Here is a 72,089-nt window from a genome sequence, read left to right on the forward strand (position 1 = left end):
GTGTACTAAATCTATAACAAAGATAATCCACACCTACATAACTAAGCAGAGAAAGCAATGTGTGTGCCCGCTGGAGAAAAATGTGGAAGAATATTCATAGTTGATTCATAATTCCCAGGTATCTTCTAACAAGGAAACAGAACAGTGAATGACTGCACTCCTGCATAGTGGAGTACCACAAAGTAATAAGATAAATACTGATATACACAACCCACATGAATATCATGGAGACTGGGCTGCAGGAAACTCAAAGAGTCTACTTGAAGTACCAGCCTAAGGAAAGCGGTGATTAGAAAGCAGATGATACTGTCTCTATAGGGTCCCATTGCTCAGCAAGAAAGAGGAACAAAGACAGTTTGACAGTTCTGGAGACTTACGCAGATTTTAAGCTGAATTGTCTTTACATGTGTTTATAATAAATCTATATTTGAGATTAGTGAACTTTAAGTCCTTTGCTGTATGAATATTATATTTCAATAAAATGTAACTAATTATGGAATGCTGTAAAAGCAATAATTAGAAGACATTTTAGAGTTTTAAATGTATATATTAGGAAGTCATTGATCTAAACATGATTCACAATAAAATTTTTAAAAAGAATTTTCACCAAACAATGGAAAAGATGAAATCTATTAGACTCAAGTAAATTTGAAATGTGTAAAATCAATATATAATAACTGAAGTAAATTTACTAAAAGTAATGTTAAATGTAACAAAGAATGTGATAAGGATCAGGAATAAAAAGTAGAAGGCATAAATATCTAATGACAAAGAAGTGTTATAATGTATCTTAAAAGCATTAAAGATAAAGGCGAAGATATTAGGGAGAAAATTACAGGAATATATTTCAATCTATGAATAAAATCAATAGTTTTTCCTTGCAAGTACAACTACCGAAAATAATCATATGAAAATGAAATATGAGTAGTCCTATAACTTTTAAGTAAAATAAATCTTACTTAAAAACTTTTTCTTGCAGAAGAGTCCAGGCTTAATTTTATCACTGTTCAATTTAACCAAATGCTTAAGAAAAACTAATGTTATACTCAATTCAATATTTCCAAAGGACAGAAAAAGAGGAACTTCTCCTAATTTGTGGCTAATCTCCCATCCTAGTGTTGCTATCAAATTCTCACAAAGTTATTCTCAGAAAGGAAAGTTAGAGGCAAAATTCTTCACTAACATAGACAAATATGAGTAATTCTATGTAAGTAGAGGGAATATATTTACATGATATCGTAAACAAATTGGATTCACTCATGGATTTCTAAGTTTTAATAATAATTCAACTGTAATTAGGTTGTATATCACATTAGCAAAGCAAATAAAATCATAAATATTTCAATATATACAGAAACCCACTTAATAAATAGAGTTGATAAGAATTTTCTTAATCTGATAATTTTTAAAATCCTAGAACAAATGTACTTAATGGTGAATTACTAAAAGCTTTTTGTTAGGAATTATGAGACAAAGATGCCTACTAGTATCACAGCTACCAAATGTTTTACTGAACATATTACATTTTACATTAAGAAAGAAAAACATACATTAGATAATGTCAGAAAGAAATAAAATAATTGTATTACCAGATATTATATGAAAAAAAAATTAAAATATTTATCAATGAATTCACGCAACCAGAATTTGAGCTCCAGGTTTCTGCAGCAATTATATTTTCATATATGCACTTATAAAACCCTATATGAAAGAACATTAGAAATAAATTTAAGAAATGGTATTTAAGATATTTCTGTATCTGTATAGCTATCTACAAAGCATTACAGGGACATTTTTATTTGCCTTGTAAATAGGAAAAAATACCGTGATGATGGAAATACTTCTATAACTGACCTATAGATGCAAAGGAGTCATAGTCCAAACCCAGACAAGATACTTTTTATTCACTTATGTTTGGCTGTGTCTGACAAGCAGGTTCTAAGACATAAACTGAAGGGCAGAGGGGCAAATATATTTAGTGTACTTTTGGAGAGAAAAATAAGGTGGCAAGGTTTATGCTACTGCTAACCAGACCTGAGTCAAAGGCAGGCTTGTGATCCCAAGCTCCTAGAGCAGAGAAGCTGAGCTGGTACCAGAACCCAGAAGGAAGCTCCCCCGCTGGCATCCCAAGCTCCTAGGGTAGAGAAGGTGAGCCATTCGGGCACCACAAGCACCCCCCCCCCCCCCGCCAGGGAAATGAGAAGACACATAAACAAGCCTCAAAAACAGATTTCTGGATCACCTACAGCAACCCCAAAGGGAAATGAGATGGAACAAGCTGATACTCAACCACCTGGACTCTCTCAACTGGCAACAAAAGAGGATCTGGAAAAAACAAAATCAGAAATAATTACTCAGATAGCAGCAAAGATTGTGCTCAAGGTGTAAGACATGATTAATAAATCTAGAGAGGACACAGATAAAAAAATAAAGGATCTGAGGAACATGATGGAATTCCAACATAGGAAACAAATGGGAATCTGTAAAACAGATGCAAACAGATTTCCAGGAGATGAAAAACTCCATGGAAAGTCTGTGCAGCAGAATGAAACAATGTGAGGATAGAACTTCAGATATAGAAGAAAAGATTGCAATTAGTGACCAGGAAAAGAAAAATTGCTTTAAAATTGTAAAGGAACATGAGAAATCAATCCAGTAGCTGCTAGACAATGCAAAGAAGAATAACATAAGACTGATTGGAGTCAATGAAGAAATCAGAGAGAATGCAGATGACATAAAAAAACTGTTCACAGATGTGATGGCACAAAACTTCCCAGGGAGGGGAAAAGAACTTGACATACAGATAAGTAGGCATATAGGACTCCAGCTACCCTTAATCAAGAATAATCTACACATAGGCATATAATAGTTAGGATTCCAGAAATCCAACAGAAGAATACAATTCTACAAGCAGTGAGAGAAAAGAAACAAATCACATACAAAGGAAGGCCCATCAGAATCACAGAAAACTTCTCAATGCAAACCCTCAAGGCAAGAAGAGAATGGAGTGATGTATTCCAAGCCCTAAAGGAAAACAGCCTCCAACCCGGATTGATTTACCCTGCAAAACTCTCTTTCAAAATTGATGGAGAAATAAGATACTTTCATGATAAAGAGCACCTCAGGAACTTCATGAATATCAAAGCTGCACTCCTAGGAAAAGACAATGAGGATCACAACCCCAGGAAACCCAGCAGAATGAATCCATTGGGCATGACAAATTAAATACAAGCAGGGAGAATCCAACAAAAAGAAAAAGTCATGAAAAGGCTTTTAAAACTTTTAACTTCATCTACCTAATGAGTGTATAATTCAATCTTGTTATTGTACTGATTAGTATTTTTCTGATTCTAGAGTTGCACACTTTTCCTTGTGCTATACTGGCTATTTATCCTCTTGTGTCTACATTTTAATTGCATTGTCTATTAATTAGCTCTAAGAATTCTTTATATATTCTGGTCATAGCTTATATGTATTGTAAATATGGTCTGTTTAAGGACTACTTTTCATTTTAATGATGTCATTTAAAGTTCTAAATTTTGATGGAATCTTATTTATCAATTTTTTTCTTTTATATATCATGTCTTTTGTATCCTAGGTAGTTCTTGTCTACCCTGAATTCATAAACATTTTCCCTTATAATTTCTTCTTGAAGTTTTATACTTATAGGCTTTCATATTTAGGTTTATAGATCCCTTCAAGTTATTTTCATGTGTGGAAATAAAGGGCTGAGGTTAATTTTTTAAATACGGATACCAGGTGTTCTAATGCTGTTTGCTGCAAACACTATCTCTTCCTCGGCTCTTGAATTGAGTTTATATTCTATAAAATGTTTATGTTAAATAATCTTTCAAAACTCAGTGGACCATATATGTGTGGTTCTATTTCTAGATTCTCTATTTTATTCAAATGATCTATATGTCTTTCCTTACACCAACACTGCCTTGATTACTGTAGCTTTAGAAGAAGTCTTAAAATTAGGTACTAAACATCTTCCAACACTGTTTTTGTTTTTTTGTGGGGTTTTGGGGTTTTTTTTGGTTTTTTTTAAACTTTTCTAGGTCCTTTGTACTCCTACATAACTTTTAAATTTCAATATCCAATTCTTCATTTTTAGCAAGTATACACAGACCTGAATTTTTATATATACCTTGTGTTTTCTAATCCTGCTAAATTCAAGTACAAGTTCTAGGGGCTCCTAGAGATTTCTTAATATTTTCTCTGTAGATGATCATTTCATCTACATATAAAGATTTTGCTTCTACCTTGCCAATCCTATCCCAATTGTGTCATTTTATTGCCAGACTATATTGGTGGGGCCTAGGTTTCAAAATTTAATGGACAGATAAAGAGTAAACATATTTGCCCTTGTTCCCCACCTTAAGGAGAAAGCATTGTATCTTCTCCATTCAAATAAGGAATTCTCGCTGAAAGTATGGAGTACATGTCTTTAATCTGTTGAGAAGGTTCTGTTCTACTTCTGGTCTCCTGATAGCTTTTACCATGAACAGCTGTAGAATTTAGTCCAATACTTTTTCTCCAACTAGTGACAGGATCATATGGGTTTTTCTTTTCCTCTGTTAAAATGATGACATCCAGGGGTGGATCTTCCAATGCTGAACCAACACTGCCATCCCTGTAACAAAACCACTTTCTACATACTGCCAGATATGACTTCTAATAGTTTGTTTTGTTAAACAAATTTCTATCTATGCTCATAGTTTTTTCTTCTATTATCTTTATCCAGTTTTAGGATTAGCACAATGTTGAGTTCCTAAAATGAGGGGAGAAGTGTTCCTTCTTTTTTCTGCTTTAATTGTTTGATATAATTTATCAGTTAAAATGTATACAAGCCTGTTGTTGTCATATAGGTAGGTTTTCAAGCTAGGAATATACTTTCTTTAATAGGTGCTATTCAAATATTATATTTCCTCCAGAGTTAGTTTCATTAATTTGTCTTCCAAGGTACTTCTTAGAAGTTGTCAAATTTATTTCAAAAAAGAGTTTTGTAATATGCTTTCTATATTCTTTTAAATTCTGTAAAATGTGTGGTAATGTCTCCTAGATCTTGATATTGTAATTTAAAAAATGTATAATTGATATTTTGTAACAGGAAGAAAAGGTCTAAAGGAGCAGGGGAATTGGGAGGGGTAGGGGAAAGGAAAAAAGGAAAAGAAAAAATATGAGAAAAGAAAAAAAATGGAAACAAAGTCTTTGCAAATAGGGAAGGTTGGAGGGGGTGAAGGGAGGGCAGGGGAAGGGGAAAAAATAAAAACGAAGCTAGTCATGTAAAGGTTCAAGATCCCAATGATGAATGCAACTGTATTTTATACCTAGAATGTACCAATAAACTTAATGGGAATAAATAAATAAATAAATAAATAAAGGAGGCTTGTGATACAGCGCCTTCTCATCTGAGCAGGACCAGAGGGCTAAGAACCGAACGTGGTCGTGAACACCACCCTGTGCACATGTGGACTCCTGATACAGCTGGCAGTGGGAGCCCTGAGGAAAACCCCACTTAAAACTGTTCAGTAGGCCTAAGAATACATTTCTCAAAAATAGCCATTGTTTTTTAAAATAATTTTAAAGGTGAAACGTGACTCTCATTATCTTGATGTGTGTGTGTGTGTGTGTGTGTGTGTGTATATGTATATGTATAACATTAGGGTAAATCTGTGTGTGAAAGGCAAATTTATAAGGCTTCTAAAAGATAACTAGGATAAAATACTCATGACTTTGATGAGGCAATATGTTTTTGTTGTTTTGTTTGATTTTATTTTCTTTGTTTTTCAGACAGGGCTTCTCCATATTTGTCTTTGTTTTTCAGACAGGGCTTCTCCATGTCTGTCTTTGTTTTTCAGACAGGGCTTCTCCATGTCTGTCTTTCATGCTGGCCTCAAACTCACTATGTTGCTCAGATTCATCTCATCTCTCAGTGATCCCGACTTCATCCTCCCAACTGCTGGGATTACAGGCGTGCACCACTAAATTCTGACTTAATTAGACAGTATTCTTATACTAGCCAAAATAAAGTGATATTCATTGAAAATATTGAGAAATAGGATTAAGTTGAAATTAGGACCTTTGGATTATCAAGCTGGTCAAGAAAGTGAAAGAGCATGCTACATTCCACAAAACTGGAGTTTATGTTTGCAAAGTATGTAACAAAAATAAACTAAACTCATATCCAAGGTATAGATAAAACTTCAGAAAATGTTTAAGAAATATATATTTAGTATAAAAATGTAGTCACATAATTTCAAAATTAGGAAAAATTTCATGACTAGCAGTTTAAGATGAAATCTAACTTCAATTTAAACTACTAAAGTGCACCCAACTTCATTTGTAATCAGGAAATTTCAATGTAAAACTACAATGAAATAGTCGTCAGTGTCAAGGTATAGCCTATAGAATGGGAGGAAATGCTTTCAAACTCTTCCTCTGACAAGAGATTGGTATCCAGAATATATAAAGTACTTCAAAACTCCCTAGCAATAATAGTAATAGGCCATCCACAATTGACAAGGGTCCTGAACACTCACACTTCTCCACAACAAATATCCAAGAGGCCGACAGTGATGCGAACATAAACTCAAAGTCTTTAATCCTTGGGGAGAGAGAACTAAAATCACAGTGAGAAATCTACTCAACCTAGTTGAGTGCTTATTCATAAAGAACATGGTGGAAAGTACGCTGATCGTGTGGAGAAAGGAGCCCTTGCACACTGCTGGTGGGAGAGAAATCAGTATAGCCATTACAGGAAACATTACAGGGTTCCTCTGAGAACCAAGAGTATAATGACTGTATCATGCGGGACTCTCACAGCTGTTTACACATCCAAAGGAAATGAAACCAGTGTCAGAGACACCTGCACCCCCATGTCCATCCCCAGCAGCAGTCACAGTAACCAAGGAATGCCAACAACGAAGTCTCCATGACCAACTAACGGACAAAGAAAAGGTGCTTTACATAATGGGATGCTATCTGGCCATGGGAAGAAGGGAATCCTCCCCTGTCAGCAACATGGGTGAGCCTTGGAGAGCACTGTAGGAACTGAAGTAATTCAGGTGCAGAAAGACAAGCACCGCTGAGCTCACCAGTGTGTGGACTCTAAGGCATGGGTTTTATCAAGGTGGCTAGCAGAGGCCAGAAAGTAAGGAGAGTGCAGGAAGGGGACCCCGCTGGAGAGCAGCAAGGCCCAGCTAGAAGGGAGAAAGCATTTGGGTGTACTGAACAGTCAGGTGATCAGAGCCAGCAACCAGCCAGAAGTCCGAACACGACAGGCAAGCAGCTTGGAAGTTCTCACTCTTCGGAGATTACAAACTCCTCAGGAGAGAGCCGTGTTTTATCTGGCTTAAACTTTATGCAATTTAAACATTTATTGAGACATCATAGGTTATCCCACTAATATGTATCATTTAATAATTGAGAAAATAAAATACCACTAAACTCCTGTTAGAAGATTAATGATTAAGTCTGCTGAAATCACCCAGAGATGGAGAAATTTGGCATTAACTGTTTCCTGCACTGCCATGGGGAACACTAACTGATGTAATGGGCAATACGTACACAGTGAACACTACAGATGTGCAAACTACACCGTATTATATACAAGCTAATGTACAATTCTTATGCACATTGTACATGAGTGGTGTATAATTACTTCAGATTCTGGTTGGTAATATCTACTAGAGTTGAACCCTCACACTCTAGATTCAGCAATTCCAGTTCCACAGCTACATTCAAAATACATGCAACCACATTTTCACTAAAAGATATATGAAAGAATGTTCAAAACGTTATTTTCCATAATAAATAAAAACATCTCATATTTCTAGCATAATTTGTAAATCAGTTGTAATATTTTCACCCACTGAATATGAAGCAGTAGTAAAAATGAATACACTGTGGCTCCCCAAAAGCATATAACCCCTGGAACGCAGAGGAAAAGACCACCTTAGACACAAATGCACCCATTAATGGTATACAAAACATTGATACATGCCTAACTTTCCATAGTATCAGAGAAAACACAAACTACTACCAGTAGACGGACGGAGAGCTAACGCCTGTCAGGCAGCGGAGGGAGCAGGCTCTTCCGGTGTGCTGGCTCAGACTGGCCGGCCGCTGCACTCCTAGGCTCTGTGGCAACGCTTCACTACAAATTGACAGGGTGCTGTGACAGTACTGGGTTACATTTCAGAACACCTAACAATCCAGTAACACACCACAAAACGACAATAGCAAGCTTCTCAACATGAGTTCGGCCAATTCTGCACGTTCATGTGTGTAGCAAAAGAGTTTAAGCATGTAGGTGACAAATAGCTGGAATAAAGCTTAAAGTACTATGAAAGTTAGATGTATAAATACACTTAGCCAATTTAATAATATTCTTTTATTCCCACGGAGCCCATATAACTATATTCATTTGTGTAGCAAATCAAATTTTCTTAGTTTATTTACATTTATTATGGCAAATTTGAAATGTACTGGAAAATGTTATGAAAATATTCAGCTGAGACTTATACCACTGTTTACAAAGTAAAATTTGAAGAAAACATTATACAAGAAATTTATTTAAATGAGAAAGTTTTCAAAGGATTTTTATTTTACTTATAGTTAAATCATAGTGAATATCTTCTCATAAATGTCAGTGAAAGAAGTTAGCTTTTGTGACCCAGTATGCTTTACTGTGAAATATAATGCAATTTATTCGGTGAGGATAATAGTTCAGTTCTCTTCCTGTGTGACAGATAAACTTCAGGATATCCTGACTTCTTATTTCCTAAATTTGCAAACATCAAACTAACACAACTCTACCAGTTATTTTCCAACACCCTTTTTACCTTTTCAAAATGTACTGTTTGTGTCTGAGATAAAAGGCATAGAGTTGTGCCTGTCATTGGGCCATGTATTGTTTCTGTTTAAAGGCATAATTTGATGTTTATATATTCTAGTAATTATGCATAGTTTACCTACAATGGACCTTGAGTTAAGACTGGCCTGACATATAAGCAACTTGGGTTACAACTTGTAGTTTTTACTTGTGACCAAAGTCTTGAGTTACGACCTGAATGCTGGCCTGAATGCTGGCCGCTTGCCCTTCCAGATGGTCTCAGATACAGATTTAACCCTTACAGAGCTCTGGAAGGAACATTACAGCATCCTTTCCTGTGTGAGGTTGAGAAATTCTGGGCCAATGTCTCTCTAAGGACCCTGAGATCCACCTGTACACAGGAGAGACTGTGAAGGCTGTGTAGAGGAGCTGAGCCTTCACTGACCAACTTGAGTTACAACCGGCCCTGGGAATGAAATGAGTTCCTGAGTCAAGGGCCCACTGCACTTTCTTCTGTGAATTCTCTGTTCAGTTTGATGTTAACATAAATTGAGATATGGATATTTTCCTGCTTAACTTGCCATATTCCATATGACAGTAAAAGTACTATAATATGAATGTCAATTTTAAACTACCAAAGTCAGTTTGCATACAGAGAAGAACATTTAGAAAGATTTCATTTTGATCTTTCCATTCAGATAGCTGCTCTGTCCTTTTGTTTTCTTTTTTCTTCTTGTTTACTTGAACTTAACACCTATTTTTTGCTGTGTAGTTTAACTCTAAAAGGACATATTCCCAGGCATCGTTTAACTGGTAGTCACAGACATCACAACCTAAAGGGACGCTGTCTGCCTGGCTGCTACCTGTCGTCACAGATCTGTACAAACACCTCTCGCAAGCTTGCTGTGACTTTGGAACTATCAGATGGGTTTATCTAAGAAAATTGTTCACACTTTACAGTGGCAATTGTCACATATGATTTAAAACATTATAACACAATTAAAAGATGAGATTCAAAGAATCCTTGTGTGGAGTCATTTGTTTTGGTGCTGGGATCAAACCTAGGCCTCATGTTGTGCTAAGCACACCCGCTACCGATGAGCTACCTCCCCAGCCTGGAAATACTGTGTTTTTAAGTTATAAGGGAATATTAAGAGGACACAAAGACACAAACCACGGAAGCTCCACTGTCTCGTAGACTCGTTACTCAAAGGCTAGATGCAGTTCACTATACCAACTTCACAAGGTACCTTCAAGAGCTCAGTGAGATGTGTTTGATGCCTGGTGCTGTTTCAATATTGGTGCAGTAGCTGTGTCCCCTCAGCCAGCTGAGACCTGGGAAGTGCTCAGACTAGAGAAAACCGTCCCCTGCCCAGGAGCTGAAGCGCAATCTCCCTTGCAGCAGTAGGATGCAGAGCATGGTCACCGGGACGCTACATGCTGGTTTTCGGGCCCTGCAGAGCTGCACAGGCAATTGGGGTGAGGGGGACCAAAGGCTGCCACCTTGGTACAGTGAGAGAGGAAAGGGAAGCCTTGGGTTCTCTGGTGGCAGAGCATTGCTGACCTTCCTAGGACCCGGACGCACAGAGGCACCAGAAGCACTGTGCTATCAGTTAGCTCAGTGACTGAGCAAAGTGGCTGCTCCCTGCTTCAACTTCTCCCCAAAGTGAGAAATGCCCACCCCTTATCTGAGTGTTCTGATTATTAGTAAATGCAGGTGAATTAAGAAAAACTAGCTGGTGTGAAGTACAGGAAGAAGGCTCTAGCCAAAAGGTTCGAAACTAGAGAGCAAAGAGTTAACATGCTTTGATTATTTAAGCAGTTGGACATGTTCAGAACAGACACTGTTGCTTTTACACAATTTTTGATTTCCAATTATTTGTATCTATCGATGAGAAACCTGCAGTTCCAGAGAGCTGACTGCACCTTCCTCTATCTGTGTGTACACTCACCCCCCCACACACACACATGCACATGCACACATGCGAATAGAATCCTAATCACCTGTCTGTTGTGATCTGTGTTAGTATTGTCAATCTATCCTCTACTTATCTCCATTAGCCCAGGTGTGGTGTGAATGAATAACAATGATCAGTCCATGGCGTAACACCACAAAAACCTGTCTTTTTGCTTTTGCTTTTGATTTTTGCACACAGTCTGGTCTGCGAGCACTGTCCTCATTAAGCCCTAGGGTGTTGAAGTCGTCCTGCTCTTGCATGTCCTGTTTGTCATGCCACTGTAACAGAAACCTCCGAAGGGCCTCAGACTAGTAACTGTGTCTTCTGGCCCAGAAGTGAGCTGGTAGCTGGGCCACCACCGGGTAAACAAGCTTGGAAGTTTACACATGTACTCAAAAAGCAAGGTTGGAAACTTTTGGTGAGCCACAGCAATTCCCATACAATTTGTCATTTTTATCCAAATATGCCCACTTTGTCCTCAGAGGAAGCAACCTAACACCCCAGCCCAGCAGCAACAATGGCATGTCCTCCGTTCGCCTATAGGGAAGTCTCCAGTGTGTGATGATCTCTTCACAGAATGAGCAGCTCAAGTTTCCGCTTGAGCCAGAAACTTAGGGGATAAAGCTTTGAGTATGCTTTCTCTTCATACATTAAATCCTCTGGTCAGTTGGCACTGGCATAGCAGGGCTGCTGCAGTCATGAGAAATTCCTTCCTTTGGATAAGTCAGGAACAAGGACAGCAATCCTGGTCTGCAGCTCCTGTAAATTCCAAGACACTTCTGGACGGACGGTCCAGGGAGGGCAGAGGCAGGACACTCCCGCCCAAGACTTCGCTGAAGAGCAGTGCCCTTGCCGTGTGAAGACCCTGGCCCTGACATCCACGAGAGTCTTGCTTTCTCATTAATCCTTTGCTGCATCTGAAAAGGGCTTTACAAAATGCCATGCTGTGGGTTCTGAGGGGCAATTTTAGGCCATCAGATACACAGAGACATCTGGGGACGCAAGAGCTATTTTAGGTCTTGCATCACTACCTCCTCTTTCAGGTACTTCAGAAAATATATTCTCCCAAAATCTAAGAAACATTTTTGTCTATTAAATTCAGGTCATTTCCAAGTGCTAAAACCCCAAGTTGAGGGTTAGGGACATAGCTCAATGGTAGTGTTCTTGCTTAGCCTATCGGAGGCCTGGGTTCCATGCCTAGCTCTGAAAGAAAATAAGCTTGATTTGTCACTGTCAATATAGTCAGCAAGAAGGGTAAAATTCAATCCTAACCTGTACGTTCCAAAGTCTGTGACCTAACCTGGTTACCCTGAGTTTTGAATTTTTTCCCTTGTAACTTTTCCACATATAATTAAAGAGCAGTGATTCCAACTTAAACATATTTGTATCTCTTAAAACATACTTGTATCTCTTTTCAGCATACAATGCATCTGTATTAACTTTATATTGAAAATGTTCACTTTAATGAACAAGGTTCTGAGGTTATATAACACTTCAAACTAACTTCATCGATCTCTCACTATGACAAAGTGCCTGGTCACCAGTACTATATCCTGCATTTGATCAATTTTATCTATGCCAACTTCCTTGGGGATGAGTTTACACAATCTCTCAAATTCAAAGGCAGTAACATTATGACCCTGGCTTTGTGTTTTGGTAGCATTGTGCTCAGTTTTAAGTCCACAGTCAATGTGCAAGTTCTTTTTTGTTATTATTGTTCCCCATAAGCTCTTATTACTTACTGTCCTCTTTCTTTATTCTCATTTCATCAAATACAATTCATTATTTTATAAAATATTCATATTATTAAACTATTTCAATTTTTCTATGCCAATTGTAATCTAGCTTTCTGTTTTTAAAAGTGCATTGCATGTTGATCCCATCCTTCACCAAACGACAGCCTCCCTGAGCGAAGGCAGAATCTTGTGTGCATTTGGGACACGTTTTCCACAGCACCACAGAGGCAGCTGCTAGAAGTGTTAAGGAGGATAGAGATTATCATGGTACAGTGACCCAAAGATAAAGCGGTATCCACTCTCTGGGTCTGAGTATTCAAGCAGCATCAGAACTGTCAGCAACAAGCCATGGTCAGGTGAACACACAATGCATAGCTTATCTTCACAGACATTGCCTGCTTGGAGATGCATGTAGTGGCACTAAGATAGAGGCAAGGGCCACTGAGCAAGATTTTGAAAACCAATATTCTTCTCTTCCTTGTATTGCTTATATGTATATTACAACAATGCATTAGTCCTTGTGTAGCTTAACCTTGTTCATAGTCCTTCATATATGTTATAGATTTATATAATTTTCTCAATTAAACTTTAATAAAGCTGGACTAGTTCTTGTGCAATAATATTAGACTTCTTTATTGTCACCATTGTTGTCGTCAAAAGCAGTATAACAAATATTATTTATTTAGTGGTTTCTACACGTAATGAAGCCTTGTGTGTGTGGTCTAGATAGGAAGTGTCCCTCCACACTCAAGTATCAAAGGCAGAGACCAAATTCAGCAGTGTTCAGGGTTGGGGCCTCAGAAGGTGATCGGGTCATGGGGACTCTGCTTCCTGAGTGGATGAATCCATGGAAGGATCCTAACAGAACAGAATGCTTCCCTGGTAGACAACGGGAATGTAGCAGTTGGCGCTTAACTGTAGCAAACAGGTCACAGGAAAGTTAAAACTATACTGCGTCATAAGCCCTGTCTCTTCAGCTCTTCCACTCTCTCTCTCTGCTTCCCGGTTGTCACGGTTTCTTTGCCACACCCTTCTGCCATGATGTTTCTTCTTGAAGCCCGTGTACCATGGACTGAAACCTCTGAAACTGTGAGCCAACATAAACCTCTTCCCCTTTCTGTTGCTTTTCGCAGATATTTGTCACAGCATGGACATCTGAAGAACACAGTGTGCTTTTCTAACATTTTGGTCTTTCAGGTAAGCCTATGGAATAGATGCTTTCGATCATCGCATGTCCTTTCTGTTAAATGAGAAAACAGTCCCCTGATAATTACTCAGAGTTTCCAGGGACACATAATTATTGATAAAGTTTGGTTTGAAAATGAAATCTGGTTTTAAATATTATGAAATAACATGTATTTTAAACCATTTTTAAATTGTCAAACTGGCAAATACAGTGTTGTGTTTCTGAAGTGTATGTCACTAAGTAGACTGCAATTTTACCCCAATTTTTATCAGATCACTCTTTTTTCTATCTTTTTTTTTTGTGGTAAATGATTACCCTTAATTGTGCCATTCAGTGTTAGCATCTTACTGAAATATAAGCTCTGAGAAAAACTAAAGGTATGTTAATAAAATGAAAGCTCTGGGAACATTTACAAAGGAGCAGTGGAGCAATTCTCATTAATTAACAACAGTAAAATGGGAATTGCTAGCTAGGGATGTTGACATGGGCCTGTAATCCCAGCATGTGGGAGGCTGAGGCAGGAAGATTGCCCTGAATTCAAAGCGTCCTGGGCTGTAGAGTAACTTCACGGCCAACCTAAATGACAGAGTGAGACTTTCTGGAAAAGATAAGCAAAGAGCATTGCTAAAGATTTAAAAAGTGCAGTGAGTTAAAAGTATTGAGAATAAAACCATTAGGTAAACGTAGAAAAGTGGCCGACATTATTAATGTAATCAAATAGAAGAAATTTAATTACATAACCTATACTATACAAAAACACTTAAAAAGGATACTAAACAGCGTTTTCCAGGATAGAGTAGGCTGAAATTCAAATTAACCTCTGGTAAAATTTCAGTATGCTCAAGCTTCCTTAGTAGATATAGCCATACATATTTATGTATATGTATTATTTTAAATATTCAAACTATTCTATTCCATTGTTCCTCCCTCCAAAAATTAGATTTTGAAGTAATATAAAGTATGGCCAAAAATGTATACTTAATAATGTTCACTATATTACTACATTTAATCCCACAAAATTTAAACAGCAAAGTATTTTAAGATAGATTTAAGGAGTTCCATAGTAGTTGCCCAATAGAATATTATATTTTCATACAATAGTGCCTAAGTACGTTTTAAGTATAAAAGAAGGCAGCAGCATCACGTATTTGGCAAGGAGTCTCCACGCCATCTTCTGAGGTGACTGTACCTTCGTGTCTTCCCCCTTCCAGCAGCTGAGCCCCAGGACTGCTCTGTTCAGACTACAGCCCTGCCCACTGCTGCACCGCCGTTTGAGTTTGAGTTTCCGCAGAAAGATCTTGCTGCATATCTTTTCTGCCCTATTCCATACTATTTGGTGAGTATTCAGAGCATTGGAACATTTCAGATTGGGGTGTTTTTTCACAGAGGTACTGTGAGAATTTTTTGCACATTTTGGAGTCAAGAGTGTTCCCCAGACACACGTTTAGGAAACATTTTCACCCCAGCTATGGTTTGTCTTGTCTGCTTTAAGGAATGTTTTAGATAATGGCATTGTAATTCTTTTTCCATTTAGTTTATTGGTACACTTAAGTATACAATACAGTTACACTCATCATTGGGATCTTGTACTTTTACATGAGTATCTTGGTTCTTATTTTTTCCCCTTCCCCTGCCCTCCCTTCACCCCCTCCACCCTTCCCTGTTTACAAAGACTTTGTTTCCATGTTTTTCCTTTTCTCAAACTTTTTCTTTTCCCTTCTTTCCTTTCCGCTTCCCCTCCCACTTTCCCTATTCCTTTAGATGTAATTTTAATAAAATGCAACTTCTAGATTCTTTCATGTGTTGTGCTGTTTGTGTTTGATCTGCAATGTCATCACTAAAACAAAAGTAACTTAGATTTCTTTCCTATGTTTTACTAGAGAAATTTTTAGGTTTGAATTTTGCATTTTGGGCTTTCATCTATTTTCATGTAATTTTTGTGAAAATTGCAACCTTTCTCTATGCTGATTTATTTTATACATGTACATTCAATTTATCAAGCACTGTTCTTGAAAGTACATTATTCTTTATTGAATTCTTTGTACATTCTTTTCAAATATTCATTAACTATAGCTACCCAGCCTATTTGTGTCTCTGGTTTCAGGTTCTCAGATCTTTATGCCTACTTTGCTAGTGTGATCTTCTCTAGATTATTGCATTTTCATACTTTGACTTGAATTTAGTTATTTTGAATATTCCAACTTTATTTTTCTCCAGAGTATAATAATTTGCTACTATCTACATATTGTTTACCAGAATGGCAACTGGGATTGTTTTTAATTTGTAGGTCAAATTAGGAGCACTGGCACCTTAACAATATTAAATATTCCAATTGTTGCCAATGCACTAGCTATTTTTGGATATGTCTTGTCAGATTGTTTTGCCTTGCAACATATAAATCACACAAGTTTTTTTACATGTATTTGTAAATATTTCATTCTTGGTGTTAATGTAGTGGCACAATTTTTTTAATTGTCCTGGTCATTTTAATTGCCCATTGATTGTGAATAAGAAGGCATTTGCTTATGCATATTGATCTAGTTATCTACAAACTTGCAACAATCACTTATTAGTTACAGGACATTTCTTGTAGTCTTTATCATTTTCTACATAAAACTATTGGCACACACACAGACTCAGACACACACACACACACACCTACTTTTCTTCCTGTGCAAAGCACATGCTTTCTATTTATTTTTTATATTACACTAATAGCACACTGAAATAGAGAAAGAACACTCTTGTCTTCCTCATGGTCTTATTGGGAAAGGGTTCAGGATTTTCCCATTGCTTCTGATTTATTTAAAGATGCTTTAGGAAGTCAGGAAGAGCTCTGTCCTAGCCTGCAGAGATTTTACATGAATTTGTGTTAGATTTTTTCAAATGCTATTTTGGATTTCAATTAAAATGATTTTGCATTTATCTTCTTTACCCTGTTAACGTCACGACATTCAGCATTGCTTTATGAGTGTTGACCAGCCTAGTTTTCATGCATATCTGTCAGCTTTCCCATCACTGTGACACAATGCTCAACACCCATGATTTAAAGGAGGAGAAATCGAATGTTTTAAAAATCTTTATGAGTCCATGTTTGTAGGACATATTGATTACAGTCAGCACAGGGAGCTGGTACATGTACATAACACATTTCAATTTCCTTTGCTGCCCCTTCACTTCCTCCTCCCTTTTATGCCAGCATCAGATTCATTTATTTATTTTAGAAGTTAATTATCAGACATATACATTAACAACCAGATTAGCAGGCCAAAAAGATATAACATACATAAGACAATTATATAAAATCAAAGTACATGTTTAGATACATTGTCCATGCTGGATTACAATAACTTTTTCTATTTTCCTATTATCTGTCTTCTACACCACACTTTATTTTATACTGAATTTATCATATAAGAAAAACGATGTGATTGTTAAGCTTGTGTATTTGATTCACTTCATTTAACATTATGGTCTCAAGGTGCATCCATTTTCCTACAAATGACTCAAATTTATCCTTCTTAATGACAGAGTAGTGCTCCATTGCATGTGAATACCACATTATCTTAATCCATTCATCTGTTGATGGACATATAGGTTGCTTCCAAAATTTAGCTATTATATGCTCAAGGACCTGAATTCAATCCCCGTACCAAAAAAAATTTTAGCTATTATGAATTATGCTGCTGTCAACATGGATATGCATTATAATTGTGGTATGATGTCTTTAAATCTTTTGGGACAACACCTAGAAGGGGGAAAATGGCATTTCTATTTTTAGTTTTCTGAGGAATATCCTTACTGGTTTCCATGGTGATTGTACCACTTTACATGCCCATCAGCAATGGAAAGGGTTCCATTTTCCCTATACACTTGGCAGCATTTGTTATTGCTTGATTTCTTGATTATACCCATTCTTTCTGGGGTGAGGTGGAATCTCAGCATTGTTTTAATTTGCATCTCTTGAATGAACAGTGAGGTTGAACATTTTTTCATATATTTATTGGCTGTTTGTACTTCTTCATCTGTTTATCTATTCATTCCAGATGCTCATTTTTGAATGCTTCTTCAAATCTTGGGGACTCTATTTTTTTTTTTTTTTTAGTTCTGTACATTCTAGATATTAGTCCTTTCTATTAGGAGTAGCTGCAAAAATGTCTTTTTCCAATTCCATAGGTTGACTCATCACTCAGATGGTGGTTTCCATTACTGTGCAGAAGGTTTTTTAATTTGACATGACCTCATTTGTTGATTCTTGGTGTTATTTCTTTGCAACCAGGGTTCTGTTCAGAAAGTCGTTGCCTACACCTATATCTTCAAGAGTTTTACCTAGCTTGTCTTCCACTAGATTACGTTTTTCTGTTATGATGTTTAGATCTTTGATCTATTTTGATTTTATTTTAGTGCATAATGAAGGGTATGGGTCCAGGTTCAGTTGTTGGCACGTGGAAAGCCAGTTTCCCCATCACCATTTGTTAAAGAGGCTCTCTTTCCTCCAGTGAAGGGATTTCACCACTTTGTCTAAGATAACCTGGGGTTGTTTCTACATCTTCTATTCTGTTGTATTGATCCATGAGACATGTATGTGTGTGTGTATGTACCATGCTGTTACTACTGTAGCTTTGAAGTTTGGAATTGTGATACCCCTGCCTTAGTCCTTGTTACCCAGAATTGCTTTTGCTACTCTAGGTCTCTTCCAGGTCCATATGAATTTTAGGATTATTTTCTCCAGTCCTGTGAGGAATGTTATTGGCATTTTCATTGGGATTGGATTTGATCTGTGTAACAGCTTTGGAAGTGTGGCCATTTTGACTCTATTTGTTCTGCCTGTATACAAACAGGAAATAGCTCTCCATTTTCTGACAGTCTCTTCAATCTCCTTTTCCAGAGAATTATAGTTTTCTCTATAGAGGTATTTCATTTTCTTGGTTAAGTTATTCCTGAATTTGGCTGTTAAATCTGGAAATCTTCTGGTGGAGTTTTGGGGGTCTTCTATGTAGAGGGTCATGTCACCAGCTAATAATGATAATTTAACTTCTTCCTTCTCTATCTATGTCCCTTTTACTTCTTTCTCTTATCTAATCACTCTGGCTAATGTTTTGAGAACTATATTGAACAGCAGTGATGACAGTGGGCATCCTTGTCTTGTTCCTGACTTTAAAGGGAAAGCTACCAGAGTCTCTCCATTTAGTATGATGTTGGCTGTTGGTTTGTCACAAATGGCTTTATCCAGTTGAAGTAAAGACCTTCTATTCCTATTTTTCTTTAAGGTTTTTATCATGAATGAATATTAAGTTTTGTAAAATGCCTTCCCGGCATCTACTGAGATTATCATGTGGTTTCTGTCCTTGCTTTTGTTTATGTGGTGTATTACATTTATTGATGTACTACTGATGTATGTATGTTGAGACATCCCTGCATCCCTAGAATGAATCCTACGTGCTCATGGGGTGTGATCTTTTTGATGATTTGGTGCATTCCACTTCCCAGTATCACTTGGAAGATTTTTGCATTTATGCTCATTAATGAGATTGGCCTGTGGTTCTCTTTTTTGATTGTATCCTTTTCTGAATCAAGGTAATGCCGGCATCAGGGTAATGCAGGCCTCCAGAAGGACTTCAGGAGGACTGTTTCCCTTTTGATCTCATTAAGGAGTTTGAGGAGTAGCGCTGATAGATCTTCTCCAACATTCTTGAAGAATTTAAAAGTGCATCTTTCGGGACCTTGGATTTACTGAGTTGGCAGCTTTTTTTATTACTTCTTTAATTTCAGTGACTGGCATTAGTTAATTCAGGATTTTTATATCTTCCTGGAAAGGTTTAATTTTCACACAATTTCAGTTTCGACTCCTGGCTGGCTGCTCCAAGGCAGAGACATCATGGCAGAAGGGACCCATAGAGCAGAGGTGCCTGGTTCCTAGCAGCCAGGAAGGAGAGCAAGGGTAAGACCAGGATGAGGGGCCAGGGGCCAAGTACAGCCCCAAGGCTGGGCCCCGTGACCCCCCAAGTACAGCCCCAAGGTTGAACTGGAAAAAGAAGTGGGCAGTCCACTGTTAGAATTATCAGTAAAGTGGGCTAGGGATTTAGCTCCGTGGTTCCGCCACCTGCCTCACAAGTGAAAGGACTGGAGTTCAATCCCCAGTACCAAAAAAAAAAAAAAAAAAAAGAATTATCATTAAAGCAACAAATGGTAAGTGGAGAGCAGCACTGACGCCTTTCATAGCTTAGTGCAATACCACACAAGAGGCCACACCCTGGCACATGCAGGTTCCTGGGCTCTGGCCTTTCCCCTTAGGTGGCCAGCAGGGTCATGGAGGATCAGGGTATCAGGTAGTACAGAAGATGGAGTGATGCACACCAAGAACAAAGGCATTCTGCAGCTTATGGCCTCTGAGGCTGGGGTGGGTGGTAAGCCGAGAGGAGATGGGAGTGGGGATTCCTGAGGACTGGGAGAGAGCCGGGAAACACATCTGCAAGCCCACACTGAAAACACCTCAAGTCCTCAGGAAGCCTCAGGCAAAAGCCTCAGACAGAGGCCCTGGGTGCTGGGCTGCAGCTCCCTCAGAACTGAAGTACCTCTGCTGTACGTTGAGGTCTTGGCAGTAAAGCCTTTTTAATTATCTGTGATCAGGCTGAAGAAAAGCACACACATACATGTCTTTTGTATGTGTGTGGTGCTGGGGATTGAAACTAGGGGCTTTGCGTTTGCAATGAGCTACATTCACAACACTTAAAAGATGTTTTCAAGACAGACTCTTGCTAATTTGCCCCATCTGGACTCAGACCTGTAATTCTCTTGTTCCAGCTTCCCAGGGTCCTGGGATCACAGGTGTACACCATCATACTGGCTCCTCTCATCCAAGCAAAATCTGCAGGCCAGTTGCTCCCAGTGTTCCTTTATTACCGCTTTAGCATCTGCAAAACAACAGTGGACACCCCTTTTTCATTTTTATTGTTAATATTTATCATTTCCCTTTCTTCCTAGTTATACAGCTAAATATTTATTAACATTTTTTATTTTTTAATAAAGTAACTTGGACAGTTGTGACTGATAGTTCTGGTCATCTACCCCCTTGTCTCCTGCCCACTTGACCTCACCATTAGTGACAGGGAAATACGGAATGCGTCAACTGTATGGGTGCATTTATCTACCTCTATCAAATTTGTCTCATATATTTTAAAGTTATTTTGCTGAATAAATGTTTAGGATTGTGATGTCTTTTGCAGAATTGACCTCTTTAGCACTTAATATCCCTTTTTATCACTGTCTTCTATCTGCTGAACTCTGAGTTGTCCAAAACTGACAAATGCAAAGTTGCTCCAGCATTACTTTGTTTAATGTTAGCATTGTATATATTTCTTCATCTTTACTTTACTTTTAAGCCATCTAAGCCTTAATGCCTAAAGTGGGCATCTTATAGAAAATACATAATTGGCTCTTTTTTTCTTAACAGCCCCTGTATTTGATTTGTTTTATTCAGGCCTTATATTTTAAAGTGATCATCCATACAATTAAATTAATATTTGTTATGTTTACATTTTCCATGTATTGAATTTGTTCTGCTTCTTCCTCCTTTCCTTCTAATTTCTCTTATTTGAGCTGAAGATTTCATAAAATTTTATTATATCTTCTCACCATATCAATTATCCTTCCTTTGACTTTTTTTCCATACTGCCTGAAAGTTTACAGTAAACATTTGTAGTAATTTAAATCTATCTTCCTTCACCAGCCTCTTCTTAATTCCTTCCTTCCATCACTTGTGAGCTACCCAACAATGCAATGTAACTATCAGTGCATGAAACAGAGTTTTCTTTCAGGTCAAATACAAATAAGAATTTTGGAAGATTTTATTGACCTTTCTTCTTGCCTTCTCCAACGCATTTTTGAAATAGTTTCTGACCTATGCCACCTTCCTTCCACTTAAAAGAATTTCTAACCACATTTTTTGAGCTACAGATGAATTCCCAGGTTTTGTTGTTTGAGATGACTTTATTACCCTTCCACTGAGTGGGATAATTTTACCGTATAGAAAATTTTAGGTTAATTTATTTCTGCTTTGGTATTTTAAGATTTCCAGCTTAGTTTCCTTTTTCTTGGATGGCTTCTGATAAATAATGTATTTTAATTCTTATCCTTATTCCTCTATGTTTAAGGGATTTTTTCATTTTTAATCTAGTTTCTTTCATTTGTTTTTTCTGCAGTTTGGAGATAATATGCCTGAGGGTTTCTTTTCATTATTTTGCTGTTTCATTTTACCTGTTATGTTGTTTTGATACTTGCTCTGCTTAGTATTTTTTCTGAGTTTCCTGCATCTCTGTCATTCCTTAAAATATTTCTTCTCATTTTTTTCTTCCAGCATTCCACCTGCACATGTTAGAAATTTTGTACTGTTTCAGATTTATTGGGTGATCTCCCTTTAATCCATTTTTTTCTGTCTTTAAATTTCTGTTTTAGAAGTTATTTTTGACCCATTTTTATCTCCGTGCCCTTTCTGAGGCCCTTTGTGAAGTCTGTTGCTTAGCACATCAGAAACATTCTGCATTTAATACCAATTTTGATTTTTAGCATTTGCTTTACTTTATTGAATTCTGAAACTCTCCATCACTCATTCATTTTGGCGTGGTGTCTACCTTTTTATTAGAGCATTTAATATATTAATTTCTACTTCTTTAAACTCTTTCCTATTAGTCCAAAATCCCTGTCCTTATTTGAGTATGGTTTTTGATGCTTCCTTTGTGTTTTCAGACTACACGTATTTTGTGTTTTATTATGTCATAATTGTTTAATTGTTTTTGTTGTGCTGAGAGTGATGTAACTGGTTTGAATTGGGTCAAAAGACTTCTAGTGCAATGCTTCGTGTTAAGCTGGCTAAGAGTCCGGCTGTGCTAGCATCTGCTAAGCCTGTGGGTGTGAGAGTCATCAGCTCCCTCCAGCTTCCTTGCTTTCGACTTTTCCCTTGGCTTCGGTCTTCTACAGCTACTTATTGTTAGAAAGAGGCTGCGTTCTCCAGCCTGCGAGCCGTCATCAACTGCTGTGCTCGCACCCCGCACCCTGACAATGTGGGAAGCATGCACGGCGGGAGACATGAAATAACCTTCCGGTTAAAGCGCAGGTGTCAGCAGCCCTGTGTCTCAGGCTGAGCCTTGCAAAGGCTTCTCTGGTAGAAAAATGTGTTTGCCTTCTGTTTGTTTCTTTTATTTTTCCCCAGTGACCTCCAGTTTCTGACTATAGTGTTTTCCGTCAATTTCCTTGAGGCCTGGGCCACCATGGGCAACTTTCTCTCCCTCTAGTTAGCTAGGGGGAGGACAGTGAGAGGAGTCACCTGGCCCTTGTCCCCACTAGGCCTAAACGTCCTTCCTCCTGGAGTTGGGGCCTTGGCCATCTGGAGCGCATTTGTGCATTCAGTGATTCCTCTCCCTTCTGTCAGCGTGATGCCCACGAGTCCACAGCAGACCCGCAGCTCGAGGTGGGCAGGCTCGGGGGAATCAGACGTGTGTGGGAGTGGTCCTCACACGGAGGAGCGCAGCAGTTCCTCGCTCCCATATTTTCCCACAACCAATCACTGGACATAAGCAAAATCACTATTTCATTGTTCTTACCTGCTTCAGGATGCAGCGGCCCTACTTGGAGAAGAGCAGGCCTCAGGCTTTTCCTCGGGATGCACTGCTGTCTCCATAGATGGAGTCTTCAGTTTCCCTGTAAAGCCAGCTAATTAGTGAGCTAAGCACTGACTTCTAGGGTTCCAAGCCTCTCATCCTGTGAGGATGCAAGTGATCGCCCCAACCCTAAATACCAGAGCTTGGCCTCATTTCTTGCTAGCTGTGGTCTCCGGTTGATCCCATTTCTGTGGTTCTCCCTATTTAATATTTTAATTTCAACGTGATTATTATTTTACCTGTCAAATGTTTGTTTATGATATCACTTAAATCTTTCCAGTTTTTAAAAATATCTGTTTGGCTACAGAGTCTGAAATTAACTTCATTGTCATGAAACCATGAAATCTTACCCTATAGTATATCACTGGAATAAAGTTTCTGATCACTGCATTCTCAGTAAGGAACATTTCACTGAATATTTCAATATTTCACTGAAGTAAATTCTTACCGCATGGCACAATTTCACTGGCCTGTAAGAAGTTACTGTGATTCCTAAGTAACTTCTCCCAAGCTGATATTTGTAATCTCTTGCACAAGAGATCATTTTTAAAACCACAATGAGAAATACGACTTCAAATATCTCCTTGGAGAAGTAATATGTTGAGTTCAATTCTTCTGGGTAAAATTAAATAAGAAGTCCTTTGAAGGCAATAAGAGCTTGAAAAACAAAAGTAATGGATCAGATAAACTGGCAAAAATATAACCCTGCCATGCAGAAGCACTGAATGTACCCCTGTGGTCATTTTAGACACCAGATCCACCTCTCTGTAAGGGAAGCGTCTTTGCAAGCAAAGTTCCGAGCGCGGACGCCAGGTGTCCCTCACCGCGCAATCTGTAGCCACCGCCTGCCCCGGGCAGCCCCTGGTCAGGTCAGCAGGGCAGGACACGGGGGCTCCAGCTCCTCGGAAGGGACGGCCCAGAGACCTCACCGGGACCTCCCAATCACACCTAGAAAGTTAGTAGTAGATCTGAGACGAAAATAAAAATACCCTGATTCTCGATGTTTGCTGACTTACGGTTTTGTAACTAATATAAAAAATGATTTGCTTTGCTGAGGTTTTTGTCAAACGGCAAATAATTAAGTCACAGAAATAGAATGTGGTAAATTGTATTTTTCATTTTCATCTCTTGACTCCTGTGATCTTAAAAAGCTGCACATATGCTTGAATCATCACCTTGAATGATTCATCGTGCATAAAAACTTATTATTCCAAGACGACAGACTAAACATAAAACTCAACTCCTTCTTGCCTACTCAAACGAATGTTACTGATAGAAAACATTTTAAGCATCTGTAGTTTTCTGGAAAGCTAGAATGGAATGTTTAGTGGACAAGAGATATGAGGAGCCACAAATACACGGAAAGCAGAGGTCATTCTGCAGATCCTCAAAGCGCGTTGGTGGCATCACTTCACTGTCCAACTTTGAATTCCTGAAGAAAACCCATGGAGCAGCAAGGAGAAACTGAGGCACGCTGTGGCCATGCAGAACTTTGATGCCCGGAGGGTGGAGTGTGCCTGAGTTAAGGGGCTGGATGTGCAGTGGAGAGGTGTGCAGGGGAGCTTTTCCCACACAGATTTACAAATTCAGTCAGTCCTAGGTAAATTCTTTGCAAGTCACTTGAACAGTATAACCAATACAGAGACAGACTCACCCATACACAACCAACTCATCTTTGTGAACAAAGAAAGGCGAATCCAACAGAGAGAGATCGATATTCTCAATACATGTTCGGGCTGAATCAGAATTCCATACCCTAAGAATGAACTTTACACCTCATTCTACACAGAAAGATTAAATTGAAGCGATTCCCAAATCTTAATGTATAACCCAAACTTCTAGAAGAAAAATAGGATGAAATTTTTGTGGTTATGAGGTAAGAAAAAAATTTAAGTATGCACCAAATATATAATTCCTAAAAGAAAAAAATCATAATTTGGACTTCATAAAATGCTGTTGTTCAAAAGTCACTGTTAATGGAAGGAAAACATGTGCTACAGACTGAAAGAAAATATTTGCAAATTTTGTACCTAATGAAGAACTTTTATCCAGAATATTTAAAGAATTCTCAATAGTAATAGGGAAACCAGTCAACTTAAAACATGTGAAAATATTTCTATTGACACTTCAACAAAAATATGCAATGATGATAAACAAAGTCTTAAAAGATTCACCAATCAAGTATCGGAAAGTATGGGGTAAGTCAGCATTTTATGAACTGCTCCAGAACATGTAACTTCTGTAGTTCCTTTGGAAAGCATGTACATAAAAATTCTACATTAAAATATAGTGACATAAAGAAGATCAGTAATTGTCTTAGAATGGAAATCATGAAAGGGTGGTGGGAATATAAAGGTAAGCAGGCTTTGAGAGTGAGGGGTACCCTCATAGTCTCGTTGGTAGTGATGGTCCCATATGTAACCAGTACCAAATCCCACATTTTAACTGTGTGAAGCTTAACTGTATCAACTAAACTTAATAAAGTCTTTTTTAAATGAAAGAAAATTATGTCCAAAGATGCAGAAGTCTAACTGTGACACATAGAAAACTTGAAATCATTTGATACTTTGAACAAAGGAGGGTTAATTTTCTTCTAAGGCGGGGTGCTCAGGGAGTGCACTAATGTAGGGGCCTCCTCACATGTGTGTGTTCTATGTGTTGCTGTGCAGTGTGTGCCTGTGAGCTCCAGCCTATCCCTCTCTTTAGGAATCCAGGCCGTATGTCTTCCTTTTGAGCAATGGCAAAAACCAAATGGAGATGGGAAGCAGGGGCCTGCACCGGCCGCCCAAACAGACCGGCAGCCTCTAACCAAAGGTGTGGCCTGTGGCAATATCTTTCAGAAGGAAGCTTTTGAAATATAGTTTTCATTTTCTTTGTTTAGCACTACACATTGCCTCTGCAGACTAAATTGCAGTTTCGTGGTTTCTGTTACTAATGAAGAAGGCCATAATGGAGGTTAGATTGATAACTACCAGTGTATGCCAGAGGCATCCACAGTTCTGTTTAAAGGTGGATGTGGTATAAGAAGAGAGACCTCAGGGGAACAGGCGTCCCAGAGCACATGCCGTGTGGTCTCCAGAGACCCCGGCCTGCAGCCCCCGAGCTCAGTTCAGTCCCCACGTCGCAAGGGCAGCGGAAGGAACCGGAGGGCCGGGTCCATGGCCTGCACTGCTGGCTGCCCAGCCTGCTCCGGATGCTGTGCAGGACCCCGCACCCAGGGCACTACACAGTCAGTCGGATGTGAAGGGAGGTGCCAGGGTTTCCTCTCCTTCCAGAGCCTAAGTGTGTACTCTGGATGGTGCTGAGAGAGGAGGACACAGACTTTGCACAGACGGAAGGGCTTCGGGAGTAAAAAGAGACTGCAGGGAGGGAGGGGAGCACCCAGAGGCGGCCCGTATATGAACCCATTTCCCACGAGGAATGTGTTTATTTCTTACCACAAACATGCTAATAAAATATTAACACATTCATTTTGAAGCCCTAAGGAAGATGTTAATGTGTAAACGTATTCAGTGTTTAAAGGCATTTCCTGGATGTGCAGAAGAACAGGTGAAACTTCATAACCAAGGGAGAAGACATTACAAACAGATTGATCAGTGCTAGCAAAATAAAACTGTAGCCAGCCTAAGACTATAAAAATACAACCCAGCTGTCAGTGGGCGTCCATGGGGCCTTGCACCTGGTTCTCCAGGGAGACCCCAGTCTTTCCACACTAAAGCCCAGTTGTGTAAAGTGGTCTACAGGCGGCAGAAAATCTACCCACAAACTCTCGATTACGTATAATGAATGTAGGGTAACCATTGTGCAAAAGTTGTTACACTGTATTGTTTGGGGAACAGTGACATAAAAATATCTGTACATGTGGAAGGGAGATTCAGTTTTTAAAATACTTTTTACTGCAATTGGTCGACTCCTCAGGCATTACTGAATTTAGAGAGCCAATTCTTCTAAACCAGAGGTGGACTTCCAAACTTCCAGAATGCCTCTCAGTTTGCACCATAGTACCTGAAAGAGCATTGTGTATGAACTCAGACATATTCTAAATGAATATAAAGCAGCAAAATGAGAACAAGCAGTCAAAAACCTGACTGAAGTTTTGCATTATCGATTATTCATTCTATTCATTGGTACATTTTAGGTATACAATATAATGACATTCATCATTGGAAATTTGCACCTTTACATAGTCTCTCTTGGTTCTTATTTTTCACCCTTGCCAAAGGGGTAGGGGTAGTGGGAGGGGCAGGGGAAAGGAAAGAAGGGAAAGGAAAAATGATGAGAAATGGAAAAAATGGAAATAAAGTCTTTGTAAATAGGGAAGGGTGGAGGGCGTGAAGGGAGGGCTAGGAATGGGGAAAAAATAAGAACCAAGATCCATTATGTAAAGGTACAATTCCCAATGAGAAATGTAATTGTGTTGTATACCTACAATGTACCAATAAAAGAATTTAATACAAAAAAAAAAAAACCTGACTGAAGTAATGACTATAGAAACAGAGGTCGTTATATAATATCTAAGGCCTGCCCCATCTGAATCTTTCCGTGTTACATAAAATACTTCTTTTTTTTTTTTTGGGTACCAGGCATCGAACTGGGGTCCTTGTGCCTGCACAGCAGGTGGTGAAACCACTGAGCTAAATCCCCGGCCCCCATAAAATACTTCTTAATTGTAAAAAATTTAAAGACTATTGGTCCAAGAGACAAAATAAGTTCACAATGAACTTAACCCTTTTTGAGATAGAAATGTAAACAAATGTGGTTAGAATATACAGTATAAAAACTAGAATTGTTAAACACAGTTGCATTTCTCATTTTCAGAAATAGCTTGAAGAAATTTCAGGCAAAGCTGAAATCATACCCTTCAAAATAAAAAGAGGAGTTTTATATTGTTTACATCTAAAAGTGCAAATAGACTTGGAGATAAGTTTCATGCTAGTTCTGCAGGATAATATAAGCCACAAACTTATGTTTAAAATAAGTGTAAAAGGAAAATGTGTTTGTTTCCACAGTGAGCTTGGTAGGAAATTATGTTTTGTATTTGAAGGTTCTTAAAGATTGAAATGTGTAACTGATGTTACTTCACAACAGGGGATGATCATAACTGTGAAGATTACTAGTCTTACTTATATTAAACAGACCCTTGAAACCTGGCTGCAAACAGGACCAAGCGCACCATGCAGCTGTGCTACGGAAAGCTGTGGATTGGGGAAACCTCTGGTTACATTTGGTGAAACCTGTGGTCATCTACAACCATCATTTCAGAATAAATTTAATGCTGAGCCACAATTGAGTTATGAATGCAGAGCTAGATTTTTATTTATTGATGCATAAAAATATTTTGTTTTACTATACTGTATTATGTGATATTTAAATATGATTAAAAGTAATACATTTCAAGATAAAGGAGCTTGTCATAGTTTTCCTAGCAATAACTTATTAATGCGGGAAAAGAAATAATAATCTTACACAATAGTGGTATATGAGGAATCATGTATGAAAATGAATCAGCTAAAGATACCAACAGAAAATCTGGTCAAGTCCCAAAATAGAAAAGAGGCCAATAATAATAATAATAATAATAATAATAATATAATAATAACAATAAGAAGAAGAATGATTGGTGGATAGCAGATAAAATGGTGGAGTATTTATCTTTATTCTTAAACTTCTGGTCCAAGGCACATTGTTTTTCCTGAGGATAGAAATAAAAGGCTGGCAAAATATGTTTATTTTTCAGTTTGATAAGCATTTCAAAACATTCTCCAGATTGTTTTTATTGCCTGAGCTACATAACCAGTTATGTTAGAGCAATCTGGCTTTTCCATGTTATGGACAAAGTCTGCTACACTTACGATTTTCTTTCCTTTCTATTTCTGCCATAATGAACACTGAATTCACTTTGCTTGTCCTTTTGTGTTTTTCCTCCTTTCCTTCTCTCTCTCTTTCTCCCTTGTTCTTTTTTTGGTGCAGTACTGACTCAATACAAAGCCTCTGTGCTGAGCCACGTGGCCAATCTTTTTGTCTGTTACGATGTTGGAACAGTGTCACACTAAGCCGCTTAGAGGCACAGGCTACCCTCCAACTTGAGCTCCCCCTGCCTCAGCCTCCCAAATACAGGGATTGCAGGTGGGCACCACCACGCCGCCATCTTGATTTTGCTTTTGTATCTTTGGCGACTACATTGGATGAACAATTTTTCAGATATTCAAGGTCTGCACATGTGAATTTTTAAGCCTCTTCTTTTCCAGTTTCTATTGGTTTGTGATCATTTTACTTTTTAAAATCATTTATTTTGCTTATTCTGAAAACCATCCTTTTCTGATTTTGGCAGATGTAAATGTCTTTTACACCAGCCCTTGAATTTTGTTTTTAATTTTCTGTGATATGTGACAAAACAGATTTTTCTTTGTAATTTAGTCATACCTGGTAGCACACAACTGTAACTGCAGCATTCTGGGATGCTGAGTAGGAAGATTCCAAATTCAAGCCCAGCCTGAATGTCATAGTGAGTCCTTCTCATAAAATAAAATAAAATAAAATAAGACCAGGAATGTAGCTCAGTGCCGAAGCCGTTGGTTTGATCCTTAGACCAGAAAAGTGAAAACAAAAACAAACACTGAAAAACAAAAATTAACTTGTCACTTTCTCTGTGTATTTCTCTTTGTTTATGTGTTTGTATCTCTCTATCTGCCTGCTCTTTCTCCATGCATGGAATTTTTTAACATGTAAAGATATCTTTCCAATGTAGAAGGATAAATGTCTTGCAGGGCAAAATAAGTAGGTGAGGAGACAAGGGAAAATTTATGAAGTAATCTGAGAGTTCAGCGCATGTGTGTGTGCTTGATATGTACAATGTGAAATTGTAATGATACAAGCAAGACACCTGTTCAGTAGCCTTGGACATTCTGCCACGTGTCTATATTGCCCACAACACCCCCCACTGATGACCCTGAACATTTCACTCATTAATGTGCTGCTCAGACGGAAGCAGCAGCTTCTCTTCCTATCAGGTAACTATTAGGTATTATTATTATTATTATTACTATTATTATTGAAGGACAGTTAATATGAGCTCTATCTTCCACAAAGTTTACTGTACAGCACACTGTTAACTACAGATACTTCATAGGCCTTGGACAGCATCTTGATCCCACCCACCCCTCTCAGCCCTAGAAACCACAATTCCACTCTGTGTTTCTAGGAGTTTCTTATTCCAGAGACCTCAGAAAAGTTGGGTCAAGAGGTTGTTGAACTTCAGGGACTGCCTTATATCACTTCACAGAATGTCCCCCAAGTTTACCCATTTTGTTGCAAATGAAAGGATTTTCCACTTTTTAATGTTTAAATACTATTCTTATTTGCTCCATATTTTTAATTGAGGCATCATATTTGTACATAGTTACAGGGGACAGTATGATAATTTGATACTTACGTGTAACATGCAATGATAAGATCAAGGAAATGAGCATTTCCCTCCTCTCAGACATTCACTACTTGTTGGGAATCTTTGTTCTCCTCTTTCCAGTTATTTTATAATACACCATAGATTTTTTAATAAATAATTACCATACTTATGCTATAGGAAAACCAGGAATTCCTCCAATTTAATTGTATTTCCGTGTCACTTATCTCCTGTTATCTGCCATAGCAACCCCTCTCGTTCTCTAGTGCCGACCACCCCACTCCTGGAAGAGATTAACACCGGAGGCTCCATCCACACGTGGGTGAGAATGTGTAGCATTTGCCTCTCTTTTCCTGGTTTATCTCACTCAATTCAATGGCCTCCAGTTCCATTCACTTTGATGTAAATGACATGACCTCATTCTGTTTAATAATATTGTTAAATATTAATAATATTCCATTGTATGCACACATGTGTGTACACATTCATATCACATTTTGTTTACCTGTTCATACACTGATGGGCACCTTGGTTTCCTCCATATCTTTGCTGTTGTGACATGGGAGTGCAGGTAATTCTTTGATGTAATAATTTCATTTTATTTGAATAAATACCTGGCAATGGGATTGGTGGATCATATGGTAGCTTTAATTTTAGTTATTAAAGAGATCTCCATACTGATTTCTATAATGGCTGTATTAATTTACATTATTACCAACACTGTATAACAGTTCCCATTTCTCTACATTGCTTCCACCGTTTGTTATTTTTGTCTTTTTTTTTGTAACTGACATCTAATAGATGATGTATTATCTTGTGGACTGGATTTGCATTTCTCTGATCACTAGCAATATTGAGTATTTTTCATATTCTTACTGGCCATTTGTATGCTTTGTGTGCTATTCAGGTCATTTGCCCCTTTTAAAATTATGTTACTGGGGATTTTGCTGTAGAGTTATTTATATATCCTGTCAGATGAATATTTTACAAAATTTGCTCTCATTCTACTGATTGTCTCTTCACACTGTTGATTGTTTTCTTTGTTGTGCAGAAGCTTCTCAGACTGATTACATCCTATTTGTTTATTTTCACTGTGATACCTGTGTTTGGGGAGGGGGGGGTTATTCAGAAATTCGTTGTTGGCATCAATGTTTTAAAGGGTTTCTGCTATGTTGTCATCTAGTACTGACATAGTTTCAGGACTTACATTTAGATCTTTGATCATTTTGAGTTGATGTTTTCTGTATGGTGAGAGGGCTGTAATGCCATTTTTCCATATTTGTGTATCCAGCTTTGCCAGAACAATTTCTTGAAGAGATTATCTTTTCTCCAATGTAAATTATTGGTGCTTTTGTCAAAAATTAGTTGTATGTGTGCATGAGGATTAATGTCTGGTGCTTTATAATGTTCTGACAATCTATTCTGTTTTACATCATTGTTATGCTGCTTTGCTCATTATTGCTTTGTAGTATATTTTGAGGTCAGCTATTCAGGTGTTGTGATGCTGCCAGATTTTTTGTCATTGCTGGTTTGTTCAGTATTGTTCTGGCTCTTCCAGATCCTCTTCAGTACCTTATGAATTTTAAGAGTGGCTTTGACAGTCTGTGAAGAGTGTCATTGACATTTTAGTGGGGAGGGTATTGAATTTGTACATTATTTTGAGCAGTAGTATGTTCATTTTAACAATACTAATTCTCCCAAGCCATGAACTTGGGATATTTTTCCTTTTTTCCGGGTCTTGCATGATTTGTTCCACCAGTGCTTCAAATTTTTCATGTTCAAATGGCAAGTGGAAGTAGAGACTTTCCACTTTCCTAGTTAAATTTATTGCTAAACATTCTATATGATGTTTAAGTCATTTTGACTGTGCTTGCTTTCACAATTTCATTTTTAGTAAATTTGTTGTTCATGTACAAAAATTCTATTATTTTCATATTGATTTTGTATCGTGTGACTTTATTTAACTCATTTATCAGTTCTAATACATTTTGGGTGGCATATTTAGGTTTTTCTATAAACACATGGACAAATTGATTTCTTATCTTTCAAACTTACATTTTATTTATCCACTTATCCATGAGAGACATTTAGGTCAATTCCATATCTCACATGTCTTGAATAGTGCAGCACTGAACATTGGAGTGAAGCTATCTCTCAGCTATCAGATTCCTGCTCTTTACATCTATGTTCAGAAATGTAATCATTGATCTATGCACTACCTTTTGACATGCTTAAGGACCTGCATACCATTTACCATAGCAGCTAGCCTGCTCTGCACTTTTGTCAACAATGTGTTACAGTTCCACGTTCTCCACATTCTCCACAGTACTTGTTCTCTTTTGTTTTTACCCTAACAAGTATGAAGGGACATCTCATTGTGGTTGTGATTTGCATTTCTTTGTCAAGTAATAATTTTGTACATATTTTATATAATGTTAACCAACTGTATGTCTTTCATCACACTTTATGATTTCTGCTTCTCAATTTATTTTAAAGGAATTTCCCTGAGATAGATAGTTTTTATATATTTTAAAAAATTTTTACTCTTACTATGTAAATCTTAAATATATTTAACATTATTTTTTGAATGATGTACAATGGAATCCTTCTGAGGATAACATGTAAAGCATTTAATAAAGTTTTGACAAAAAGTACACCATACCGTCCTGCTAATATTATAATGAAAAGTTATTATTTTAGAACTAAGCGTAATGAAGATGGATAGAATCTGTCCAGGAAGTTTAAAGATTGCTGTCCACAACATTCCTTTCCCCTGCTCCTCCTATTTCCTCCTCCCCTTTGGACCTTTTATTCCTGTCCACATAATTAATGATACTCAGGAAGAAAACAGGAAAAATTAGAAAACTAATACCATTTTTACTGATTCTAGAATGCACTTTTGGTTGTATATTTTAGTTGTCTCTGAAGTTTGGTTGTAAGATCATTGCCATGCAGTAGTTTATTTGCCAGTGATTTCTCCTTCACAACAGTAACCAAAATATGCTATAATTTAGAGCCAACAATACTTTAGATTTGACGAAGGACTTTAATAAGATACTCTTTACAAGCTGGCTAAGGTACAGATATTTAGATTTATGAGATCCGCTGTCTGCTGATGACAGACTGTAACAGATTTTGTGAGAGAGAGACAGACAGACGGAGACACCTGAAAATGAAAACAGAATCTTCTGATTGAAGAAAAGGCAACTGAACCAAAAAGTGAACACAATTAGACAAACATCGTCATTTTCATCAACAACAGTGGAGAGTAGAAACAATAAATCAATACCTTTCAAGTTACAATGAAATAAAACTTTGAACTCATAGTTTCATGCAGTTGAAAGTTATTGTCATGCAGAGAATTTGCAGTAGTCTTACAGTGAGAGCATGAACAATCTAACCAACCTACATGATGAAAAAATTACTCAAAAGGACAGCTTTATTACAAAGAAGATTAAATTTAAAAAGAAAGGATTGAACGTGAATATGATCTAAAGAGGAAGAAAAGCAAATTAAAGCAAGTCCATTAGAGCAGATGCTTGGGACTGCCTGGTGACTGACAGACGTTCAAGGCCCAGGCTATTTCGGTGTTTTAATCGCCCACAGCACGAGCCGTGAGGATAACACTGCATTGCCATAATCGTGTATGTGCGCGATAGAGAATTACCTTCCCAGCGCCGTGCCGGGTAAGCAGCACAGAGGCCCACCCTGTGTCCGAGGAAGAGGGTGGACATAGCAGACATGGCTGCCAGGATCACACTCGCTCCACTGCCCGCAGCCTCACTGCTGAGAGCCCCGAGGCAGAGGGAACCGCAGGCTCAGTGGCAATCAGTCCTAAGATGACAACTAAATTAGAAACCTGGAAAAGGTCGTCTCTGAAAACGAGTCAAAAAGGTGAGGGAAGTAAATGGCTTTAAATTTTAATGTCCTGTTTTAAAAATTATCATCTCTCTTTAATGAATCAGATTGGAATGAAAGTTATAAATAATGTACGAAACAAGTTTTTCTTTACATTTTTATGCCTCAAGGAAATAATTTAACTCCATGTTATTTTTTTCATGTGCGTACAAATGTCTTAATTTTTCTTTTCACTTTTCCAACCACTTTCCCTCTTTTTTCCTGTTACTTCAGGAAAGTACATTATTTATAAGTTGAACTTTATTGCACTAGTAACCCAACAGGTATCTAAATCATAAACTACACTTAAACAGTAACACATCTCTCATGTAAGTTAAAATTATTGTGCCAGTTTAAGCCTGACAGCAAAGAGGTATCATCAATCACCAAGGTTATTTAATGATCTAGGCATTTTCCCCAACTTTCACCTAAACGCTTGCTCTGGTTTGACCTCGTCCTGCAGGCGCAGGGGCTGGGTTCCCTCAGACCAGGCGAGGCGTGGGCCTGCCCCGACTCCCGTCCTGGCCACGCTGGGATGTCACATCCACAGCGGCCGCGGGGCCGAGGCGGCCCACGCTCGTGGGTTTCCGTGACATCGGAACTTGAGTCCCGTAATCACTCGCTCTACAAATTTGCCTTCTTGGGTATTCTCTATAGAATCAAAAACAGACTTAGGACAATGTTTGTGCTCAAATTGCTTTCCCTGAAGAAAACCATGTTCAGGATAGATTTTAAATGTTTCACTACCCTATGTAAACATTTCTATTTTACTCAAGCAGCTACATTTTACAAACTGTAACACTGCCTTCATTTTGTGGTCTAGTGACTGCAGACGCTAGCTCTGCTTTGAGCTCTGCCCTGGCAAAACTTTCTGAATATGAATCAGCCACTTAAAAATAATCACTCGGGTCATATCCAATGTGAGTGGGATATTTACAGATTTTCTTGTTCTTGCTTCTTTAAAATAGTTTTATCGAATTTATAATCCCCTGTACTATACTTTTAAATTTGATTTGTAATGGCAAAGAAAACGATAATGTGATTACTATGCCAGAAAGAAGAGTTTATATAAAAAGTGGGCATATTATGTCAAGTATATTATATCTCAGTCATTGAAATAAAGTGACAAAATAGTTGAGTTTAAGCAACTAATTTACAGAATTACCAATGCAGACAGTGCTGAAGATAAGGTAACACACATTGCCTAAATCTAAAATGAAACACAAGGAGCTGTCATAATGGACTATTATTCCTGTACTTAGATATAAATATTTTGTATTCTTCTCCTTACACATTTTTTAACTCCCACTGGAAAAATAAGCAATTAGAAATAGCACAACTATGTCTGAGGAATGATACTAGAACTGACTGTGTAAATCACAGCTATGTAAGAGTATTAATTACCAAAAATCATTTAGGTTGATAGTAAAACAATAGTGAGCTTTTTTTTTTAATTGGTACATTTTAGGTATACAATATGTTTACACTTATCATTGGGTGCTTGTGCCCGTACAGGATATATCTTAGTTCTTATTCTTTTCCCCATTACCAGTGTAAGCTTTTGAAATTACATAAAATCTCAAGGTGTTTTTGAAATATTTACTATAGGGAAAACTACAATAGTTTAATTTTATGTCATTGAAATATATATTAAGTTGTAAATATCTTTATACAAGTAAATAAATAATACTGCTTTAACATTTTATTATCAATATAAATTGTTTCACTTTACTACTGGCTGAATAACTCAACCATTTTTCTAAAAAATACCACTAATATTGAGCACTTGTCTTGTTTGCATTTTAAGAAATGGTTCTAATGGCTCAGACTTAAGAATGGGATTTATTTTAGGAGGTGAACAACTGCCCTTTAGTAGGTGAAGCACAAAGAGTGAAATTATTATGAATGGGAAAGGAAATTAGGAGTCTTTTTCATTTGTTGACATAATTCTACTTTCTTTAACCTCCTACTGGAGTGCACACTCTGACGACTTCTCTCTTTGCTTTTGCCTTCTGGATTCTTCGCACCTGTGGTACAGGAAGTGCTGCCTTTGCTGCTTCTCTCCCTCGCAGTTGGTTCATCCCTGAGGTTTTACAGTTCACACTTGAATTGATGATGGGCTGCTCCGACAGCTCCCATGAGGCTGTGTGGAGAGTTTTCACTTCTTGGATCCTGGACTTCGCCTCTGCTAACCACCCTGAATAGCTCCCACTAGAACTATTTGAAGCTAATGTTCCTGCCTTGACTGTGATGGGTCTTACCAAGAGATAACTGCAGACTCCACATCAGTATGGGTTCACACTTGCATTTACACATTGGTTTGGAAAAAATAATCCTCACTCAGAATGCAGGCAAAGCAGATGCATTTGCTGTGGGATGCATCTCTCTGTGCTAGACCTGCAGATTTGTGCCCTGACTCTACTTGTACCAGACAGGTCTTGGCCTTATGTGCCTGCAGAGGGGAGGAATGATGTAGTGCTAGTGCTTTCTTTCCTTTTTACTCTCTAACTCCTCACCTTTCATAATCACAAAGTCATGCATCATGTCATTCATGTGATCTCTAAATCCCACGGCTCTACGGACACGAATATTTAAGTGTAAACCTCAGTTCATTATCCGATGCCTCCTCCGTCCCCACACTGTGGACTTTCTGTACTTTTCTGTACCTGGGGATTTTTCTGTACTTCTAGCTGCTGTGCTTCACCTGCTGGCAGTCAGCTGAGATGCCTCATCTCCAGTGTCAGGAAGTGATAGGCATTTCCTTTCTCTATATGCACAACTGTCTAAGAAAACTGCCACAGGCTTCTTTTTAGAAAAATAAGAGGAAACATTCTATAAATATTCATGGTAGCACGACAACATCTTTTCTGAAAATAATGCTGTCTTTATTTTACTCATTGAGCTCTGATTCTGTAAACCTCATTCCTTGTAAAATCTGGGAGAGGAATCATTATTTTTGCCTTGTGGTGGCCTGAGTATTGGCCCCAGGGATTCTGTTTTATTTTGATTCTTTCGAACAAGGACCTTCCATGTGAGCTGCCTGCCTGTCGTCCTCTAAGGACAAAATTAGCTAGTAAGGTCAGCAAGGCATCACAAGAGTCAGTGCCCCTGCTAGCCCCTGCTCTTCTTGTATGTTTGGAAGTAAAATCATAGATGTGAAGGTAAAAATTGTCCCGACTAATCCCTGCCTCCAGGAGCTCCCCATCCCAATTGAAAGTAGGGAGCTCTTTTCCACAGCAATATCCATGGAGACTACCGGCCCATTCATTACTGCTTTATGAAAGCAAAACATCTCTGAACCCTCTGAGACAATACAAGACAGCAGAAACTCCTCAGTTGCCTTTTTCCAGCTTCATTGCGATGTAAATAACAAAAAAAGCTGTATATGTTCAAGAAATACAATGCGGTATTTTGACATACATATACTTGTGAACTATTTACCACACTTAAGCTGATTAGTATATCTATCACATAGCATAATTTTCTCTTTTTAGTGGTGAGAATGCTTAAAATATACTCTCTTAATATATTTTGAGTATTATTATTACTAACTATAGTCAATGAGCTGTATGTGATGCTTTTAGAATTTATTCATCTTATAGCTGGAAGTTTTACCCTTTGAATCATATCTTCTGCTTCTCCTAAGCCCTGCACCTGATAGCTCCCTCTCTATTCTCTGCTATGAGTTGAAATAATTTATATTTCATGAACAAAGGATACCATGAAGTATTGAATTTTTATTCTTGGCTTACTTAACATAATATCTCTCAGGTTTAACCACATCATTATGAAGTTCTCAAAAAATTTTTAAAAACAGGAAAAATGTAATGAACATAAGGCTTTAAAATGACATATTTATATGACGCCAAAAGAATAGAAAAACAAAGGAAAAATAAACAATGAGACTATATCAAACTAATACAACTTTGCCCAGCAAAGAAAACAATCAGCAAAAGAAAGGTGATTCACAGTATGCAAGAAAATATTTGCGTAGAACATATTTGATAAGGGGTTGATATCTAAAATGTAGAAAGAATTCATACAACTCCATAGAAAAACAAGCAAACAACCAAGCTAAAAGTGGACAAAGAACAGGTATTGTTGCCCAAAGAAACATACAATCACTGAGAGGTATCTGAAAAGATGCTCAGAACACTGACCGTTGAAGAAACACATTTGAAAATAACAATGAGACAGGACATCTCACGGGCAGAGGGCAGCTGTTATAAAAAGTCAGAAGATGGCAAATGTTGCTTTGGGTGTAGACAGAAGGCTGTCCCTGAACAGTGCTGATGGGAATCTAACTTACTGTACCCAATATGGAAAACGGCATGGGGTTTCTTCAAAAATCAAACCAAAAACCTATAGACTTACCATGCAATCAAGAATTGCACCCTGAGCATATACCCAAAGGCAAGCACATTACTTCCGCAAAGCGGTAATCCATACCAGCCTTAATCCCAACAGCCAAGACAAGCAAACAACCCACATGTCTGTTGGTGGGTGAATGGCCATAGATAGAAACAATGAGGTATTGGGCAGCCTTTCAAAAAGTACGCTCCTCAGTGTCTGGCACCGTAAGTCCACTCTACCTTCCCTACTCCCAAATATTACAAGGATGCTCTGGCCCCATCTTAATCTCTCTTACAGCAGGGCACAGCTATGTTTTGGGTTAGTATGAGATCACAGCAGTGTGTTAGGGGAGTAGGGTCAGTCCTTGATGGAACACTGAAGTTTTAATCAAAGATGAGCTTACCTTTTAAATTTACCTTCTCTAACTTATATTATTCCTGCCCTGTTCTAACTCCATAAAGGTAAGGTAGCTCTCCATACGCATTATGTGCAGCATGTGTCTAATAAGCGACTGTTCTCAATTATGGTGGGAAGAGATTTCTTTTTAGCTGAGTCCATATTTCCCAAGTTGAGTGATGCTGAACTCTGGCCTCATTGTGTTCGTGAGGACAGCAAGTGTTATTTGACCATCTTCAGGGAGCCAGCTGGATCCTGGGTAGGGTCCACTTCCAGTGAGGCTCACTAAGCAGTCCCAGAGCAGGAAATCTTTCTGCTCTTTTCTGTCTCCAAAGGGCAGAGGACAGTACTGGTAGCCATGGCATTTTGAGGGGGATTTGGATGCTCCTTGTATTTCTCACCTTTTCTTACCTGGCCAACAGCCTGACTCTAATGCAGCATAATTCTCTCTCGTGACTTTAGAGTGTTTCCCTCCTCCGTAATTAGATCCTTAGAATGCTTTGAACATGGCAGAGATAAGAAGTCCCACTTAATCTTCAGACCCTCACTTTCACTTGTGCAGCTGGTTTAAATTGCTAATTAACATGTCCTAACCGAAGAGTCTCCTTTGCAAGAGACTCCAGCAGCTCCTCTGCAGAACAATTCCTTCTGACTGCCCTTGTAGGGGCAGGACCAGTTCCCCCTCTGGCAAGTACTGTGTAAACTTTCACACTCATGGCCCTCATTTTGAATGAGTGCTGTGGACTCAGGCCTGCCACACCTACCCAGAGGAGAGGACCAAAATGAGGACTTCCATGGCTTGCTGGCTTTCACTATATGTAAAAGGCCAAAGCCATAATAATAGGATATGTATGTAAGATCATACATGGCCTTAGAAATACACATATATATATATACATATATACACAACTGTACAGAATGTATATATATTTAACTTATAGCTATATACATTAAGTTATATATAGTATAAGAACATATAAATTTACTACATATATAACTATATATATAAGGCTGAGGCCACATATATGTATGCTAAAACTATATACATATACATACACGTGTATGCACATATATATATAAACTGCATATGTATGGGCTCAGAAAGATGTACGTGTCTTACTATACATGTGCGGTATCGATTTTACATATTCCATATATATATATATATATATATATATATATATATTTTTTTTTTTTTTTTTTTTGGTACCAGGGATCGAACTCGGGTCCTTGCTCTTGTGCAGCAGGCGGCGAAACCACCGAGCCAAATCCCCGGCCCAATTCCATAGATTTTTGATGTAGTTTACATATTCCACTGTATAATTTTTCTTCATGGCATGTGCAGCAGAGCTGCGTCGGGCGTGCATGCGGAAGTCGCATGTGCTCTGGTGACACACGTGCGCGGCGTGCTCCTGTAAGGCTAGGGCAGGAGGAGCTCCGGCCTCAGAGCGGAGCCAGCTGTTCCCAGGCCGGGCCGCCTTTGCTCCAGTCCTGGCCTGTGTCAGACCTCGGGCCGGGCCGGCCGGGCCATGGGTCCAGGTCAAAGCTTCTGCTTTTCGTGTGTGTTTTCCGGACATCGTTTTCACAGCTTCTTCACGCTCTTCCAGAAGCCTCAGAAATACCAGACTGACGACACCCCGCCTTCCTCGCTTTAATGGGCGAATTTGAGCCCGAGCTCACCGTAATTACCCTTTTCAGAGACACATCGGTGGGCATTATTTTATTTTTCCATGCATGTATTTTATTTTCTTGCTGATTTAATTGCATATGTATATCTATCTGTTTACGTCGTTTCTTTAGTGACTAGATCAAGATTAGGCCTATATTTGAGTTATTTGTACTCATGTTCAGTGGTAAAATTTATCAATGCATATAAATTTGCAAATGGAGCCAAGAGCTTTAGTGTGTTTTATCATACTAAATGTTTCTCTGCTTCCCCAAGACTATACTGATGATTTCTATAATTTCGGGTTGAGTTTTGCAGAGCGCACGTTTCCCTTCACATTTGATTCTTCAAACATGTTTCATGTGCCTATATCCCCGTTGTTCCCTACACTAGTCCTTCAGTTTTCAACCTTAGAACACAGTTCCTTTCAGGTTGTCTTTGGTAAAAATATAAGACTTATATTCATTATTTATAACAGGACGGTTACTGTGGTCTTCATTTCGTAACAACGGAAGAGTGAAACCTCAATTCTTTGAGACATTTTCTCCACCATTTTTTTCACAGCCACTGTTTCCATTAGTAAGTTTGCTCCTCCTCAGTATGAACTTTGGCCCAAGTTACTTCATATTTCTGCAAGTTCAGGTATGGAGTTTTCTGTTGTTGGCTGCTTAGTGTGCTGTGACTCTTGGCAGTGTGCGTTCTTTTCTCATTCCTTGACCATGTGAAAGAGCCCATCAGAAATATTTTACACCTGTTCCTGTTGCTTCTTCCTTCCAGTCTTCCTGTTACTAAAGGGGTTACATGTTGGTATAACCTCCATGTCAGTGCAATTTTTCTCCAAGTTACTTATTTCTTATAAAATTCTCATGTATTTTGTGTGTTCATCTAATTCCTACAGTAACCAACTATGAACTAATATTATGGTTAGTTAGCTTGGCCCAGATTGCAAATAGGAATAAGAGTTAAATATTAATTCTCGTCATAGATACACTGTACAGACTTGCTTTATTCTATAAAATTGCCTTAATAAAAACTTTACAGTTAGTTTCTTAAAAAGTTATTTAAATAATCAGGAAGTTATTTGCATAATCTATTGAAAAGAAATGAGCAGGCAAAAGGTTTTCTAAACAAAGAAATTTAGAAAATACCTTAAATTCTTTACATACTTCATCTTATAAAAATGAAGAAAATCTATATCCAAATTTATGACTGGTATTAGAGTTTGCAAGGACAAAATATATTAAAATACTGAAAATTCAAGGGCCAGGAATTTAGCTCAGTGGCCCTGTGCTGCCTCACAAGCACGAAGTCCTGAGTTCAATCCCTGGTACTGAAAAAAAAAATGTAGTTTTTTTCAAAATAGGAATGAAGTAAAAAAATTGTGCAGTAGTATTTTTAAGTAGAAAAAAAGGGGAATGTACACAGGAGAATTCACTGTTTTTAGTTTACATTGAAATAATTATAACAATGATGAGGATCAAATGATGCAAATTAGAAAAATGATATTGTCATTTGGGACAAATTTTCTCAGAGGTGTTGTGGTTGAGTGTACAATCTATTCTCACCTTTACTCTAGATTGCAAAGCAACACATGAATAATTACGGCAAGCAGCCAAAACTAACTGGAAATGAGAAACACAGAAATACCTATTACCAATGTCAATTATTATCTAACACAACTCCTTGGTTTACTATAAAGACAGCCTTTCAGAATTACCCTTTTCTATGTCCTGTATCCTCTTGGAACCTTGCATACCAAGGTTCTGACGAAAGAATCTACTCTCCGTGATTAGAGTAGATGTGGGCTTACCAGCCGGTCCAGTGGCTGACAGAGGCCCAAGGAGGTCTGAAGGAGGCCTGGGACATATTCCAGGATTTGCACCAGGTCCATACTGCCCAGCCAGGCTGCTGAAGGAGCTGCTTGTCCAGACATGATCAGGAAGCTGCTGGTCAAATCGAGAGGTATTTTTTTTATCAAGTGTATAAATATTAGACTTGCCTCCACCCTGAGCTGCTAAATTAGCAGCCTTCACTGTTTCTAAACAGCCTCATTGTTCTCTGATCTGGAAACACCACAAGCAAGGTCAGGGGGCTGCATGGTACTGCAGGGCCCCGCCCAGGACATTTTTCTACTGTCCCAAGGCCACTCCTGCCAACTGAGGCAGCCTCAGACACAGACTTGACAGACTTCCCTTCCAGAACCACCCACACTTGCTGTAATCCGCACTGATAAAATATATGGTCCTTAACCCATTTATCTCAGTTCAAATTTCAAGTTTCACGTGATTGCATGCAATGTGGAATCTAAATCACATTTGCATCATCAGCTGAAAATGAATGGGGGAAATGTCTGCTACATCTTTCTGCCCTCCAAAGGTTAGAGGAGAAGTCATATTAGTTTTAAAAAAAAAACAAACCATGACTGCATTACACTTCGGTCTCACTCTATTTCTCCACCTTCATTTCTGAAAATTTCTCTTTCTCTTTTACACAGAAGTACACATCTCTCCTATCTTTGAAGGTAGTCTAAGGGTCTAGAGCATTCCAAGCAAAAAGTAAGTACTTAAATATCTGATGGATAAACCAATGATTTGTATGTTTTGAGAATGAAACAATCATTTTATAAGAATACAATTGGGAAAATTGAACTTGCTGCTTAATTGCTTTACATTATATGGAGCACTAGAAAAAATAAGCACACCTAGTACTTCCTCAGTAGAAAAGGTGCATCCAGAGCCTGCCCTGAAATTCTTACTCATCTGGGAAAATGCATTAGATTGGGGGAAACTGCACAGGTTTTATAGCATTAAACAACGCTGTGTAAGAAACTGGAAAGTGTGTAAGATAGAAATTGTCCTAAAATATAAGGTACCCTAAATAACACAGATATCCAAGAAGCCCCTGCAGTTTTCCGAGTAGGGTAGTGGTCTGAGTTCAGAGTTAACCAGTCCTCATGAGCTGGTAGACTGGTCCCTGGAGGAAACCAGGCGAAGTTACAGCCGGAACAGCTGTCTCCCTATTACATCAGAAAGAAGCAAACAAAAACAATCTACTGAATTTTGTAGTTCAAACAGAAGTTATTTGGTTCCCAGGAAGAAGATGCTCCATAAATGTGAATGATGTCCTCTCCCACACCTCATCACGGCCTACAGGAAATGGGGATCTGTGGAGGTCAAAGTGTGCACGAGTGAGCTAGGCAGCTTCGCCTTGCTATCATTGGAGACAACAAACCTAGAAAGAGGAAAATTCACGTCAGGTCAGTTGGGGCCCTCCAGTCCACAGAAAGCTTACCCAGGCTCAGAGCCCACGGCAGGCAGCATCCCCAGGCCTTGCACGGCAGAGCAGAATTTCTCAGCCAGAGACCAGCAATCCAGGAAGTGCAGGATCGGCGAGTCCTGCAAGTCCTTTCCAAGGACGCAGCACAGTGGCCACAGGCCTCCCACGAGACCCCACGGTGCAAGGGCCCCAGACCTCCTGGGGGTGCACATCTGCTGGACACTTATGCAACGGGGCACTGAGGCCCGCTCCAGTGGAGGAGAAAGCACGTTTACGACTGCCTGCCGGTAATGACTTCCCTTTGCTTGAATCAGTTGGTCCAAAAGCTGTGTTATTTTCCTGGCTCCACTTATTCATGTCCTTAAACCGCAGGGGGCTAAGGTTACAGCAGACTTAGTCCTAGCCAGAGAGCAGGCGAGTCTGGACAAGTGAAGAGCATACATTTTAACTCATGTGGGAATGCAGGAAGAGCAACACCGTGCCTGTCTCCCTTTCTGCTGCTATTGGAGAAGTGCTTGGTGAGTGGCTAATACGTATATGTATATATGTGTGTGGGTTTTTATTACTGTAGATATATTTCCCAGGTATAAAGTGTCTCCCACGGATTAGACTTTGTGAATGAACCTTTAAATGGACAATATGCTTTCAACATTTCAGAACAAACCTTTACACCTAGTTATCAAATGGCAGAGATGCATTCTTCTAGCTATTTCTCCTGTCAGGCAAGGTAAGAAATATAACATGAAGAGTTGAAATTAGACCTACTGGGACATTTTCCTTCTCTGCAGTCATCTGGGAGCACAATAAGCCAGGTTCTGACGCCACACCATACATAAGATTCTTTTTGTCTGTTAATCATCACAGAATAAAAATCAAAACCTCACAGGGGGCCACAGGTGGAGCCTGGGTGAAGCAGAGACAGTAGAACGCTTGTGAAGATATGTTGGAAGGTGGCGATGTGTTCTTGGAACTCGGTTGAACTTTCCAAGTTCTGTAGGACTCTTCTACTTGATAACAGAGTGCTGCAAGGTGCACATGAGCTGTGTGGCCCTCGTCAGATAATGATAATTGGTGAAAGGCAGGTCATGTCTTCTGAATTTCCTGAAAACTGTAACCAATTTTTCACTTTTCTTCAGAAAGTGAAAGCTCTTTTGAGGAAAGAAGTCCTTTTTATTTTTGAATGGAAATGTCTTTGGTTCCCAAGAAGCCTTGGCTTAGGTTATTCTTTTGTGATTTCCTAAGCTTCATGAAGATTTCCATGGGCAGTTTAATGCCTGGATGATCACAAAGCCTTTTTGCTGCACCTGAGTAACACCCTCTTTGATGGGGCCTGATGTGAAGCTAACAGGTCTAGGCATGTGCTGGAAGGGAGTGGAAGCAGGACAGCCGCATGGCCAAATGCGAAAAATGCCTTCATAAACCAAACAAGTGCACTGCACAGAGCTCAGCTTCGCTTTAAAGACTTTGCAACAAATTTAGCCACAAAGCCCCCCAGAGTACCCAAGGCAGGAGGCTCCTGTGCTTACCTGATGTTTCCAGTCAGAGTCTCCAAATATGTGTCTTCTGGACTTCTCTCAGTGCCTAGCAGGTCCCACATCTCCCACGGGAATATCGGGTTAGAGGCAGCGAGTACTCTGGGTGACTGAGTGCTGTCCAAGACCCAGCGTAATGTCAAAGCGTGTCCCTGGATGAATTCTTGTTAAAAGTTCCTTTTTAAAAAACGTATCAAAATGAAGCAAAGTCACTCATAGGCAAAATTAAAAACACCATGTAAGGTGTGGAGAGATAAACAAAATGAAAGAAACACAAAGTTCCATCCCCTGAGCACTTCATCAGTCTCACTTTTACCTTCAAGCCTTCTTGGTATTCGAAATGCCATGGAATTCCTTTGCTACAAGCAGTTGTCTGACATCCCCTAGGATTCTAAGTGCTCCACCTTGTTTAGTGTACAATGACTGAGACAACTCACTAAGGCTCAGCTTGGCATTCTCTGAACAACTCAATATCAATGTATATTATAACTCTGAGAGGCCTCCTTCTGTCAGGCGATCCAGCAGAGATGCACCGTGTGTGAACCAGTTCTGCTCCACCGTCCATCATGACTGTTGCACTTCTGCCTAACAAAGCACAGCTTCATTGACCTTAATAATCCACTGTCACACAGGAAGCTGATGGAATCCAGCCTATCTGAGTTGACTGTATCACAAAGTTACAAAAGTAGAAGTTTTAAATGGATATGGAATGGTGCCATGGGCCTAGATAGGGCTAGCACACACACGAGAAAGATGACAATATAAATTCTTCAGTACAAAATAAAAATTGTGATTGTGAAATATGTTTTAGAAATATTGATATGTGTAAACTATGAGAAAATATTTTCTTGTACTGATTCTCCAAGAAAAAGGAGTTCACGTACTGCTGTGTTGTCAATGGCAGGGGGTCACAGAATGATGGTGACTTCACGTGCCAAGAAAAATTCTAAAGTTTAATGATAAGGAAGGAGGTTATCACGTAGCAAGGAAAAGCTCCTTTATTACATACAAAAGGCTCACTGGTACCTTCAGAAATATGCATGTTTAGGGGTACTACCATCATCCAAGGAAGGAAGTCGGAATAACCCTGAGTTTCAGATCTTTCCTAGAAGTGAGATTTCAGAGACTGGAAGTTCTCACTCTTTGCTTTAAGTGTCATAAAAAAAGATCACAATACATTCTATTCCTTGACTCTTGCATGCCATTGATAATGAGTCATTCCATCATCTTTAATGTCTATACTCAGGAATCTCCTGATATTCTTGTGGAGTCTCATTTGCATATAAGGAGTGATTTTTCTCTTGTTGCTTTAGAATTTTCTCATTGTCTTTGATTTCTGACAATTTGATTACAATATTCCTTGGTGTAGACTTAGTTATGCTCATCACACCATGTTCTATGGACCTAGGAATCTTTATGTGGCCTCTCATGTTACCCTGAGTACAGTCTATATATGAAATATATTTTATGTAGTAATATTTTATAGTATGTGCAAAACTGTGAAAGTAACATTTCCCCTTTATTTGAAACATTTTTGCTAATATTCCACCAAAATATGCCTTGGTCTTAAAGCCACTCTAAGAGTTCTGAGCTTTTGTTCTATAAAACAATATTCAAAATGTGGAGTACAGACCAGGAGGGTAAAAGCATCATGTAATCAGTGAGTTAAGTTCCAAACTTGAGCTTCTAATCAAAACATAAAGGAGACTTTAAAACACACATTTGTTTAGTACAAACAATATGTTAATGCTGGCTTTGACTACTGTGAGTATAAGTATATCTAGTGGATATTACACAACAAATTTACTTTATAATTCTCAGCAGCCAGGACAAGCGGAGCGTGGCTCATGGTGCAGATAATCGCATGTTGCTTTGATTTACTTCTTTTCTTCCTTGCTTGGCTTCCTCAGTTATTTGTTGCAGTCACTTCTACATAATTGCCAAAGTCTGACTATTGTATCCAATTGGGTTTTACAGAATATAATATGTTTATGCAATGTAAGATTTTAAAGTATCTTAGATTTTCAAGACTATCTTTTCATAAAATAAATGTATTGGTTAAAATGAGAACCAACATAACACAGAGGAAAATGGACATAGCATTTTTCATGCGCTGTAAGTTTGATGTCTTTTCTGTGTGTTCGTGTGTAAACGCTCTCATGTCTGCAATCGGCTACATCACAATCACAGTTAACAATGAGGTAATCGCATTTTCTACTCCAAGAATTTAAGCCCATGATTTGCCTTAAGAACAGTGAATTGAGAACAATGCATTGCTCCTGTCAGACTAATAAAAATCCTCTCCATCACAGGCCTGAGACTAAAATGTAGAAATAATCAAATTCAGTACTTAGTTTGTTTCTGCTTCTAATAAATAATACACCAGCTGGGTTAATGATAAGGTAAGAGGCTTAGTTTTGATCATTATTCTGGCCCAAAGTCAAAGGATGGCGACTGAGGATGTCCTTCTCCTGGAAGAAGAGTAATGACCCAGAGGTTACCATGGCAGGAAGCATGGGAATATGTGTACCCCGCTTCCTGTTCCTCTCTCTTCTCATAAAGTCACCGGTATTCATCACAGACCTCCATTCTGATGGAATTACCTAACCCTACAGCTCCCAAATTCCTAAAGTCCCACCTCTGAACACTATAGGTAAATTAAGTTTGCAACTTCTTAATTCCTCACAATAGAAGGTAAACTTCCGCATAAGTTTCTGAGAGAGAAAATGGACAAAACCACAGCAATACCAGAACGTAACTCAGTACAACACTAACCATTGCACAAGGTGTCACTGGTTGACAATTATCTGTTAAATGCATAGTTGTTTTCTTAATGAAGTTTTCTGTTTATAAATCACACAACACAATATTTTTAAAATACATTAGGAAGGGCCGGGAATTTAGCTCAGTGGTTTCGCTGCCTGCCACACAAGCACAAGGACCTGAGTTCAATCCCCAGTACCAAAAAAAAAAAAAAAATACATTAGGAAAATAAAAATATTGACATGTATTTTAAAAGAAGTGTGTCTGGCTGCCAGCGAGCCTCGTAATCATGTTCCTTTATAGATGAACTGTAATTGCTCCTAAATTTTGATGAAATGACCCCAGATTGTCCATACAAGACCAACTCTATGTGCTGGAGTTGTTAGTGACTGACAGCTTTGATTTAGTCTTGGATTTTGTGAAGTAGAAAAGTTAGTAAACTTCAAAGGAGGCAACCTTACCAAATTGTGTGAAAACTGGGGGAAAGTACTTCAGTGCCTGAATGAGCTTCTCAAGTAGTGTTAAAATAGCTTAACATTCCCATGGCAATTTCAGAAAGAATTTTATAGCAGCCTCTTTGATAAAAAAAATATTTTGGAAGAAAATATGAGATTAAGGAAATATACTTTGAAAAGTAATTATTCAAACATTGCTCTGAGAAACTTGTGAATAATGCAGAGTAAGAAACAAAGCAAGCTATGTTTGAGCTGGCATTGCTTGAATCTCAGGTTCTCTGAGGTTTTAAAATCAGTCCCAATTGACTGTTCCATCTGTTTCTCTAATCCATCCCCTGCATTCATTAAATAGTCTTTGAGTTTAAAATTCTAATATGTCCAAAGCATAACAAAATACTCTTAATTACAATTTACTTTAGGAAAAGGTAGTTATGAATGAGAAATCTTTATTATAACAAATAAAAAGCAAATTGTCTCGTGTTGTGAACATAATAAAATAATTTAAAATCACTATTATGAAAGTAATTAAGTGTCTTGCCTGCTGAATAAGGAGTCAAGTCTTCCCAGAAATTATTTAAAGGGTAGAGAAAGTAGGAGAAGTGAAAACATAAGCAAAGTTGGCAGATAATGAGATGTAAATGCAAGGGAATTAAATAAGCTTAACTACAAATGGGGAGCACTCATTGTTATCTATGTCTTATTAATAGAGAACACTTTGATGTGTTTAAAGAGTTTTAATTCTATTTTCATCTAAATGCAATGTTTTTATCATGTATCGCATTTGTATGATTTAACACAAAACTGCCTAAGAAACATACTGGAAAAATGTTTTTTCCATCCTATGCCCCATACCTCTCCCAGGGACGTTTTCCCTACTCTTCAATACCTTTTGTCATGTTTCTGTAACAAATTCTGTAAGTTTCTATGAAAGAGGACCATAACCACTTTAATTCAGCTTTTGCTTCTCAGCTTACTATGATAATTCACGCGCATTTGGCGTTTTATCCCCTAGGTGATGTGGCACTGCTTCTCCTGTTTGAATTTCCCTTCTTTCACATAAATCACGTCCCTTTGCTTCAACTGTGACATTTTTTTCTTTGATACTTTTTCTTCAGTCAGAGTGTACACATCCTAGTTTAGGGACAAGGATTTGTAGTTTCTCCAAATTTGAAACAACCAAAAATAATGACACACTCTTTGAACAAAATACCAATGTGATGACTGACACAAATAACCTCAACTGTGGATTTAACCTATAATCATACATAGACTATTTAATATGTCCAGAGAAAGAATAGCCCAAATTAACCACGGAGAGAAAAGTCTCCCAGAACACTGTTCCAGTAGACTTTATTCAAAAAGAACAGCTAAAAGACTCCCAAGTTTAAAAATTCATGATTATATACCACATAGAGCATTCATCCAAATTCTTTTGAGTGACTTCTTCAACTCTACTTTTAGAAGAAATAATTCCTACTGGAAGGCTCAGCATCACCTGTGGTGCTGGAAGCAAGTATGCTTTGCGAACAAGTCACATTTAAGTTTTCTCAGTGGTATTTGCAAAAGGTGATCAGTAGTTCACTTGGTGTTTCGAAGAAGAATCCATGAAGAAAGAAAGCAAGTCCTGAAGGAGGAAAAGAGAGCTGCCAGACTGAGAGTGTGAATATTCCCAACTGGAGTTCCCGTGCGAAGCACTGATGAGACATAAACCTAAAAGATTCTTACAGTAAAGAAACGGACAATGACGCAAAACTTTTTATTAACAAAGATAAACTAGTTGTATAAAAGAAACAAATTAGCATATATATTGAAATATTTTTAAAACAGTGTTGTGTCTTCATATGCTGCCACTCCTTGGTTAAATAAAAGCAAGTATACTCCTGGTTATAGATTTATTATGCAGCCTGCGCTGAACAGGGAAAACTTAGTGAATAAGACAGTGACAGAGAGGGTGACCTTATTTGCTGGACTACATGTTTTTACATATGAGTGCCCCTTCAGAAAGATCTGAAATCTTGAATAACATATGCAGAAATCTGACACAGAAACCATAACAATCCTTGTAAGTCACACCATGAAGCTAGGACCAAAGACAGAAAACAGGCTTCTGAAATTGAAAGTTTAATTTTGTTTCTATGTTGCACGTTTTCCATATCCACAGAAAAAGATGGTGTGCCCAATAATACTGAGATGCCAACCCCACTTGATTAAGAAATGCCCAAGGATGGGGCCGGGGATTTAGCCCAGTGGTTCCATCGCCTGCCTCACAAGCACAAGGACCCGAGTTTGATCCCCGATACCAAAAAAAATAGAAATGCCCAAGGAATCAGTAGAGCAGGGCATGTCTGGGAAGGTCATGCTGAGGTGGCCTTGGGGACCACAGATGGGCATCCACACCCTTCCCTCAGGGCTGCTTCCTGCTGCTGTGCTCTATGACACCTTCCTCAGGAGCCAGTGCAGGACACCTTGAAACCATGAGCAAATGGAACCTCTTGTCCTTCGTGCTGTGGGTGTTGGCTTGTGTTTCAGGTAAGAGGAAGCTGAGCCAGACGTGTAAGCAAACTTAACTAAGGTGTGTCTGACTACTTTTCTGTTCTGTATTATAATTTGATTTTATTTTTATTAATAATTTATTAATTTTATTAATTTATTAATATATTTATTAATTTTAACTCCTAGTTATGACTGAGGGCACAGATTTTGTTACTTTTCACATAAGGTAAGCAAAACATACTACTAAGAATATGTGAGCATTAAAAGAAAAATTGACCTTGACCATTAATCAACAAAATTGAAGGGAAAGCAGGAAGAAATAACCTAACAACTATCCCTTTGAAAGATTAATATATTGCCCATCAACCAAAAGAACACTAAGCAAGGACAAGTTGTGTGGTTTTTAATCTTGAGCCAGAGTTAAAGAGAATGGATGACAACACAACCATTTTCATATGTATTTAAGTAATTCTAAAGCTTTCTTTAAATTTGAAGCATAAAGCTATGTTCAAAAGAGATTTAAGATCTATCATTGTCATAGTAATCCCTGGTCTCTCTGTTAGGTGCTGCACCTACAGACATCATGCTTAGGATTATGTTGATTAAATACATCATTTAATGAACTTCGTGACTTTCTAATGAGAAGAAAAAGCCATGGAGTTTAAACTTACAGTTTGTAAGGACAGCAAGTAAAAAAAGAATCATCCACTAGCATCTTCATTTAAGTAGTTTGTTGTAGAAAAATATGTGAAATTGTTTTTCTGTCTTAAAAAATACTGAACTAAACTTTTGTAGTTTCACACTTTGCAAGTTCCTGGTTTTCTCAGTTTAAGCAGGATGGATTTTCCTGTTGAAAAAATGAATATATATATTTATATTTGTATTTGTATATGTATACATGGATGTATGGGTGGATGTATATATAAATATGTATACACACCCATGCATATATATTTAATGTAAGCATATGTGAACTGCATATTTATAAGTGCTTGTACTTATGTGTGTGAGCGCACACATGTTTATGCATACATATGCGAGCACCACCTCAGTCAATGGTAGGATTAGCTACCTCTTGATTCAAGTTCCAGGGCAAGGTCCTTGCAGCAACATAGATAAATTGTTAGCCAGCTGGTTCTGGCCTCCTTTGACCATGCTGGTCCAGGTGAGAGGAGGAAGCTACTGAGAGTGGCAGGACAGAAAGGGAAATAGCTCCTTTGAGGATCTGAACGAGCTTCGTGGAGCTGGAGCTCAGGCTATGACAGCAGGGGGGAGAAAGGGTGTGACTGAGGAGGTGTGGAATGGGTGAGTTTGAGGGTTTGAAATGACTTTGTTGAAAGTTTTGAGAATCTGTTGAGACAATTTATGTAGTGGATGATACAAACTCATTTGCATTTTGTAATGATCACTCTCCCATGGCATAGGAATTGTCTGGAAAGGAATAAGACTGAAGTTGGTGAGGATAACTGAGATCTACACAAGGGAGTCGATGCCAAGAACTACAGGAATCACAATGGGAATGAAATAAACAAACATGGAACAGAGTGGACCCTGTGTGGGCAGCTGAGCGAGATGGACAGTCATAAGTAACCCTCAGGACTTTGGCTTGAAATCATTTATACATGGGGCTGGCCTTTGTTCAGACAAGAAAGGAAAATACAGTAAAGTGCAAATGATATCTGTGTTAGTCTTTGTTGTGTTAAAGTGTCCAACTATTTTAGTTTTACAAGCAGAAAATGACTGCATCTCATTCAGAGATTTTCAGATTGTGGAAATGTGCTTCACTGCTATAGATTCTTGAATGAAGTAACAGCAAGTGTATTTTTCTTCAGTGTAACTGTTGTGTTTTAGATAGAATGTTCCCCAAAAGCTCATGTGGTCAGAGGCAGGGATTTGGAAGGTGACTGATCGTGGGGCACCTTAGCCATCAGTGGATTCATCCTGATGGGTTCACAGCTGAATGTGCTGTTAGCAGTTGGAGCCTGGTGGGAAGAAGTGAGTCACAGGGACGTGACCCCGAGAGGTGTCTCCCTCCCTGGTGCCCCCTCCTCTCTGCCTCCTGAAACGTGGGCTGAGAACCCCTTCCTTTGCCACGCTCCTGTGCCATTCTGCCTGTGCCTTGGGACCTCCCATGAACCTCCCAGGGGTTACAGCTTGAGCTAGCGTCACACTTTGGCTTTATCCACGAGGTGTCTGTCCTGTAAGGATGCAGAATTCAAGAGTCAGAGAGGCTTCCTCCTGGATTTCAGAGGAAGGCTTGGGAGGCCAGGCAGGCTGCCCCTGGGACAGCAGTGAGTGAAGCTGTGAGAGTGAAGTCAAAAGTGCCGTGGAGACCCCAGAGCCTTGGAAGTACTAGGAACATGGAACATCCGCTGAGCAACACCACAAACAGTGAGAGGAGCCGCTGGGAGAGAGGCCACGGGGCCACGATGAGCACTGCCGTGGAGCTGGGCTGCCCCAAGGCCCGTGGCTCTCACAACTGCCCTGATGCTGGACCTGAAACAACAGGACTTAATGTTTACTCTGCTAGGTTTCAGAATTGCTTTGGTCCCATTCCTTTTCGTCTGCCTGTTTCCCCCTTTTAGAATGGGAATGTTTACCCTGCGCAGTTGTATTTCAGTAGTGCTGACGAAGTTGTTTCTGATCTTTCACAGGGACTCATAGGTAGACATTTACAGGAGTCTCAGAGGAGAGCTTGGCTTTGGACTTTTCAGTAATGGTGGAATTGTTAGGACTTCAGTAACAAATTCAGTCTCTAAAGTGACAGGCATGAGTCACTTTGCCGCCAGAGGTAGGGCGTCAGAAGTATTATGACTTGTATCCATGGTGTCCCCAAAGACTCACGTGTTCAGAGTCAGGGCTTCGGGAGGTGACTGGGTCTCGGGCTGCTGGGCTCCCCAATAAGGTACCTCGCTGGTGAGTTCAGAGCGGAATGTGCTGCTAGGAAGGCCTGGTGCTGAGGCGGGTCACCGCGAACAATCTGCAAAAGCCACACCCCCACCCCGTTCTTCTTCTTTTCTCTCTTAGGTAAATGAACACCATGTGTTGAGCGTTTTTTCCTGCTCACCACATGCTCTTCTGCTACCCTTTCTTGATTTGGAGCCTTCCAAACATAGAATGAAACTGTGAACCAAACTAAACCTCTCTTCCTCTAACTTGTCAGGTACTTCGCAAAAGTAGATAAGTTATATGGTTACTTTAGAGTAGAAGGAATGAAAGCTCTGACTTTTCCAGAATGAATATAATAAATGTGAAATATTTCAAACAGATGGACTAGTGACTCCCAACAAAATGACTCCCCCTTCAACTATTATCTTAATAAAGAAGGTGAAGTTAAGTTTGAGAAAACAGTTGAAATACTTATTGGCAATCAAGAAAGAGCTCTTAGGGTAGGAACACATTTTCTTGAACTAGGTTTTAATAAATTTTGTTGTTGTGTTCAAATGTAAATCACTGTCTCACAAGTGGGTTCATCCTAACAAAGTTGTTTGGGTGTTTGAATTTGCCTTGTGTCACATGCGCGCGTGCGTGTGTGTGGGTGTGTGTGTGGTGTGTGTGTGGTGTGTGTGTTGTGTGTATGTACTTGTAGAATATATTCAAAATAAGCAATGATACATCAGTTTTCCTACTTCTTTCCTTCCCATGACCATGGAATTTAAATTTATTCACGACTGGTGTTTGTAACATAAATTTACCAGTTATTATATATTCACAAGAAAATATTATAAAGAAAAATATTTTCTTCATAAAGCCATTTGAAAAATATTTGACACACACATACAACACTCGCAAATTTGTCATTTACATGAATAATCCAACAGGATATCACGTCACTGTCACTGAAAAGAATAACATGGTCCTCAGTTTAAACAGAGGCTTGAGAAATGTGTCAATAAATACTAAAGAATAGCATCAGGTAAGTCTGAAATCATTAATATTACCTCATCAACTAAATTTATTTTAGACATTTGGCTTGGTATTTAGTCAGAATTAAGCTGTCTTTACCAGTCTTCTTGTTGGGTGTTTAATTGGAGTAAAAAATAAAATTTAGGTCAGTTATTATATGCAGTTTTCCCTCTGAGCGAAAGTGGTTTAGGTATGTAGTTTCTTTAGTCTGATTCAAAGTATTAGATACCAAAGTTGCTGGAGTCAGGATTTGCTGGTACATGACATTAGAACAAAGACACTGTGCCTGATTTCTGCAGCTCCACTTAATCAACACACTCTGCAGGCTCAGCAAACAGGATCCTGGGCTTGCGAAAGGGCATCCATCCAGGTCTCTACTGGTGTGTAAATCATCCCTTCTGAAATAAACTTCCTTTGACTGGGAATTTCCTCTTCTTTAAGAGACATTTGATTGTGAATTACACTTCTGTAATTATACCCAGAAGAATTAACCCTCGTCTATGTAATGGGAGAAGAAGCATGTTCTAGTGCTAAAATTCCATACACGAGCACTTAGCAGAGGTCCATGGAGAGATAAAACAGATTTTTAAAACAAGCATGCTCTATTTTTAAGATAAATGAACATGGTTTCTGGATTAGACATAAACTTTGCTTATCACTTTGATAGGGTGACTGCTGCAGACAGGAGCCTGTGTGTGCACTGTTAAGATGCTGACAGTAATAAATAGATAAATAATTCAAAACCAGAATATAAGATTCAAGAATGACACCGCACTCACTGGAAGAGAAAAGGAAGAAGGACTGAGCACTTCTGGCTTCCAGAGCAGCAGCCTCAGCAGCAAAAGTTGACAGCCAGCGTCAGGCTTGTGCCTTGCTGTCCCTGAAGCCTCATGTAGTCACAGGTGGGGCTTTTCAGAGGTGCCTGAATCTAGGGTGTGTGACTCTGGAGGTGATTCATAGTGCAAAGGCACTAGGATTGAGGGTATGAGTGCAACCCACCCTAAGTAGCGTGGATAAGATAAAAGGGGCAGACAGAGCTGTGGTCATCCCTTGTTGCTTGGCTGCCTTCTGCCCTGCCGTGGACTGTTTCTCCTCTGCAGTGCCACCCTGCCTTGGAGCCAGCCGATTATGCACTGAAACTTCTACAAACTGTGAGCCAAATACACCTGTCCTCCTTTAACTTTGGGTGGTGGATATTTTGTCTCAGCAATGAGAAAAGTAACTAAGACAAGCACTAAGGCCTTGGGAAGCAGTAAGAAGTAGTGGTTGTGGTCTTGTATCTGTGATCCTAAACCCAAGGGGAAAACATGCTTAAGAATGAGAAGACAGTTGCACAAATGCAGGGTCACTAGATCCCGCTTCAGTGGAGAATGCACAGAGTGTGGGTTTGAAATACTCATCGCGATGAGTAGAAACTCACCCCAAACACGCACCCCCCGAGCTCCTTGAATACTTCTGAAGACACTTTTCAGTATGAGTGGAAATAGGGAGTATAATTCAACTTTATCCTGAAGTTGGATTGTTTGAAGATTGTTGGATTACGTGTGTCTTAATATCACCTTAACAGATAGGATAATACCAGGAAATATCACGTGGTTGTAATTATTATGACTTGGAGCTCTGAAAAAATCTATGAATCTAAGATGCAAAACAATTAGTAATCAAGGAAAGTTAGAGAGCTTTTAGAAAAGTATGATGTGTGTGGTTCCTATGCAGGCCAAATACACATGATGGAGACAGATACTCCTTCCACTTCTGGAAACACTGATGTGGAAATATTTGGTCAAAAAAGTATAACAATTAAACAATAGTGAAACAAGATTCTATTTCAAAAAATACCTGCAACTTTAGTTTCGTAGATTGGAATATTTCCTTTTTTAAAGAAGTGCACTGTGATGACTTGTAAAACATTTTTAAAGGCTTAATATTTTTAGGTGGAATTGGGAAAGACAAATTCAGCCATGTGAAAAATAATGGAAATTATACAATGCATCAGAAAGGTAAAGAAAAAGAATAACAAACCATTTGGAAGATGAAAAGGCAGGCCATATTTGGGAAGGAAATACTTTGACAAAGGAATGGTATGCCAAATACATGGTAAAAAATCCAAATACAATTATCATTTCAACCCAGTGAATTCATGGATTTGGTTTGGTTTAGCTTAGTAAATATACTTTAGTATCTGACTTCAGCCTGAATTAAACATATAGTGATATATCCAGAACGGGAATAAAAAGGGCAAAAATTATTACAAAGGCTAAGTGAAAAAAAAGAACTAACATATAAAGAAAATACTAAAGATTGTCTTACATTCCTGGCTATGCCAGTGCTATGGGTATGTGTGAAGAAAACATAAGATGAGAATAAAAACAGGACCAGAAAAGCACATGCATAAACCCTTTGAAAAGCAACTACTTACCATGTTTTCCTTGTCCAGTTTATTCATTTTCCAGAGGCACAGAAGAGCTTTTCCATAGGAGCTTACCATGTTTTACTAGGTAAATTTAAATTAAAGGTCAAAATGAGACATTTCAACCAATTGAATATGCTACTTACTATTTTATAATATCTAATATTTCATATACTATTTGTGATCATACTTACTTCGTTTGGGTAGAGGCAACACTCCTGAGGCCTGTTAAGCTTATTATGGTTTTGATTCATTCTACTATAAAATTTACAAATCTGATACATAAATCTTACCACACGGTTAATTAAAATTACACTTTCTACATAACCTCTCTTAATTAATATTCATGAATATTAACATCTGATTTTATTTTATTTTATGAAAAAATTTAAACAAAATTTTGTAGTCATTAATAAGAGAATAACAATAGTTATTACACTGTGTATAGTTATCTTCAAAGTAGTTATACTCAGAGTACAAGGCATAAGCGTAAAGGATTCTGACAGAAAAATAAACATATAATGACAAAAAACTTTATTTTTAAAAAGCTAAGATAAACTAGTTATATAAATAAGACAAATTAACATATATATTAAAATATTTTTACAACAATGAAATTTGTAATTTGGGAGCATATTTGAACTTCACCCTGCTTTCCATTCATTCCTCTTCTATTTTGCTCTTCATGAGTATGCACATGTAAACCACAAGATATTGAGACTTGTGTTTGATGTATTTCTTTTAACATGTTCTCAACTTGCATCCATTTGCCTCTAAGTGCCTCTAGTTATCTTTCTTTATGGCAGCATAGTACTCTACTGTGTATAAATACAATATTTTCCTTATCTGTCCATCTATTGATGGACATGTACACTGTTTCCAAAATCTAGCTAGTATGAATTGTGCTGCTATGGACATGAGAATATATGTATCATTGTAATATGATGATTTTAACTCTTGGGAAGAAATAAACGAGAGGGGTAGGTGCATCAAATGGAAACTTTTAGATTTTTGAAGAAACTCTGTATGAATTCCATAATGGTTGTACTAGTTTACATGCTCACCAACAATGTAAACGAGTTCCTTTTCTCCATATACCCTCGCTAGCATTGGTCACTTTTAGATTTTTTGATGATAGCCATCTTTCTGAGGTAAGACGGTATCTGAGTGTAGTTTTAATTTCCATTTCTTTGGTGGTCAGCAATAATGAGCATTTTTTTCATGTACTTATTAGCTATTTAGACTTCTTCTGAGAAGTTGTCTATTCATTTTGGATGTCTTTTTTTAAATTGCGTCTTCTATTCTGGTAGGTCTAATTTTTTGAGTTCTTTATATATTGTTGATGTTAAACCTCCATCCATGGAATAGGTGGGAATTTTTTCTCTCTTTCTGTAGCTTGTAGCTTGTCTCTTCACTCTATTGGTTGTCTCCTTTGTTGTACAGAAGCTTTTCAATTTGATGAGATCATATTTGTTGACTCTCAGAATTATTTCTAGTGCCATTGGAGTTCCTTTTAGAACCCCCACATCTCCAAGAGTTGTACTCATTTTATCTCCAAGTAGATTGTGTTTCTGTTTTAACATTTAGATCTTTGATGATTATCATTTTGATGACAGTTAGTGCATGGTGAGAGATATGAGTCTGTACTCAGTCCTCTGCATGGGCAGACCCAGGTTTCCCAGCACCATTTATTAGAGAGGCTGTCTTTCCTCCAGTGCATGTCTGTGGATCCTTTGTCAGAGATCAAATAGCCATGAGAGCCTGGCATTCTTTCTGCTTCTTCCTTTCTGTTCCGCCGATCCACATGCCTGTTTTTGTGCCAGGATTATGCTGTTGTAGTAACTGCAGCTTTAGAGTATAACTTCAACTCTGGGACTGTAAGGCCATCTGCTTTGCTTCTGTTAGCCAGTATTGATTTTGCTGTGATTTTGATTGGGATTGGATTGAATCTGTTTATCACTTTTGAAAGCACAGCCATTTTTTTATGTTGGTTCTGCCTAACCAAGAACAGGAACAATTTTCTGATGTCTTTCTTGATTTCCTTTTTTCAGTCTGATACAGTTTTCACTGTAAATGTTTTTCACTTTTTCAGTTAAATACCTAAGTATTTGATTTTTTGATGCCACTGTGAATGGTATTGTTTTTCTAATTCCATTTTCAGTGAGTTCATTATTAGTGTATAGGAATGCTTTAATTTTTGTGTGTTTATATTGTATCCTGCTACACTGCTGAATTTCATTATTAATTCTAGGGGTCTTTCAGTGGAGTTTTTTGGTCTTGAAAGTAAAGAATCATGTCTTGTGTGAATAATAATATCATGACTTTGTCCTTTCCTGTACACATTGCATTTACTTCTCCTACCTAATTGCTCTGGCTAATGTTTTGAGGACTATGTTGAATAGGAGTGGTGAGAGTGGATATCTTCATTTTGTTCTTGATTTTAGAGAGAAAGCCTTCAGCTTTTCCTTATTTTATATGGTGTTGGCAGTAGGTTGGCCATAAATGGCTTTTATCATATTAAGATAAGGTCCTTTTTCAAGTTTTATCATGACTCTGTTGGATTTTTCCAGTGGCTTTTCTGAAGCTACTGAAATGATCATGTGATTTTTACCCTTGCTTCTTTTCACATGATAAATTACATTCATTAATTTACATAACTTGAACCATCCTTGCATCCCTGGGATGGACCCTGCATGGTCATGGTGCATAATTTTTTTTGATAATTTGTTGCATTTGATAATTTGTTTGCCAGTATCTTGTTAAGGAATTTTGTATCAGTATCACTAGAGAAATTGGCCTAAAATTCTCTTTTTGGTTGGATCCTTGTCTGGTTTGGCGATCAGGATACTCATTCCTTCTCAATTTCATTAAAAAGTTTGAGGAGCATTGGTTTTAAATCTTCCCTTATGTTCTTGTAGAATTTGTCTGTGAACCCATCACATCTTGGGCTTTCCTTAGTAGATTTTTTATTATTACTACTTCAATTTCATTGCCTACTGTTGGATTGTTCAAGATTTTTAAGTCTTCTTGGTTCAGTTCTGGCAACTCATGTATATAGGAATCCATTTCTTCTGAATTTTCCAAATATTTGGCAGAATCTGCTTATGAACTCTTATTCTTTTCTACACTGGGCATTCATGTTTTGCATCTATTTCTTTAGCTCTACTAGCTGTTTATTAGTGTGTTCTGTAGACTCACTGATCATCTGTTTCATTACAGCCATTACATCATTAATTATAACTTCTTTAAATTCACTAAGTAACTTGTAGAACTAGTTCACCTCCACTGACACCTTTTGAGATGCATCTGCTGTGTAGTTATGATTACCTCCTCATTGTCCCCTGTAGCAATTTTTGTGATTTGGGCATTTTGGGAGACATTTTTCTGCCTTGTTTTTTCTGCTTTTTGTGTTGTTTGTTTGCTTGGTTTTTTTCCTAGGACTTGCAAATTCTCTGGCCCAATGTCCCATTCTTTGAGAGTGAGACACACTATTGTTTGGGACTATCCCCTAGGCACCTGAGTTTTTGGCATAGAGAAAAAACCAATTGCCATCCATTCCATTGTTACCTTGTCTATGGTGGGAAATTCAGCAACAACAAGGACATCAAATGTGAGCCAGATATTGATAAAACCTAGGAGCCACTCATGCACAGCCCTTCACCAAAACAAAGAAAAGTCTGACTTCAGTGAAGACCGTGAGAGCCCCCATGCATTGGCCTACAGGTATTCAGTGCACTGATTTCTATTGGAACTTTTATCCTACTAGGTAAACGCCTTCTTCATGACCACCTTGACAATTGCTCCCACTGAACCTGGCCTCCCACAACACAACACAACACAACACAACACAGGCCTTTGATCTCCCTGGTGTGAGCCTGGCCCTCCCAGGGGATGCCAGGAGACCCCTCTTCAGCACTCACCTTCTCCAAGCCCACCTCCCAGGGCTCTCTCCAAACCAGCCCCTGTGGAAGGGTGTGACTTTAGTCCTCATGCTAGGCTCCTCCTCAGTACTGGTCTCTTCTTCCCCCAGCTCTGTCTGTTGGTGGCCAATGCCGTTGCTCTGTGCTGTGGGAAGCCTGGGATGAGGTCCACAGTGCTTGACTCCAGAATGCTCCGGGATCTGGGACAAATCCCTGCCAGCTAAGGCGTGGGCCAGGAGGGGTGGAGGCTCCCAGGCTTCCTGTGTCCTTGGTGGGCCTATATGTTCAAAGATGCCTGTCTTTCTCAGAGGGTGAAAGGTATACCAAATCCAGTCTGAAATTTCCTTCATTTAGCATAAACTCAGATACACATGTTTATCAGTATTTGCCATGTAATTAATTAATTTTCTTAAAAAGTAGTTGGTTAAGTTACTTTCATTGGCAAAAAAGAAAGTAAAGAGAAAAGAACTGCTTCACAATAACAATGCCACAAAAGATGTTAAATATATAATTTTATACATAAAACATAGTACAATCAACATATTTGTAAGTAAGAAAGGAGCGTATTTATTTTTTAACAATTTTTAGGGTAGCTCATGCTTTCTGGTTTTTCAACAAGCAGGCTTTTCTTTTCACTGCAGCCGTCCTTTCATTTCATTGCATTGCTGTCTTTGTTCATTCTTCTGTAAGATGAGGAATTTCTTTAGGCTAAGGGAGCTTGACTGAAGGAACCCTATGCTCTATCTACCCTTAGGCTGCAGGCTTCTTTGGAACTGAGTGCTTCTTTGGGCTCCGTGGAACTCGGCAGCCCCCTGAGCCTCTGGCTCCCACTGGCTGAGGCTGCAGCCCGGGTTTTGCATTCTTTCCTACACTATCCCCAGACCCACTTACCAGGGTTCAAGATTTTTCTCTAGAGGCTATCAATCTGAGAGCTGGGCGTATTCATTTGAATACCAAATAAAGTGCTGTTAAAGGTGCCACATCAACCTGGTCTTTCTGGCTTATGGAGGCAGCTGGCAGAGCAGCCCAGTGACCAGCATAGTGGAGTCAATGCCCCAGTCAGGGCAAAAATGGCAAACAGAGATGATGCAGCATGGGCCTTGGGGATGACAGCCAGTAACACTTGTGGAACTAGTTAGTTCCACTGTTGAAAGTATTGAGTCATTTCTCCAAAACTTACATGGGGGTAGATATAACCATTTTGCCAAGACTAAGTTACTTTGAAACGTCTGTACAGTTAAAGGAACAAGAAACTGTCAAACAGATTTAGAGAGATCATGAAAAAGATCACATATCATGACCAACCAGGGTCTTGCCCAGATATACAAGAAAGGTTCAGCATAAACAAATCAATGACTTTCATACACCACGTAAACAGAAGTGACCACAAAAATCACAAGATCACCTCAGTAGATGCAGAAAAAGCCTTTGAAAAAATCCAACATTCATTCCTGACAAAAACCCAGAAGAAAATAAGTATAGGACCTTAAAATCTACTAAAATCCATTTGTGACAAACCCACTTATATAAGAAACCCAAAGTATAAACCTACTTTTCTACAAATGACTCAAATTGTGCACAATTCATAGTAGCCAAATCTTGGGTGAAACCTGTATGTCCATCAGCACATGGTCAGATAAAGGAAATGTGGTATTTATAGGCCATAAAGGATACATTTGAGTCATTTGTAGGAAAGTGAATGCATCTTGAGACCATAATGTCAAGTTAAATAAAGCTGACATATAAGCTTAAATATTGCAAGGTTTCTCTTATATAAGAAACTCAGAGTATAAATAACTTAAAGAGAAAAATAAAGGAAAGATAATTGGAATCACAGATAGGTCTTGTCCACATGGGAAAGAGATCTAGAGATGAAACAGGAGAGTGAGGGGAGAGAAAAGGGAAGTGAGAAGAATTGAGATGCATTTCATACATGTACCAAGTCACCATGATGAATGCAATAACTATGCATGGCAAACTAATGAAAAGTATATACAGGTCTACAAAATTCTAGAAGAGATAGCTCAAAGTCAAGAAAGAAGAATAGAAAACTGCAGCATCTAAAAGTGAGGAAGATAAGTATCACAATGGTGCTGAGAGAATGTAAAGAAATCTAGCAGGCACTTGAAACACTCCAGAGAGTCAAAGGAAAATCAAGACCAAGAAGAAAAAAGAAATTCTACAAAGTAACATAAACCGAACATGCTTCATGTTCAGTTCAAAGTACTTTTTACATTGATGAACTTTGTAGAGCTCTTGTATAAAGTACTGGTTTGTATTTGTAAACTTTAGAAAATGTTTTCATTTTAACATGTTTTATAATTGATACATCAAGTGGCTCTGCATAAAATTATTGGGAGAGAAAAGTCTCAATAAAAAAGGAATGTAAGTCTTGCTTATATTTTGTATAAATTTCCTGTTAATTTTATCGAAGACTAGACAAAACATTGATTTAGATTCATGCATCCTGACATATTCCCAGGATTAAGTGGGTCATAGCTGCATCCAACTTTCTTGCTGAGAGAATGGAATAGCATATCTTATCCTCATTCAGTCTGCACATTAAGACACTGTGGGCTTGGCCAGTATCACACGTGTGGTTAACATCCCTTGAGGATGCCTGCTCTTCCCGAGCACCTGGTTCATGCCCTGGGTATATTTTCTCATCGGCAGCTCCTCAGCAAGCTGCTGTGTCTCCACCCTCGAGAGGAGACTGTCTGGCCTGAGAACACCTTCCCAGCTCGAACTCACTGTGCTAACAGGCTCTGGGGCTCTCACTTTTTTCATCGAGATATATATTTTCTGTTCTGATTGCTTTTTTTCTAGTTCTTGGATCAAAACCAGAAACTCTGGTCTCATTTTCTGAATAATCTCAGGATTCTATTCTTAATAAATAGCACTGATAAAAGGAATAATTCCCTGTCAAGAGAAGAGTAATATAATGGGTAAACGGAATTAAATATCATTTCTGCTATTCCACCAATCACTACTTGCTGTCCCCTTTCCTCTGATTATTCAAAATTTCACCCATGAATGATCCTCGTTCATTTCTTTGATTTCTACTCAATTTCAGCTAATATAGGGATTATTTAAATTCATCTTGCTCATTCCTACTTATTTAAGGCAATATTAAACATCCATGTATTTTTCATCTGTGATGGGTTTCCTTCTGCTCTCTGCATTTAGCTTGCTGCTGTACTCCTGAGCAATTCATTTTTAACACTAGTTAAAAATTATCCTAAGGCTTTTCTTCCAAAGCTAATCACTTGCCCTTCATTAATAAACCAAGAAAGCATCTTGTTTTCCTTCAGTTGCTTAAATCAGAACTGAAGTTAAAAAGCAAATAAGTATGATAAACACTCATGAGAAGCAACCGAATTTTTGAGTTGAATATTGAGGTGATGTAACTGAGCTGTGGGCAGGTGAGTAAAACCAGCGCTCCTCTGAGCAGAGTCACTGGGGTGGGGTCCAGAAGGCTCAGGGCTGATGGGTGGGACGGGGGAACCCACAGCAGAGGTGGGCGGGAGGACAGATCTGAAGGCCTCAGTGAGAAACGATTCCTATCATGCCTGGCTCACCTAAGAGATAAAGATATGCCAAACAGATATTTTGAAAGAATAGTTTTAGTGAAACTGCTTTAAATTTTTAGCAGATGTGCTCTTACATTTTTGGCTTCCTGTCTTGGTCTGCAATGTACTGTTTTACTAAGCATGAAATCTGGTTTGCATTTGCCTGGTTTGTGGGCTGTTGTACTGAATTAGTAAAATATGCTCGATGCCGTAGCATCCTGGAGTCAGGTAAGCCCCGACCCCACAGCATCCCACATTAGTTCACTGACAACAGACTTGGGCTTCACACTGTGCCTGGCATTCTGTTGAGGGGAGTTACTCAGGGAACTGTGCTAAAGGAGACTCTTTGCCTCCAACATTTGACTTCACAAACCACCTTACAAGGGAGGGAGGGAGGGAGGGAGAAAACAAAAATATCACCAACTAAAGAGCAAGAGAAATTACCTGAGCACTTGACCAGGAAGTAGATTGAAAAAATTTTTAAATTCATTTTATTCATACAATTTAAATATGTATAACAATCACATTCATCAAAGGGAGTTTGTTCCTGTACATGGTACAGCTTGAGTCCTCTTTTGTTCCTGCTCCCCTTCCCTCTCTTTAAACTCCTCTCCTCCTCTTATTTACAAAACCTTTGTTTCCAATTTTTCCTTCTTTCATTGATTTTTTTCCTTTTCCTTTCCTCTTTCCCCTTCCACATTTCAGTTTCCCTTTCCTATCGAACAATTTCTTCCCATTTCACAGTATCTATTATACATTCTGGTCCTCATTTACACTTTCAGTTTCTCCCACTAGAGAAGCTATTTGGTATTTACACATGTATGTCCTATTTATTTCACTTAAGAGTTTAGTCTCAAGTTGCATCCCATTTAGCTATAAATGTCTCAAGTTTATCTTTCTTTATGGCTGAGTAGTACTCAATTGTATGAAAAAGTCCACATCTTTTCATCCATTCATCACTCAATGGGCATTACACATAACCACAGCTAATGGAAAACAAAAACAAAAACTGTGAAATGTGTGCTCCAAACAACATGGCAAGTTTAGGGACCAGCCAATATCTGACCTAATAAACAGCAATGGTTCTTCCAAATATAATTGGAATTTCTTCTAGAATTACCAATCTTCTTCAAAATATACTATATGAAATGTAAAATATAATTGGTGCAGAGTTTTTCAAATTCACTACATATTTTTAAATGTTATTCAAATCTTAAATTGGAATGTATTACAACATATTTATCCTAAATACAATCACTACCCTATTTTGTAATTCTGATGATTTAATATACTCCATCTCCTACTGGTGAAAACAGACTTTCAAACTTAAGAATTGTGGGGTGCATCTGTCAGGACGTTAGGCTACATTGCAATGACTGATAACCTTCAACTCTTAGTTGTGGAACACAACAAAGATCAAGTCTCGGCCATGCTGTGTTTCCCCTGAGTCACTGTGAGTGGTATATTCCACATAAGCACTGAGAAAGTTTGATTCACATAAACTTCTTTGCTCAAATTTGGGACAAGTAAGTTACACACATGAAGATGACATATCACCTTCACTAACAGCCCATTTTCCAGGGCAAGATAAGTGTCCTGCTGAGTGAGCCAGAGCAGGGGGCTGGGGAGGAAGGGGTAAAAAATTTGCCCATGGAAGGGAATATAGAAAACAAGTTTGTTTAGATCAGGACACACTGATCACAATGTACAGTGAGCGAGTTTCTAAGAGCCAAATTGTAAGGTAAGGAGGAGAGACTGGGATTTGTAACGAAGGTTTGAGGATGTGATTATCTACAGAATTTCTCTTCCTGAATCATTCAGCACCTTATACATCTCCTGGAAGAAGCTAATCATATCTACTGCTATGTTTACAGTTGCAACTTTGACAAGACCACTTCCTCAGGAGTTCAGCTTCAGAGAGAATGAGAAGGAGTTTTAAAGAAGAAGGGTGAAGGAAGGAGTGGCTGGGCCCTGAATCCCAATGTGTGTTGCTGTCTACAAACTGTTCAGAAGGGCAAGATGACTTTAACTGCAGTTCCCTTGTCACTGATGGCTTTAAGTGGAGTTTGGTTGGTAAGGGTTTCAATCCTTTTTGTTGGCAGTGGGCAAATGCTGCACCCTTACAACCTGAAATTGGTCTGGAAATATCTAGAAAAATGTTAGCTTTAAAAGCCAGTAGGACACATATTTTCAGAATCCTATTAGGAGGAAAGATAGCAAACTTTTAAGAACTACTCCTTAAAATAAATTTTAAAGAAAACTTTGAAGATTAATTTGCATTTGTGAGAACAATGAGGTATAGGTAAGCTTCATCCTCAAGACCAAATTTAACCCTGTTTACCTCCTAAAAATCCTACCTCCACATACAATCAGACTGGGAGTTAGAATTTTAGCATACAAATTTTGGGATAACATGAATATCCGGTCCATATTATTCCACCTCTGGCTCTGTTAAGGGGCTGTCCTTCTAAGAAGCAAAATACACCCATTCCATCCCAGCAGCCCCTGTCCTGACACATCCAGTATTTACTCTAAAGTCTAAAGTCCAATGTCAAATGCAAATATCATCGAAATAAGATTTGGATGAGACTTCATCCTAAGGCACAATTGCTCTCCAGTTGTGACCTTGTGAAATAAGATACTTACCAACACAAGGGTGGGATAGGCACTGGAGAAGATTCCCTCTTGGAAGGGAGAGGTTTGAAGAAAGAAAAGAGAACATGTCATAAGCAAGTCTAAAAGTTATCTGGGGAAACTGTGATGCCTTAAGGCTTGAGAAGAACCTGTTTAGGTTGCTGCTCTGCCTTTTGTACCCAAAGGGTAAGGGTATGAACCCCACACTTGGAGGGGGGCTGTCCTCCACTCCCCACCAAAGCTCTCCTGGGCAGAGGCTGCTTTCCACAGGCTCTGGTGGACGGGCCAGTCCCCAGCGCAGTCCTGTTGGACCTGAAGGATCTGCAGCCCTCTGCAGCCAAGGAAGAAGTCCAGCTGATCTCTAGCTTGCATTCACCAGTGGCCTCCTCTTGTCTTGTTGAGTAGCACGTGCTCATAGCTGAATACCTCCATAATCTATTTATGTAGGGTCTAAAGCACCTGACAGTCTTCATTTCCCACTTTCTCACTTTCTGTTCTTGTTTAACTCGAAAAGGAAATGTACTGTCTCGTTGAACCCTATCTGTATTCTGGGCATTCCGGGAGAGGAAAAATTAGGTCCGTGGATCTGGCCTGTATTGATTCACTTATCAAATGCTCATCCTCAGCCTGGGTGTTCTCTGAAGACACTTTCTCATCTTGGCAATAAGGATGGGCTGACAAGTTCCCAAGTCTTTAAATTCTCCTTCCTTTTGCTTAACAATTCCTTCTTCAGTGGACTTCTCTGCTGTCATGCTTTACCATAGGAAATTACGAGAAGCCAATCTACTCCTCCTTCCTGGAAACCTCCTCAGTGGGGTGACCAGTAACATCTCCCAGGCACCACCTCTCATGAAACAGTAGGGGTAACAGGGTTGGCCTGCCCTTGCACTGTCCACTGAGGATCCCCTTTCCCCCAGTTTCTGAAAACACATCCCTCCTGTGAGTATCACCAAAGTGACCACATTCCAGTCAGCCTTCCATCATAATGACTGATGAAATGCCAGAAAAACGGAAGCTATTCTATTGCTTTTTTTTGGTTTCTGAGTCCTCACGAGAATCTCCATCAGTGAATTCTTCTTCTTCTAGAATCCATATTAAAAACTCTTCCAGTCTTTACCTATTTCAGTTTCAGGCCACTTGGGATTATAATTGACTACATAAATCAAAAATAATAATTTACTCTAGGTTTAGAAGTAATATCAAAGGAGAATATATGATAAAATAATACAAAGTTTAAAAGAGACCTATTTACTCAGTAGGTTTGCAAGCTTTACACCCTAAAACTATTATTCTGAAGTCATAAAAATCGAAATCAGTAAGATTAGTTTCAAAAGTTAAATTATTTGGTTACTGATTAATTTTTCTCAAGACAGAGTGTAACTACATTGCCCAGACCAGCCCAAATTCCTAGCCACAGTTGATTCTCCTGTCTCAGCCTCTTAGTAGTTGGTGGTACAGGCGTATGCCACTGTGCTGATGTTTGCTACATCTCCAGACACATATTACAACTTAAGTTATGCTTACATGAGAATTAAAGTATTAACCAGGATGCTAGCAAGGTAAATGAAGAAATTGTGTTTTGTCTGATAGCAGTTCATCATGTGAAGGGGGTATATGAAAGAATGTTCAGAATGCATGTGTTTTTTAGGGTCTTTCCCCCAAAACAGTTTGAAACTCTACTGACAAAAGAATAGGGTGGAAAGCAACTTCAGGGCTACAGGACCCAGTGCTTTTTAGAAGGAACAAAGCGGCCAGGAAGCAAGGCGCATAGCGATGCTTCGCACTGGTCACAGCAGCCCCCGGGCCCTGCCCGGTGAGGTGGGGGACACGCGGCGCATGCGCCTTCCCAACACAGACGTTGTGAAGGCCGGAGGCGCAGAGCAGCAGGGGTGGAAGGGAGAGCGGGCACACTTGGGCATCTGTGATGTTTCTCCTAATCCTGGCATTCGTTTCAACGGAGAAGATTTTATTGCTTAAATTCTTTTACAGCTTACAAATTCATGTCTGCGAAGAGGTCACGTCTGCAAAGGCTCTAAGCAGGAACAAGCGGCCTGATTCAGATCGTGTCCCGAGCACACGCGGGTCTTCTCTGTCCCTGGTGTCGGGGGTCTCTGCCCGGTTTTCAGTGCTGTGTGAAACACTTTCAGCGTTGTACTTATTTACAGAAACTAAGCGTGTAATTAACACGTCCACAGGAAGTAAAGTGTGTGTCAGTTGCAGCCCATTAAATGTCATCTAATCAAATTCTGTGAATTAATGTTCTCAGGGATCAGGATTTCCTGGAGATATATTGGCTAAGGTGAGAAAGGTAGATGCAGATTAATTGAAAATCAATTTTTGGAGCAGATAGTGAGCTGCCAGGTAGTATCCCATTGGCAGGTGAGCTTAAGTGCTTTGGAAAATAAAAAGAAAGAAATGATAAATGGATAGCATTCTCGACCCTAAATTATTATGCAAAAATCCACAGTTTCACAATTATTGCTATCACTGTAATTATTTTTGCATACGTTGACAATCATATTATTTGTTTTTGCTAACTAGGTTATAACTTAAGTTTCTAAAGATTTATTTTGGAGTCTCCCTGATTGCTACTATTTATCATTTATGGTTTTGATCCTGTAAATTTAGGATTTCTGAAAGTCCCTGGGAGTATTCTCCCTATAATGAGACATTTATAGGAAACAGGTATTAAGATGAAACATTTCATTGAAAAGGTCATTAAATACCTAGGTTCATGACAAGGCTATTTAAATAGTGTTATAATGGCATGTTTATAGGTGTAAGAAAAATTCTTAAGGTGCATTATACTGAAAGTAAAACAGCAAATAAGTTTTAAATTAATTATTTCATTCAGTGAATCAAAAGATAAGAGCCCAAAGAGAGAATGAAGTCTATTAGTTTTGTAGTTAGATTGTATCAGTCCCTGGGAGTTCACGTAAGTAAGACATTTCAGTGCCCGAAATCTTTGTTTTGAAAGTGGCAAATAAGCATGTTTGGGGTAATTGCACAATAGCAAGTCTGTGTGACATTACTTAAGAATCACTGTTCAAGAATAATAGTGAAACACATCATCGTATGAAACCAGCCTGCTGTCTTGGAGTGCAGAAAATGAAATCACACACAGAAAGGAGGTGAAAGGGGAAATGTTTACTGGAAATAGAAGAAGAACGCCTCCTAGTCGTGGGGGCCCTCAGGGGCCTTGAGGTGCTTCTTTTGTCCTGGTCGATTATGGACACGAAGTGCATTAATTATCCAGTGGTCCCTATCACAGGCGCACTGTGGCCAGAGTCATCGATTGGATTCAGACTTTGTGAGGCAGGGTGTGAAGAAAACCAGTTGCTCGGCTGGCTGGCCAAATTCAAAGGAAACAGAGTTCAAAGGAAGCCAGTTATTCTGCATTTCTAAGTTTCTCAAAGCCCAGCCTGGACTTAGGCAAGGAGTAGTTGAGTAAGTGTATTCTCCCTAAGAAGCTTCTCCCTGACAGTCAGTTCTTACTAACTATTTATCCTTTCTCCTGTGTTTACTTGTGTGTTTCTTAACCTAAAAAGCTGCGTGGCTTGAATTAGCTCTTAACTCAGTGTCTGTTTTCTTTATAATGCCCACTTCAGTTAGACACTATGTGTACTGTCTATTTGTAAGCTAACTATAGTTTCCTTTATAATGGTTTCATTGTATAAAGAAGAAAATGATATTGGAAAAACAATGACTCTTAGGAAGGGGGAAATGTCAGTACAAGCTACAACAATCTGGATGACAGTAGACAGTCCAATTTTTTCAGGTACCTTTCTCTTTTTTGGTACAGGGAATTGAACTTGGGTCCTTGCGTGGCAGGTGGCAGAACGACTGAGCTACATCCCTGGCTCAAGTAGCATTTCTTTTCTTTGCATAATTGTTAAGCATTCCCCCTTTAATATATGTAGTGGTTATTTTAGGCCTCAGTTATGTGTTTAATAAATAAAACTGGAGCCAGCATTGCAGCACTTAAACTCTGCCCCTTCTCTCTGTCCCTCCTACCTGACTCTCCATGCTTACTGATTTTAGG

At 38.6% G+C, this 72,089-nt stretch overlaps 2 long non-coding RNA genes across 7 annotated transcripts; one reads left to right on the plus strand and one right to left on the minus strand.

Moving 5' to 3' along the window:
- Positions 1-9,348: 9,348 nt before the first annotated feature.
- Positions 9,349-44,519, minus strand: LOC147821436 (uncharacterized). Of its 3 annotated transcripts, XR_015447039.1 has the most exons (5): positions 44,381-44,519; positions 42,900-43,032; positions 23,319-23,415; positions 20,504-20,633; positions 9,349-19,635 (listed from the first exon to the last, which is right to left on the minus strand). It is a non-coding gene; the product is annotated as an uncharacterized LOC147821436 (long non-coding RNA). The 3 variants fall into 3 exon arrangements; XR_015447037.1 differs by having other exon boundaries at positions 9,349-20,633; XR_015447038.1 differs by having other exon boundaries at positions 9,349-20,633; positions 42,900-43,035; positions 44,381-44,499.
- Positions 42,930-58,490, plus strand: LOC106008025 (uncharacterized). Of its 4 annotated transcripts, none has more exons than XR_015447032.1 (5): positions 42,930-43,051; positions 43,584-43,644; positions 44,182-44,883; positions 51,795-51,834; positions 53,033-58,490. It is a non-coding gene; the product is annotated as an uncharacterized LOC106008025 (long non-coding RNA). The 4 variants fall into 4 exon arrangements; XR_015447036.1 differs by lacking the exon at positions 51,795-51,834 and having other exon boundaries at positions 44,182-44,652; positions 44,738-51,644; XR_015447033.1 differs by lacking the exon at positions 51,795-51,834 and having other exon boundaries at positions 44,182-51,644.
- Positions 58,491-72,089: the final 13,599 nt, after the last annotated feature.

This window comes from Heterocephalus glaber, unplaced genomic scaffold (assembly GCF_053883595.1).
Source record: "Heterocephalus glaber isolate CG9 unplaced genomic scaffold, H.glaber_assembly_v1.0 deba00001737, whole genome shotgun sequence".
In the NCBI taxonomy this organism is placed as follows: Eukaryota; Metazoa; Chordata; class Mammalia; order Rodentia; family Bathyergidae; genus Heterocephalus; species Heterocephalus glaber.